Source organism: Lactuca sativa, chromosome 2 (genome assembly GCF_002870075.4).
Source record: "Lactuca sativa cultivar Salinas chromosome 2, Lsat_Salinas_v11, whole genome shotgun sequence".
Classification (NCBI taxonomy): Eukaryota; Viridiplantae; Streptophyta; class Magnoliopsida; order Asterales; family Asteraceae; genus Lactuca; species Lactuca sativa.
Window position 1 is genome coordinate 186,113,510 of NC_056624.2, and position 70,241 is coordinate 186,183,750.

Genomic DNA, 70,241 nt, shown 5'->3' on the forward strand with positions numbered 1-70,241 from the left:
TCCTCTTCAATCTACTTCTTCCAAGCAAATTTCTCCCAACATTGTTCCAAACAAGTGTCTCTAGGTGTGGTTAAAGCTTTGGGATCAATTTCTACCTCAATTTCTTGAAGAAAGGTAAGTTTTTTTTTGATGATTTCATTTTTATTTTGTATGAATTTCGATTTCTAGCTTTATGTAGTGATTGAATGATAATAAATTGTTCATATTCTTGTTTTTGGTGGTATTGTTTTGGATTACAAGCAAGTTATTCAATTTTTTGTTTGTGGTTATTGAATTGCAATTAGTTGTATAGCTTCAAGTTGTATTTATATGTGAAATTATGTGAAAATTGTCATATGTGAAAATTAAATTGTATATTCCGTATTTGTTTGAATATATGTGAATTTGGTATATATATTCCAATGTATGTGTGTTTGATGTATATGTGGTATATTAGTATTTGGTAGAAATTATATGTATTTGTTATAAGTAGAATGTTATTGTGTGTATGTGAATGTATGTATGTTTGTTGTAAATGTGATATATGATTGTGAAACTTTTGTATTTGGTATAAATAGGATGTTATTATGTATATATGTGAAATTATGTGTATTTGGTTTAAGTAGGATGTTATTTTTGTGTATTTGTATTTGGTGTATATGTGGTATATGTATGTAAAAGTATGTGAATTTCATCTTCTTATGTATTATGTAAAACTATGTGGTTTTGGTATAAGTAGGATGCTATAATTGAAAAAAAAAAAAAAAACACATTATTTTTATAATTTGAAAAAAAAAACACAAAAAAAACTATAAAATTGTTTAAAAACTTATATACAAAAACTAGAAAGCTTCTAGTTTTTACCCAAGCTAACTACAAACTAATTAACCAATAAGTTATATAGTTAACTTATAATTGGAAAAAAAAACACAAAAAAAATTATAAAATTGTTTAAAAACTTATATATATTTTAATCTCGACGGTAAAAAAAACAACACAACAACATAATATGTATGTAAATGTATGTGAATTTCATATTCTTATGTATTATGTAAAATTATGTGATTTTCTTATAAGTAGAATGCTATAATTGAAAAAAATACATTATTTTTATAATTTGAAAAAAAAACACAAAAAAAACTATAAAATTGTTTAAAAACATATATACAAAAACTAGAAAGCTTCTAGTTTTTACCCAAGCTAACTCCAAACTAATTAACCAATAAGTTATATAGTTAACTTATAATTGGAAAAAAACACAAAAAAAATTATAAAATTGTTTAAAAACTTATATATATTTTAATCTCGACGGTAAAAAAAAACAACACAACAACATAATATGTATCTAAAAGTAAGTGAATTTCATGTTCTTATGTATTATGTAAAATTATGTGGTTTTCTTATAATTGAAAAAATAAATAAATAATTAAATTATTGTTATAATTGAAAAAAAAACACAAAAAAAATTATAAAATTGTTTAAAAACTTATATATATTTTAATCTCGACGGTAAAAAAGAACAACACAACAACATAATGTCTATTATAAAATTGTTTAAAAACTTACAAGTAATTTTAATTAAAATTAATTAAAAAAATGCATAAATAAAAAGTTTTAATTTATTTTTTTCATTTCTTTATTACTTAATTTTTGTATTATTTTAGATGTAAAAAAAAATGTGGATTGGAAAAAAAAAACAATGCTAATTCTGTATACTAAACTCTAAACCCAAAATTATGTTTCAACAACATCATGTCTATTGATAAAAGCTGGACTACTAATCCATATCGAAACCATCCCGAGTTCCAAGCAGGACTCAAAGCTTTTATTGAGAAGTCCAAGTCGCACCTTGATAGTAATGGTAAAATCAGATGTGCGTGTGAAAAATGTGATAATCGTTACTTCAAGTACCCGACTGCAGTTGAACGCCATATATTTATAAATGGTTTCAGTAAGGCGTACAAAATTTGGATCTATCATGGTACTTAGTCGTGACACACAACGTACAACACAAAACTCTGGGGTTTTAGCGGTGGGTGAGAAAGGCAAGAAATATTATGGCCAGTTAGAAGAGATTATAGAGTTGAGGTATACACATGATTATTCAACTGTACTATTTCGTTGCAAGTGGTTTGATACTCGAACAAGAGTTATTTATAGTGATAGTTTCACCAGTATCGACACACGACGCGAAGCATACAAAGATGATCAACTCATATATGCGTCACAAGCCAAACAAGTGTTCTACATCAGAGAGCCAAACAATAACCATCGGTGTGTTGTCGAGCATGTTAATCATCAAAGTATTTGGGATCTACCATCGAACGATGACCTTGTTCAAAATGTTGACAATGTCTCACACGAAAATGTAGACGATGTCGATGTACTTCAAAATATCTCTTCATCCGATGCTCCACTTTTTATCGATTTCAGCATGTACTTTCAAAACATTCCTAGAGTCATTGTTGATGTAGAAAGTGCATCTGAAGTTCCTCCGCCAACTGGTAGAGTCAATGATGTTTCTGATTGCGAGACTGATTACGATGACACTGATTCTGACTATGATACCGAAGAAGACACTGAAGGATATGAGGAAGATTCTGATTAAAATAGTTCTTATGTAATGTGTTTTTGTAATATGTGTTTGTAATATGAACTTTATTTGGATTTATAGTTTAAATAGAAATGTTTATTCCTATATAAATGTTTATTCCTATCTAAATGTTTATTTCTATGTAATGTGTATCCATAATAAAAATTGTATTTGTATATCTTATAATTTTTCAGGAAATGATGAGAGTGTGACTGTTGTTTATGTTTACCATGGCTGCTGTCATGGGTCGTGGACATGGGGGAGACGGAGCTGAGGACCCACCTTTCCCAGGTGGTAGAGGTCCTGGCCAGCACGAGCACGACGGTAAGTCTTATCATGAATTTTTATTTACTATTTTTGTTCAATTATCATAAATTAATGTCGTTTCTAATAATTTTTAATTACATTTGTAGTTGAGGAATGTGCCCGAAGGAAAGTTCGAGGAAAAGCAAAAAATATAAAGCTTGAAAAAGCAATCTTGCAGAAACAGAGGAAACCAATAGGCATGCAATATGATAGGGATATCACATTTAATCTCGTAGGAGAGGCGGGAGACATGTTTTCCTGAGAAGTTGGGAAAACAATGTGGCAGATGGTCCCTTTCGACAAATGGAGTTGGAAAAGAGTTTCCCTTGATATAAAGGACATTGTATTACAACATTTTGCGGTAATTATTTATTTAAATATATTTTATAGGTTTAACTATAATTGTTTTTTACTTGGTTAACTTTTTTTTTATTGTAGACAAAGTTTGATCTCAATCAAATGTACCAGGATGCACAAGCTAATCTATTGACAGAGAGTTTTCAAGTAGCCTTGTTAAAAGGTTTTCGAGAGCGTAAAGCCGACACAAAAGAATATTTCAAGAGGGTCGGAGGGTATGAAGATATCCCAAGAGCATTGGCAAATCCTCCGGATGGTATGCTTGTTGATAACTGGGAGAAGACAGTTGAGTATTTTCAAACTGACGAACACAAAATTGCTTCAGAAAGAAACAAAAAAATCCGTGAAAAGCAAACAACTGTGAATCGTGGGGGTTCGAGCTCGTATAGCAGTACTTGCTATAAGAAGGTACCGTACGATACATGTAATTATTTATTTAAAATATAATCTAATTTTTAAACTTAAACAGAACCTTAAGAGAGAGGAAACATTTCGCAAAGCTCATACCGATAAGAATGGTGTATTTGTTACTGCTGAATCGGAACAACAATATGTAAGTATTTAATTATAATTTTATCATATATTCAAATGTTTATTTATACTTAATTGTTAGTCACTTTTGGGAGTTACAGAATCGGTTAGTTGAAGAGCTGCTAGAACAAACTCAAGGTGAAAGTGAGTTAACGCTAACTCAAGAAAGAGCTACGTTCGAGAAAGTATTAGGAGAGCGACGTGGCCACATTAGAGGCATTGGCCGCAAACCTTCTGGTCTCCCGACAATTCCACAGCCTTCGCAACCATCACAACCACCATCACAACCATCACAGGTAAAATAGCAATCTACTTTAGCATCGTAAAATGCATGTTGATTTGGTAGTTTTGGTTTTGTGGTGGTTATTTGCTAAAAAGTTTGGTAATTTGGTTTTTGTCCCGAGTGCAAAATATAGCAATGTACTTTGGTTTTCTATCTTTGTTTAAAAATAGCAATGTATTTTGATAGTTTTTGTTTATGTTTGACGATCTAACTTATAAGTTTATATATATTGTTATTAATTATGTAGTTGGAAAATCTTCGTGCAATGCTCGCCGACCCGGCATGTAGGGATGAGCTTTATTCGTTTTTTCAATCCCAAAATAATCAAGGAAATGATGGGAACGGCGATGAGGGTATGTGAGAATGGGTTTTGTTTGCATATGTTGTCTCGTTTTGCTACTTGGTAGATTGTAAAATTTTTGTTGTTTTGCTACTTGGATACTATGACTTTTGATATTTAATTGTATTTTGGATGTTTATTTGTAATTTGCATTGACACTATTATGTTTGATATTTAATATGATGTTTGTTTTGTAATTAGCGTCAACACTATTGGTTTTGATATTTAATCGAATATTGTTATTACCGGCGACACTTTTACCTGCGATATTATCACTGGCAACGAAAATCATTATTTAAAAAAAATTGAAAAAAAATTACCGGCGACAGAACTCATTACCGGCGACACTTTTGCCGGCGACTCTTTTACCGGCGATATACGTCATTACCGGCGACAGACTTATTAGCGGCGACATACCAATAGCGGCGACTATTATCATTAGCAGCGACAAACTGATCAATAGCGACGACGCAGTAGCGGCGACTCAGTACCGGCGACGTGTCGCCGCTATTAGTATTACCAACGACTTTTGGGACTTTTACCGGCGACTTTTGTCGCCGGTAATGGCCTTTCTCCATGTAGTGAACTTGTAACGACCCAAAAATCATGACCACAAATTTCGTTTGAAAAACTTTACTTAAACCACGATTGTCAATCCATAACATGAATTATAGCATAAAATCAGAGTGTTAATTCATAACATATTCTTATCATCAGAGTAAAACATCCCTGGCTGACTAACTATGGTGTGTGTCATGCGATCATCCCGAGCTCTTCCCTCCGCTACCGGAAGTACCTGAAACCAAAACTGGAAACTGTAAGCACGAAACTTAGTGAGCTCCCCTAAACTACCACATACCATACAATAACATATAAAGCTCTAACTGGGCCTTGCCCACTATATCAGACCGAAGTCCGGACTAACTGGGGCCTTGCCCTCTGCATCGGACCGAAATTCGGACTAACTGGGGCCTTGCCCCCTGCATCGGACCGAAGTCCGAACTAACTGGAGCCTTGCCCCCTGCATCAGACCGAAGTCCGGACTAACTGAATATAGCATAACATGATCATAACATATAACATAAGCACATATACTGCATACTGCATCGGACCGAGGTCCGGACTAACTAACACATAAACATGTCTGAATCACAAAGACATCAAGCATACTGAACTACTGCATCGAACCAAAATCCGGAAGTACTGCTATCTAAACGGGCCGGCATTGTGGTCGTAGACCCGTTCCTACTGGAAGGAAAACTCACCTGTACTGCTGAACTCTGCTGATAATCCTCTGGCTGCTAATCGACTATTCTCTGAAGCCCTACTCTCCTAGCTCACCGAGCTACCAACACCAAATAATAGAACTTAGCCTAAACTATCCTCCAAATGTCAACTAAGTCAACTCTGGTCAAGGTCCTGGTCAAAGTCAACCTTCCAGTTGACTCGACTCACCGAGTTGTTCTACCAACTCGCCGAGTCCATGTTCCTCAAATCCCAAACAACCCCGACTCCATTCGTCGAGTCTAGCGAGAAATCGACAAGTTCTCCTTCATCTAACACTTCAGGACTATCTTCAACCGACTCGTCGAGTTGTTCTACAACTCGCCGATTCCATTTTCATCGGCTAAGGAGATTGCCTTGGACTCACTGAGTTCCTCCTTGAACTCGTCGAGTACCATGATCTTCATGTCCATCATGGGCACAGACTGGCTGAATCCTTCTTTAACCCCACTCACTGATCCGACTCGTAAACAAAAGGGTTTGGATTTTGCGACCCGACTCGCTGAGTCCATGAGTTGACTCGCCGAGTCCTCTTTGTGACAACTCTATTTTGTCGATTTCAGTCTATTCCAACACTTCCAACTCATAGATATGGACTCCTTATGCTAGCATTGCACGTAAAGTTGCTAACTTTACGTACATGCTGTTGGATAAGGTGACTAAGTCCATAACTATTTTTGGTATGTACTTGACCCGACCCGGCATGGTCCGTTTGGGTTGCATGGCATCATGCATTTGGATAGACTCAATGAGAGAAATAACACTTGTGGTTTATTAATATATTATAAGTTCTAATATATTAATAGTATTATTTAATTAGTATTGATCAAGAATTAATTTGGAATTAATTAAGTGATCAAAAGATAACTAATTAAATATATGGGTTGGTTATGTAAATCATCCATAACTTGTATAGTGGGCTAGAAGGCTCCATGGATTATCAAGTTGGGTTAAACCCATATGATGCTCCATGGGAGTTACAAACCCATGGGTCATGGAAATGAAGAGCCATGACACATTAGTGTTTACATGGTGTAACCCTAGATGTGTCAACACTATATAAGGAACACCTTCTCCACCAAAATCGGCTACACAAGGACAAGTGAGGGCTAGGCCGATTTTAGAGTGTGTGTATTCTCTCAAAAGTCATTCCAAAAGCATTTGGTGTTGTGTGAAGCATTTGAGGCATCACACTTGGGGTGTTAGACTCTCAAGGTTTCAAGGAATCAAAATCAACTACAAGGTATGTAATTCTAGCCATCCTTTTAGGATAAAAGTTTCCCATGTATGCTAGATAGGATTACGAACCTTGGAAACCAAATGATATGAGATGACACCCAAACTCTGGATCTATACTCCTTCCTTGCTCGTTTCTCCTTCAACCTTCAAGATGCACTCAAAAGGGACCTTAATCTTCTCACATAAGCTCAAGAATGAAGTTGGGTGGCTCGGGTTTCGTCTTTGGACAATGGAGGCTGCAAATGAAACCCTAGAAATGAGAATGAGATGCTTAAATAGGGTTTCCCAAAACAAACCAGACTCGCCGAGTCAGTCTCCCCGACTCGTCGAGTCGGTCACTTGATCCGCAACACGGGTCACACTCCGACTCGTCGAGTTCCTTCTTGGACTCGACGAGTTGACTCCTTTGACTTAGGGCTTTTCTTTCCTTTTCCGGTCTTCCTGATTCTGGGTGTTACACAAATTTCAATTGCGTTTGAGCTTATATTTTTCACGAATCGAAGCTTTCACCAATTTAGCCGCCTCCCGATCTTCAGGGTCGAGGTGGCTCACATCTTGCATCAACAACGAATACTCTGTGAGTCAGACCGTTTCAAATGTATGTTTTTCCAAAGTTGTAATCAATTGTGCCATTGTGTCATCATTTCCTCCGATCCAGTTGACAGCTCCATTCCGACCGAAGAATTTGACGATGTTGGTTTTCCTTTTTCTTTTCCTAGAGCTTTTGCTTTGTCCTTTCCCATGGGACGATGAGACGGACATATTTCTTTGATGTCGTCGTTATCATCGTTAAGATCAACGCCAATGTGACCATCCGATGATATTTGTTGTTAGCTCAAATATGAAGATGTTCGGCTTCTTTTTGACGGATTAACAATGTCTTCATGTGTTGCAAGATCCTTCCACCTAGTGCTTCGTTTGACAATTTCCTATACATGAATGAACTTAAAAGGCTTCAACATGTCATCTTGGAATGTTGTGTGCGTTTTTTTCAACAAAACTTGCTTCACTTTTGCCGCTAGCCCATTGCTTTTCGAAGTTTGTGTAAATTCCGTTCCAATGTGTCACAAGTTTGTTAGCAATATTTCATTTCGAGTTACATTGGTCAGACGCCCGATAATCTGGGTCTTGACCCATACCAATACAAAACCGCTCTGTAACACGTAACCAAAATTGATCAAGCGATTGCCCATTTCCCTTGTTGATATCTTCTAATATGTCGACCAATGCCCTTGCTAATTCCGTCTCTTCTTTTTGAGTCCATCTTCTCGAATCAGCCTTCCATTTTTTTTGGTTGTGGTTGTTCTTCGAGCTCAGAATCAAAAAGTGTTTTGATTACGGGTGTGAAAGGCAGTTGAAATTGAAATTGGAATTGGGTTTGCGTTTGGGTTTGGGATGTTGTTTGGGGTGGTGGGGATTGGAATTGAAATTGTTGTGACACTTGGAATTGTGAATAATAGATTGGAACACCGCCTACAAACGTTTGGTTTTGAGATGAATCTGTTTGTGGTCGGAAAGGTGGTGATGATGTCGGATCGTAACCGAAAAATGCAAATTGGTTGGAAGAGTTTGGGGTGTTGGAAGACATTTTGATTATGTGTGTGTTTTGAAATATGTGTGTGTTTTCAAATTAAAGGTATGAATATAAGTAAAATGACTTATAAGGGTAACTATGTTTTAAAAACTTTCAAAAAAACACCATTAAAGTTTTACATGTCCAAAAAACACCATCTAACTAAAAGTTTTGTATAAAAAAACACGGGAAAATGACCTTTGAGGGTAATAAAGTATTCGTCTTGTATTCATTAGGTCCCTTATCTTTTTTTTGTCTTTATTATACCATTGAACTTATAATCCCTGTTCACCAAAACCCTTGATACCGGTTGTTGTAGGTTACTACTTATGTGGATATTACGTGGCATTATGTGCCATAAACTGGGCTTATTAATTGCAAAGTTACAGTACTGCATCGTTCTTGCCCGCTCTTGCCGTAGATCGACATGTCTTCTTCTTCTTCTTCTATTTCTTCCAAACGAAATTTTGAATTTCAACCTGAAAACCCTTGTTACTGTGGGTTGCCATCTCGTGTACGAACTTCACGAACTAAAGACAATCCAGGAAAAAAATTCAGATTGTGCCCAAACTCCATGGTAAAGCAATTGTTTTTTACTTTTCGTTTAATCTTCTTTCTTTAACCAATTTGTTACTTTTTTCAAGAATTAAGGACCAAAATGCAAGTTCTGGGAATGGTTGGAGCCTGAAACCCCTGAAAATGAAGTCAATTCTGGGAAGGACAAAAAAGAACCGTGCAATTTAACCCTCAAAGTTTCTATATTGGAAAACGAGATCAGCATATGTAAGATGAAGATGGAACAAGAAAATTTGGTTGTTAGACAAGAGTTTGAAAAACTCAAATGGAAGCTATTTACTCATAAAGTTGTGATGATTGTGTTGTTTCTGTTGTTTGTGTTTAAGAAGTAGTTTAGCCCTTAATTTAACCCTTAGTTTAGCTGTATTCAAAGACTAAATGTAATCCTTAATGTTGTAATTTGTTTGATGTATTATGACTAAATCTTTTTGATTAATGATAGTTTGATGTTTTGAGTGCTTTCCAAGAAGTATTAATTTGTTTAAAAGGTTAATGAATTGGACATGATGCATGGGTAAAATGGTCCAGATTAAATTTGGCAGTGAATTGTTATTGTGTTGATGTGATCCAAGGGTAAAATGGTCCAGATTAAATTTGGCAGTCAATTGTTATTGTGTTGATGTGATCCAAGGGTAAAATGGTCCAGATTAACCACATTGGATACATCAAACATTTCTTAATGTATTAAGACCAAATTTTGGCATTAATCAATTGTTAATGTCTTGATGTGATCCAAGGGTAAAATGGTCCATATTAAATTTGGCAGTAATCAATTGTCAATGTGTTGATGTGATCCAAGGGTAATATGGTCCAGATTAACAACAAAAACAACACCAAACTTTGCTTAATGTAGTAATACTAAATTTACTTGATTTATGATAGATAATATAAGATTAAACAATCTATATGCAAATAACCGTACACCAAAGCATATAGATAAAAGACAAAGTTGTAATATTCCATCAGCATGTACACTATTACAAAAGCTGTGCCCACAGTTGTCCTAATATGTCAAAAGATGTGCCATGTGCCATGATTCTTAAATTTTTCCCAATTACATATTTATAAGACTAAAAGTTTGTCTTTCCAAATAAAATCATTCCAACACCATTGGGTTGTGTCCAGTGCTTCCTTCTTTCTTCAAAACCTTCCTTCTCAACCCTATCTTGGTAATTCTTTCTGAGTATTTTCGTATCCTCTGTCTAGTTGCAACTGGTTGAGCAGGGACATCAACATCTGGATGTGGATCATCTACTTGAACTGGATCCACTGGAGGAGCTGGTACATCAACTGGATCCATTGGATCTGCTTGAACTGGTTCAACATGTGGAGCTGGTACTTGAAGTGGATCCACTGGATCTTCTTGAACTGGTTCAACATGTGGAGCTGGTACTTGAACTGGATCCACTGGATCTTCTTGAACTGGTTCAACATGTGGAGCTGGTACTTGAATTGGATCTACTGGATCTGCTTGAACTGGATCAACCTGTGGAGCTGGTACTTGAACTGGATCCACTGGATTTGCTTGAACTGGTTCCACTTTACCTGCTATACAAATATGTAGCTAATGAGTTGGATGTTCCATTTAAATTATATTGTTTTAATAGCATACCTTTCTCTTTTTTACATTTTTTAGGTTTCTTGTTTTTTGGCCTTGAAGTGGATGCTACATCTACTGGTCTAGTAGGACATGCTGATCTATTGTGGCCCCTTTCTCTACAAATAGTGCATCTATTAACTGAACCTGCTTTTGAGATAGTATGCCTTGTTTTCCCCTTGCTTTCCATCTCAGATTGATCTTTTTTCCTTTTAAGGGTTGGCCTTCCTGGTAACCTTCTTTTTTGAGGAGGCAATGGCTTCATGTAGGGAGCTTCAGGCCACATGGAACTACCATTAAGTGGGTTAATGGTATGGTTGTAACAAGTCAAGAACATGGCTGTATGGAACCATGGTGCAACATAATCCTCTGCATTCCTGTTAAGGTATGAAATGGCTGCCACTGCATGCACACATGGGATACCTGATACTTGCCAAGATCTACATCCACATGTGTTGTTGTTAAGGTCCACAGCATATCCATCATTTCCAATCCTAACTTCATATTGTTGTATCCCAGATGGTATAACACCCCAAAATCTGCCCAAAAAAATAAGAAGTTCTATTAATCTTATATATGAGACATATAATATTAATATAATAGAAGTTATATCATACCTTTGCTGTTTCTTTAGCTTTGATATCTTCAACCTTATAGATGGACATATTTTTAAATTCCCCTAACTTTGTCCCTCTTGCAACATTTTATACATCCTCTCCATTGCATAAATCCTTATCTCTTCCAACATGGTGATGAGTGACCTTTTCCTAGCAAGATCAATAATGGAGTTGAAACTTTCTGATATGCCATTCTCATAAGCATCACAAGCCCTGTCCACTTCAAAGAATGCCTTGCACCAACTTTTAGGGTCCCTTTCCATGAGGTGTTCATAAGCCAAAGGGTCAATTTTTTTTATGGAATTCATTTCTGCCTCAAATTTTGGTTGAGTAGTACTAGCAGCTGCTGCCCAAAACAACTTCCTATATTGTTCACCTTTGAATCTTTTCTTGAAGTTAGCATAGATGTGCCTAGCACATTGTCTATGCTCTGCTGCTGGAACCCTTTCTTTGACAGCCTCTATTAATCCCTGAAAGAAAGCATGAAATAGATGACATAACAAAAACATTCAACTTAAACAAAACAAAACAGAAATATACCTTGTGTTGGTCTGATATGAGGGTCAATCCATGACCAATTCCCATTTCAATGTCATCCAGAAGGAGGTCAAGAAACCACTTCCATGTTTCCTTATTTTCAACTTCCACCACAGCCCATGCAATAGGGAAGATGTGGTTGTTTGCATCCCTACCCATAGCTGCTAACAGTTGGCCTCTACATATACCCTTTAAAAAACAACCATCTACCCCTATTACCCTCCTACATGCTGCAATCCAACCATCCTTCACACCTTTAAAACAAACATACATTTTAGAAAAGTAGGTTGTGGAATCAGGCATGACATTCACATCTATCTTTACTGTTGAACCAGGATTTGTCCTCATTATTTCTTCTCCATAACTCCATACTTTACCATAATGTTCTATCAAACTACCCTCTATCTCATCCAAAGCATATCTCTTAGCATTTCTACATTGAGTGACACTAACAATCAAGTTAAACTTTGTACTCACTTTGGCCTTCATTTTCCTTATGCTCATTTTAGGGTTGTTCACAAGTTGATTCTTAAAATGCATTCCAATCCATTTATATGTTACAATGGAACCAAGTTTGAAGACTCTTGAACAGTTATGTTCATCAACTAATGACTTAATTTGGAAAGACCTTTCACTGCTCATCCAGGAAGCCCACAGTCTAAAAGGATAAGAGGGGTTCTTGTTCTCTTTACAACATCTCACTAATAACCTCTGACTATCATTTTTCTCAAAATAAAGGTTGTACCCATTCTTCACTGCATAGTTAGTCAAACAATTTTTCAATTCCATGGGGTTAGAGAATCTCATACCTAGAATTGGCACCATTTTGTCCCATTTCTGGTTCTCATTATGGATAGGGTACACTGGTTTGTCATCTCCATTCTTGGTTTCAACCTCATCAGTTTCAGCCTCATCATCTATATCCTTACACATACCTGACACCCGATGTAAGAATTCATCACCAATAGTCTTGTCAAGAGAAGGAATGTAATCATCTGCTTCATGCTCATATGGAACATCATCAGAAAGTTGTGAATCTATATCATCATCCAGGTCTTCCTCAGAATAATGCCCTTCATCATCTTCCATTACTTCCATATCAGCCCAATCAAGTACAGGTTCATTTTCGTGGTCTATATACACATTCATTCTTAGACCGGCTTCATCACTATAACCCGTTTCAATAAACTCAAAGTAGTCAGCATCATTCCTAATTCTCCTAATACCCTCTGCCAATGGTTCATTTCTAGTGCAATAATATACATTATCACAACTGCCTTCAATCAACTTTGCAATGAACAAGTTAAAGTCTTTGAAATCCATTGCACCAAAATCGACATCACAGATTGAAACAACAACAGCGTTCAAGTACACTAATGGTTTTCGTGCGAATAAACCATTATAATGTATATAAACTGTTAAATACTTACTTTGTTTGGAATCGGAGGCCATCTTCTTCACTATAACACTCGCATTCACCAGTTCTCTTCAATTTCCTAACCGAATGCTTCGATTGAACTTTTTCTTCCCTCAATTAAAACGAACCCTAACTGTAAGGACAAACGGGTGAAAGAGAAACGGTAATTAAATGTGTTCTAATTCCACGTAATAAGACATGTCATCTCTAATTAAATGTGGTAACCGGTAAAACATGTGATAACTAGTATCAAGAGTTTTGGTGAACAGGGGTTATAAGTTCAATGGTATAATAAAGACAAAAAAAAGATAAGGGACTTAATGAATAGACGAATACTTTATTACCTCAAAGATCATTTTCCCAAAAAACACAAACAAAATATACTCTTTATTCAAACCCCACCCCCAGGTAACCCACGTCTGTAGGTTAAATGTAAAAAATGACCTGACAAAATTGATTAACGGAAATTAAGCAGTTACATGGCTTTTTTCTTTAAATTTATTCTTATGTTGATTAAGGGGAAAAGAAGTCTCATGTTTTTCAAAATCATTTAACGCAAGGGAGGGAAGCACAAAGCCTCTCTAGGGTTCGCTTCTAGGTTTGATTGCTCAAAACCTAATGTTAAATCGATTTCCACAACCTTGGTGACATCGATCCTGATCAGCCTTGAAGACATCGAGTTCTACAACAAGGTTGTTGTTCTCATGGAATTCGCTCAAACCTGCAACATTAAATTCTCTCAAACCTCTTGATATTCCTGAAATCAAAATTGGGTACACGAATTTTCAGGAAACAATTTCTTTTCGATTTTTCCAGATAAGAAATTGAAATTGAACATTCAAATCTTACTCTAAATCACATAATATGCAAGCTTCAACCGGCTTATATCACATGTTAAGAGTGACAACTCATATATTGTCGCAATGAATTTGTTTTTTAACAAATATCCCATATTGACCAATATAGCCTGTTTAAAAGGTGCATTTATGGACCATTTTAAAGTTCAGTTTTTTAAAGCTCAATGTCTTAAGAGGCAGATTAAACAAATTTTAGGATTTCATTCGATGTGTGGACAACAACAAGGACAATAACAAGAATGAGGATTCCATTTGCGTTCATGTACAACAACAAGGCCATTGAATTTAATATATTCCCAAATTGCCCCCGTGTTACGAGTATGAGAGTCTCACTATTTGCTGATTATCACAGTTGTGGTGAATCAGATCTTATCAACTTGTTGCCAGTTTATCAACGATTTTGCCCCTGTTAACAGTTTACAACCTCCCAGACCAAATGAATTGAGCTTTGGCTTTGGCAGTTCACTTTCTACCATATATACAAATTTCCGTATCTGCTTTTCCATTGCACTTGAACCATGATTGGGGTGCATATGGAGGTTATGTTTAACAATAACAGGTGCGAAATTCCCACTATAAACAACATTAGCTTGCAACTCAGTTAAGCACAAAGGTTTGCATCATCAACTTCAAGGGACAAAGCTATAAAGTGTAGACTGATTCCTTTTTCTTGGTGTGCAACTGGAATGGAATGACTGATTCCATTCACAATTAAAGTCCAAGGGACAAAGCTATAAAGTATAAAGGGTAGAACGTCATGTTTATCAAGGGACAAAACTGTCATTTTTGCCATATTTGAACTATCATTTTTGTCAAGGGTATAATAACAAGGCTGGAAAACTTTAACCTTGAAAAGCATCAAATCATGATTAGGTCAAAACTGTCAATACTATCAAGCTAAAAAGCACAAGTGTAGAATTGTCAATACCATTACACAAATACCATATAACCTCTTATATCCATCATCAGCTTCACTAATATCACAAATACCATATAAAAATCTTATTTATAAGCAATCTCATACCCGGGGTAAAATTGTCAAAAACACTTTCAAAGTTCCAAAATACCATTGCAGGTAAATATATGAACAAAGGAGTGAAGGACACAAACAAACTGTCAAGTACATTGCTTTAAACTACAGTTATAAAATGACTGTTATACAGGTTATATAAAACAGTAAAATTGTCCTCTTCAGCTCCTATATTTCATCTATAACATGTTCCTCTTCACGCTTTCTACTTCAGCTACCAAACACGTGTCTTCTTCATGCTCCTATATTTCATCTGTAACATGCTATTCTTCATGCTACTCTACTTTAGCTTCCAAAAAATCTAGTTGTGAACCAAACTGCAACATACTCCGCTCCATTTGGGCTTCATATTATATTTTCATCACGTTATTTATCACCGACAACTTTCTGAAGATAAATAATGAAGTCTTTAAACTCCATGCTCCGTAAGTCTACCTCCAGTGTGAAATTCGTTTGTTATCGATGGTGCTGGAGAGATCGAGCAATCGAACCCTTCTGTGAAATTCTTTTGGTACCGATCGAACCCTAATTTCACTCCCGTCGTTTTGAGTTCAAGTGGTTATTTGGGTAAATCCACGTAATACTCAATTACTCATAAATGACATGTAATTTGATTTTTTTTCCCTTAATTTCTTTTAAACCGACTATATTAGAGCTTTACCTAGAGATGTCGGTGACCTTATAGGAATATATGGGATGATATGAACAAAGCGTGTAGTTTGATGGTTTTTTAAGGACAAAGAACTTAGTCCATTGGTGTTTTTTATGCAGGGTAAACGGTATTTTTTAAATTATTTTGAAACTTACTTATCCTTATAAGACATTTTTCCCATGTGGTTAATTCGTAGATTAAATAAAAATAAATAAAATGGTAAAAATCTATTTTCTTCCAACGTTTGAATTGTTCAATTTCACCATCGGTGGTTTCCACCGTTGGTATCTCATCGGCGGCAAAATAGGGGTAAGGCGCTGTGTTTACCGGCGGTAAAGGTGTCTACATGGGACTACTGCTGGTAAAACACAATCCACAAGCGCAACACAATAAAAAAAACCGCAGTCCAATCTGGATCAACTTAGATTTTCATGATTATTTTTGTAATTTCTTAAAGTTTTAGTTATTGTTTGGAAAATTACAACTAAGCTAAATTTGTCTTCGACCATTTCCGAACCACGATATCCTATTTAATTTATATAAAATGTTTTTATATATACAAACGGCAAACCAAATAAAACTTTAGAAGACTCGTGTTGGTAGACATTATCAATTTAGAGGAATGTCGAAAACAAAAATCGATATTCAACAAATCCCTTTTGACTTTGACTCATTTATTATCCATTTATCAGGACACCAATGAACGCGGGTTTATCCAATATTTTACATGTATATTTATTGATACAATCAGCGTATAAAGAGTGAAGGGTGTTAATGATTTGAATTAAAGGTAGCAATGGAAAGTTCGGTAATAAAAGAAGCACCCTCATCCAACCGTTATAAACTTTGATCCCAGTTAGATCAACGGCTACAAAGCCTTTTACAGCAACATTAATACCAAGGCCACCATTAACAACTTCCACGTGCATCCTAGGGGCCACACCAGCCAACGTATACGGACCCTAAACTCGCACCTAAATCCAATTTCATAAAACCATTTCAAGTCCGCCCTGCAACAAATCACGAAAGGGGAAAAACCATCCAGCTGCACCCCGAGAAGATCCACAGAGATTATTGAGTAGCACTCGTACATGGTTAAACCTTGTAAGAAAAATCTCTGAAGCATCATAGACACCGGCTTTACCTTCTCGCTGTAAAGAGCGATTGCAAAGTTTTTGAGGTTTTTTGCTCTGGCGTTGAATTTGATCGGCGTTTTTGCAGATTCATCTTCATTTAGCTACTACATCATACAGGTGTGTTTTGGTAATTCTTGTCTATTTTTTTGGATTCAGTTTGTTGTTATTTTGTGATTTTGCGGATGGATCAGAACTTTGACTTTGATTTTAAAAGTGAGAAAGTCATGAAACGTTCAAGCTCTAATTGAACCTCGGACCTCAGAAATGTTGGAACCTCATTTTGGCAAGAAACGGTTTTGCGTTCAATTTTTACTAAACCCTCGTTATTGGATCACTTTTAGTTTTAGCTTTTTGAATGTAAAACCCCTAATGTCAGTTTTAGTGTAACGATACGCCGTTGGATGTGGGTGTTTAGAAATTTAAGAACAGGTCGTCAAGCTCCAGCAGCTAGGCAATAGATTTATGAAGGATCTGGAAAAGTTGGGAAGGAAATTTACCTTCAAAGAACGAAGAATGTATAGATCCCGACTTATTGTTTCTTTGCTTTTTCTCCGACGGTTGCGTATAAAAAGGTTATAGTTTGTAGCTACTAGTTTGCAAATCAAGCGATAAATAGCTAGGTTTGTCATGAAAAAAATGCAGCTGGAGCTTGGAAGCGCTTATAGAGAGAAGTCTGGGACATTTATTAGAAAATATGGTAGGTGTTAGAAATGAAAAGCTTATATACACAAACATGGATACCAAAGGAAGTACTTCTGATTGACATTAATTAATCTGTATCCAGCCTTGTTTCTTCCTGTATAGAAATTGGTCGGCTCGGGTCTTGCCCTTGATCATCTCTTACAATGTCTATGTAGTGAAACTTTTTAGGTGCATGAATATGGATGCAAAAAGTAGTTACTGGACACCCTAGGCAACTGGAATATATAATTAATAATGTATTTTGTCAATGTGACAATTTGTATGATGAATGCTTTGAGTTGCTAAAGTCTGTGTGTTCCCAAGTATTATACTGCTTGCGATGTTTCGTGTTAATACAACTTCTCATTATTTTATTAGAAAATGAGCTTTTCCTGGGGAAGTAGAGAGAGAAAATTGAGCAACAAAGGCGAGTGCTTAGCTGTCTGATTGTTTAGAGGAGCATTAAATTTTTTCAAAGGTTACATATATCAACAAAGGAGACTAAAAATGTTTTGAGTATTAGTTGAATATCTTAAAAGCTCTCCAATAATCACAGAACAGGAGAATCCTGTTGATAAAAAGATTTCTGATATTTGTATGATAACATATTTGTTGTGATTGTGAAGTTGATATTATCTAATGAGATGTGTGTTATACAGATTAGGGGCGTTTTATAAAATTACATTCCCCCAAGTTGGTATCCCAGAAGATGGCTTCTGTTGGAATGGCTCCACTGACAGCTGAAAAAGTTGATGGTGATTCAATGTTTGTTGACAAACTGCCTGAGGAAATCAATGAAATGAAAATCAGAGATGACAAGGTGGAAAAGGTTGTCTTTTATTTATTATTTTTTTTAACACCTTTCTATATGTGCATTGAGTGCATCTTTTGTACAATGAATTCTGACACACATAAATGATAAATCTATCCTGTTGTAGGAAATGGAGGCAACTGTGGTAGATGGAAATGGCACTGAAACTGGTCACATTATTGTTACTACTATTGGAGGCAGAAATGGTCAGCCCAAACAAGTAAAATTATCAAATATGAATCACTTTCTGTATTTATATGATATAAATTTGATTGAGTTTTTATGTTTCAGACAATAAGCTATATGGCGGAGCGTGTGGTGGGGCAGGGTTCTTTTGGAATTGTATTTCAGGTAATAAATAAATACTGTATAAAGGAAACACAAGATATATGATGTGGAATTACTGTTTTATTTACCCTGTGGATCTGGGAATTGCACTTGTGCAGGCCAAGTGCTTAGAGACTGGAGAAGCTGTTGCAATTAAAAAAGTATTGCAAGATAAACGATACAAGAATCGGGAACTGCAGACAATGAGACTTCTTGATCATCCGAATGTTGTTTCACTCAAACACTGCTTCTTTTCAACAACAGACAAAGATGAACTTTACCTAAATTTGGTTCTAGAGTATGTACCTGAGACAGCTTATCGTGTAGCAAGGCACTACAGCAAGGCAAATCAAAGAATGCCCATGATTTATGTCAAACTATACACGTATCAGGTATATTAATTTGTTATTTTTTTCTTCCTAAAAAGTTATGTTATATTATGTAATGAGGTTTGGTTTGTTTTTTCAGATTTTCAGAGCACTTGCATACATTCATGCAATCGGTGTGTGTCACCGTGACATCAAGCCTCAAAATCTTCTGGTGAATCCGCATACTCACCAGCTCAAACTCTGTGATTTTGGAAGTGCAAAAGTTCTGGTAATATTATATACTAATATTAATATATTAATATTAATATATCTTGAATTTGAATTTAATTGTAAGTTGTAACAAACAGGTGAAAGGGGAACCAAATATATCGTATATCTGTTCACGATATTATCGGGCACCTGAACTCATATTCGGGGCAACTGAATACACCACTGCCATTGATGTCTGGTCAGTCGGTTGTGTCCTCGCTGAACTTCTTCTGGGACAGGTTCTTTCTCTGCCTCTTTAGTCTTTACTTCACCTCCTAATTATTATATTTTTTTTACAATATCCTTTTGTACCTTTTTCTAGCCCTTATTCCCTGGTGAGAGCGGAGTTGACCAACTCGTAGAGATCATTAAGGCAAGTAACTTATTATGCTTTTTTTTTTCCTTAAATATTCAAGTTTTTTATTTTTATTTTTTGAATTATGTTTATATGTGTGTAGGTTCTCGGTACACCAACTCGTGAAGAAATCAAATGCATGAATCCAAACTACACAGAATTTAAGTTCCCACAAATCAAAGCTCACCCCTGGCACAAAGTGAGTTTTATTTTATATTATATATAGAAGAAGCCCGATTTGGGGTTTGCTTTTTTTTTTTTTTTTTTTTTTTTTTTTTTTTTTATAAGTTTATAAATGTGATGTGTAGATTTTTCACAAGCGGACACCCCCAGAGGCTGTAGATCTTGTTTCTAGACTCCTCCAGTATTCTCCCAACTTGAGGTGCACTGCTGTAAGTGCATGAATATCTTATCTTCTTCCTTTTTGTTCTGTTTATTATTTATAGGCACATCATATTCTAGTTTCCATGGATAATAAGAATAATAAATTGAACAAACAAATCAAAACAGTTGGAGGCATGCATCCACCCCTTCTTTAATGAACTTCGTGATCCAAGCACCCGTCTTCCAAACGGCCGCCCCCTGCCACCCCTCTTCAACTTCAAGCCTCAAGGTTAGTTCTGTCTTTTTTTTTTTCTTTTCATTGTGATGATGGAATTCCTCCCTCCTTCCTTTATAGCTGGAGGTTAATATAATTAATTGATATGACAGAGCTAAAAGGGGCATCTTTGGAACTTCTGGCTAAACTCATACCTGAACATGCTCGGAAACAGTCTCCCTTCCTTGGCTTTTAAGTTGTAATCAATCGCTTGCCTGCCTAATTTATCGTTTGTCTTCACCCTCAGATATAGCAAGCAAGCAAACTGTGGTTTATTAATGTTTATGTTTAGTTTTTTGTTGAACTTGATTGCTTTTGTATTTTGTGTTTTCTGCATATCATATGCATATGGTGAAACTTATGTAGACCTACCTGTATGGAGTATGAAGGATGATTTATATGCAAAAATCTGTTGTGGTTGTTTATTATATCCAGTGCTTTAAACGGGAACCAAAGACCAGAGTAGTTGTCAACAACGGCCAATTTTATGTTAAGTTCTAAACCAGATTCAAGTTGGACTGGTAAAAACCATTTGAATCGGTTTGTTAGACTTGGATAAACGGATTTCACTTAACCCATTAAAAAACGTCAATTTCCCAAGAAAATTGACTGGCTTGATTGATGAGGTCATTTGGAACGTATACATCTCGAAAGCTAATGCACACCACTGTCACATATAGACCGACGGTCGAAGCCGGAATTGATCAGTAGAACAATTCAACTCAAAAATCTGTTTCTAGAACATTGATTAGATTATACTTCCTTCTCAAATAAAGAATCCACCTACACCTACATCTAGGTTATTATTGTTTTGGTGTGTTATTTGGTTATGGACAAATCTATGATTTAAAAAAAAAAATCAAAGTAAATTGAAACAAAGTCCTCAAAGAATAAAAATTTGGACCGATGGTACAAACCCAATATTTTTTGACCAATTTTTTTCAAATACTCTTTTAAGTGGTTAAGGGTGCGTTTGTTTGTGGAAAATTTTCCAATTTTCTAGAAATTTTTTCCAAGAAAAACGGAAATTTTGAAAACGCGTTTGGTTCGTTCAGTTTTCTAAAGTTTTCTAAGAAAATGAAAATTTTCAGTTTTCCAAATTGTTTGTAAATTAGAAAAGTGATTTTTATAGTTTTTCAAAGTTTTCCAAATTTCTAAGATGGAAAATGAAATTTCATCCGTTCCAACCAAACGTGTTTTCATTGAAAATTGAAAATGAAAACTCAACCCTATTTTCTGAAAACATTTTCATAGAAAATGAAAACAGTTTTCTACAACCAAACGCACCTTAAATGTCTCCTGTTAAAAACTCGTGATTTCACAAAATTGCCCCTTAACCTAATAAAACCTAGGAGTGAGCAAAACAGAACCCAAAAACCAATAAACCGACAAAAACAAAACATTTGGGTTTGAAACCGATTAAAAACCGACCCGACTCTCTATGTTATATAGTTATATATTTTATTAAAAAAGAAAATATATAACATTTATTCATTTAATTGTTTATTAAAAAAGAAAATATATAACCTTTATTCATTTAATCTAGTTCTCGCTCACTCGCTTAACCTCAAGCCGACGACAAGCCCTCAAACTCTCACCTCGTTCTCTCATGGATGGATCAAGCATAGCCCCGCACTCTCACAGTGTCGCACTGTACACCACCGTTTCACCCCAGGTCCGCAGAAGCCAGAAGGAACAAGGAAGGTAGCAAAATCGACAAGCAATTGAAGTGTAAAGTTCTCATGCAGCGAAATTCTTCAACACATTTGTCACTCGGAAGTTCTCAAAGAGCGAAATCCACAAGTAAGCACCTTCTTTTCTTAGTTCTAAGTTCTCAATCTTGTTTCCATCTTGAACAACTGTGAGTCTGTGATTCAGCTTCGAAATGCACATTCTTTTCACTTCAATTTTGTGATTCATTTTCGAATTTTTTTATTGATTAGGCTTCTTTTCTTAGTTCTTAAATGTATCCTATATTTGAATTGGTGACTTGCTAGTGCTATTGATGGAGTTGTATGACTGATTATTCATTATTATTCATTGTTTTAATTTATGTTTTGTACTATTTTTTTATTTTTTTAATATAAAACCCATAAGTTGAACCCAAAAACCAATGAAACAATCCAAAAACAAAAACCGAACCCAACGGTTCTAAAACTCAGAAACCCAAATTCATGGGATGGTTGGTTTTTACCCAAAACCGATCCAACCCGGCCATGGTAAACCTTACTCGTAGTTACGATTAGAACATCGCCTCCTGCTATCTGCTCCTCACGTCGACCCTCCCTGTGAAGCTACCGGCCAGAGACCTTCAATAGCCACAACTCCGTGGCACCCAACCCAGGTTCCATTTTTCTTCCTTCTTTAGTTCTTTTTTCTGCTTTCTTTGAAATCGCCAATTGATGTTGTTGGTCGATTTCTTTTTATCCAAAAGGTTTTCTTTTCCAGTGATATACGAAATTTCTATAGTATTTTTTTACTATAGAAATTCAACAACCACACGACTGCGCAACCATGGCATGTGCAAATTGGATACACTCATCGGCCCTCTTTCACGCCACCTTCCCAACTACTAGCCATCGGCGGGACACTCCTTCGTCAAGCTTCAGTCTAGCCACTTCCTCCGCCGGCAAGCCGATATTCTCTTCAAATTACCAATACAGACCTCCAGCCGTCGCCGTCCAAGCTCAGGCCAAGCGAGGCTTCTCACTGAAAAAGGAAGAGGAAACAGCTTCAGGTAAAACATCTCCTCTGAATGCTCATTTATACCGATAATATGTTCAGAAATTTTTTTCTATGTTCAGATAAGCTGTTAGGTCTTTTTAATTTAGTAACTGCATAAGTTTGACTTGTCAAAATCAAACTCGTAATTCTCAAATCACCGTATAACTTCCTTCTAACTGCTAGTAAATTACAGCGGCTGATATGCAGTTTGAAGCTCCGCTCAAGGTTGTGCTGTATCCAGACCCTATACTGAGGGCAAAGAACAAGCTCATTGCTACATTCGATGAGAACTTGAAGAAATTAGTTGACGAAATGTTTGATGTAATGTACAAGTAAGTGTTCTTCCCTCGTTTATCTGCAGTCTTGTAATAACCTTGAAACATTGAAGTGATTGTTTCATTTTCATTGTTTAGGCTTATAGCAAATGTTGTTATTTACAGGAGTTGTTGGCTTCCTTGTCCACAGAACTGATGGAATCGGGCTCTCAGCACCCCAAGTTGGAATTAACGTTCAACTTATGGTGTTTAATCCAGTTGGTGAACGAGGCGAAGGAGAAGAAATTGTTCTTGTAAATCCACGTGTCACAAGATATTCTAAAAAGTTGGCTCCTTTTACAGAAGGATGCTTATCTTTTCCAGGCATCAATGCTGATGTGGTGGTATTGTAAATTTGTAATAACATACTATTACTTTTCCTACTGCTTCATGTGTTTGACCTTTGACTGACTTTTTACGGTTTTACAGAGGCCAGAAGCTGTTAAGGTTGATGCGCAAGACATAACCGGTGAAAAGTTTTCAGTTGGCTTATCAGGCCTCCCTGCACGGGTTTTTCAACATGAATTTGATCATTTAGAGGCAAGTTAAAACATCATTTTTACAAATAGTTTCTAAACTCTTACCTATTTCTATCTGTGCATGACGCTACAGGGTGTTCTCTTCTTTGACAGAATGACTGCACAAGTTGTTGATAGCATACGTTCACAACTGCAGGTTAGTAATTATCATTAATAACAAGGAGGGTTAAACCGTTAAACTCGTATGATGGATGATGTGGCGCTGACATGGCATCCATCTGGATCTTTCTTATGATTGATTTTATGACATGAAACAGGAGCTGGAACAAAAGTATGAGGACAGGACCGGATTGTCAAGCCCTGAAAAGATTGAAACCCGCAAAAGATGGAAGGCGGCTGCTGGATTTGGACGATCTTGATTCGATTGTCGCCATTGTGGTAGTAGTGTTTGTATACTTGATACTAGTTTTTCATTTTTATAGTTACGTAATTTCTTTTTAAAGCTGGAATCTAAAGTATGTTGTTATTTTGTTTTGAATAATATAACTAGATTATGACCCGCGTTAAACGCGGGGATCGCATAAATAAAATATAAATGTATATAGATATTGCAGAATAATTATAAAAAAAATCAGGGTTATTGATATTATTGAAATGTGTATAAAATACACTGAGGTTGGTAAATGTATATAGTCGTTGAAGGACCTCTTTGTAGACACCATTTTTTGTTTTATTAGTTGAACGACCTTCATCGCCACAAAGTACGTTCAAACCTTTTTTACTTGTGACACCTGAAACAGCTACATATAGTTAACCATGCGCAAAAACGGGTCTACGCAAGTATAATGCAACGTTTGACAATGTACTTTCAAAATACATTGTTATTTTATGGTTATATTACAAAATAGAATTGTTTATTTAAAAAAATAGAATTTGAAATGAACCACATAACCCCCTCCCTCCCCCCACCCCCCCCCCCCCCCCCACACACACACACACACATACAATATTAAATATATAAAAAAAACTATAACAAAGAAATATAAAAACATTTATGCTTGCTCGATTTAGATATTGCCCATAATTCATTGAAAATGTCAAAATACATAATTGGCACACAACTTACTTGTTATTATGAGACGAATTAAACAATTTAAACAAATGATGATTTTTTATTTTTATTTTATGACAATGATAAAATAATGGAAAAATGAATGCTTACTTCAAACATTTACAGACGTTTGAGTAAGGTCTATGGTCTTAACTGCTGAGTATTCATATCTTTCACAAATAGCTATTAAATGGTTATTCAAGATGAATTAAAAGTTCATTGCTATTTCTTGCCAATTTAGAAGTATGTTTCGACCACTTTTGCATCAGATAAAAAACATATAGGTTCTTTTAGTATTACTGCAATCCTACTTTCATATAAAATTACTTTTTTTTCGCATCAGACCAAACTCGGTGTTTTTAAGCATTATTATCATCCTATATTATACATTCTTGATACTTTTTAAAAGTTAGTTGTAATTTCTCATTTCTTTTTGAAAGTTCGTTGTTATTTCTTGTTGCTTTTATAAATAAGTTTTATATTATTTTTTTGTATCAAACCAAATTTGAAGGTTATTTTTGCATTATTACCATTGTATATGTTACATTTCATTTTTATTATTTGAATATAGTTTTTGTAGTTCAAAACCGATACGAATACAAAAATAATGACTACATATTAACCAACTCTCTATAATGTATAATTAAAAATCAAGACACTATAATTATAATTTATTGATGTTAGTTAATATGTAATTTATTTGGGGATGAGGTTAGTTTTTGGTTACTTATTTAGGAAGTATAATATGTATTTTGCATTACAAGTGTTTATCTTTTAAATTTAGCATTTGTTACTTTTGAATTTTATTTTGGCTTGAAATAACCATGATCATCCCATATTTAGTATTTTTCTCTTCTTGCACCTTTACTTCCTACTGACTTGCATTCACTAAAACAAGATTTAACATTTTTTTTTAAAAAACAAATATGAACAATAAACTATTAAACTCAATGGATATGCTAAAAGAAACATGAGACTTGCCTTTTGTAAGATCAATAATACAAAATTGGACCACTTTCGGCAAAATAATTTAAGAACCGAAGAAAACCTGATTGCCCAAATATCTAATATTTTTATTTAAGTCATAACCTGTTATATGCCGACAAAATTGAAAATTTCAGCCAAAACTCTATTACATGCCATCAAAGTTGAAAAAAATCCTTTAAAGTTAAATGATGATATTAATTTAAAAAATTATCTTTCACTTTTTGTTGGATGTATTTTTTTAATGACAAGAACAATTATCAGTCCAAACATAATCCGTAAAAACCATCACGACCAAATCATAGACCGCTTCATCAACAAAATAGAATACTACGGTCGTAGATGATAATACAGTTAGAACATCTTTTTCTAAAAGATCAAGAAATGGACAATTTATTAGAATCTTATCACGCTAATAAAAGTCATAACAGAGTGACATAGGTTGAATCGATAGTTTACAATAAATATAAAAAATAAAGCCCTATCAGAGATAGAAAAACCTGAGGATGAGACAAAAAAAACATGTAACACTATAAAGTTGCAAACATAAAAAACACATGATGCTAAAAATCTAGAAAAAAAAAAAACCAAAATTTATACATGGTTGTGAGGTGAGCGTAGAGAACTTGTGTCAGATTCTTTGAGACATTTCGTCAAACACCTAAGGTGTCTGTTCTAATAACCCACATTTTGAATGTAACATGACAAAAAAATCCAATGTTACAGGAAAGTATAGAAATAAACTAAATTAACATGTATTTAGATTATACAAATTATTTTGAATATTGTTCCTTCAAAAATATACTTACTGTTGTTTCATACCTACATAGTTTAATAAAAACAATGTTAATTGTAATTATGCAATTTGATTCTACAATCAAATAAAAAATTTCTATAATACCGTAAATATGATATTCAAGGAAATAAGATTATTCCTAGTTTAGATTTTAACTTCTTAGCCTACTTTTGATATGGTTCATGTATTAATATTTAGAGAAACCGGTAGGAAATGATGTTGATATTAAGTGTTGTATATTGTTGTTACCGATAAAAAACTAAGTTGTAGTTTAAATTAAAAGTTCTTTTTTCATGGTAAGTATGTTGCTATAAATTGTAAAAAAAATCACATAGCTATTGCAGTTTGTAGAGGTTGTTGAGTATGAGTCCAAGTTAATAGGTTAAGAATTTAATATGAAAAATTATACATTTTTGTTTTGTTTGACTTAATCTAGACTAAATGATGTTAATTGATTTCATATAAGTTGTGACAAAGAATATCAAAATATATATGAATATGTATATATTTGATACGGGAACAAAAAATAATCAAAAAAATATAAAAAAGCGAAAGAAGGTATTGACATTCTAGTGCACAACAATGAAGGTTTGAAACAGATAATGATGATGGTAGTGATAAACAATAAGAATGATGTTGTAGGAGAAGGTTTGAAGAAAAACAACGATCGAAAATAAGTGTGAGCCGTAAATTCAAAGATAAATCGTATATGTATGTGATAATTTGAATATGATTTTTTGGTATTAATGGTTTTCTAATAAAAATGAATTTTATATTAATGGTTTGCTAATATAAACGGATTTATATTAATGGTAGATATTTAATGCCTTAATTGAAATGGTTTTCAGTAATATGTTTTTAAAGTTGACTATTTTAAAACCTTTATAACCGGAAATTCAAGATTTAAAATAGGAGGAAATTTATTAAAATTAAATACATTCTATTTCAATGGATTTAAGTTAATTTTGTTTGACAATTGGAAAGCTTTTATTGGTATTAAATACATTCCATTTGGGGAATATAGTGTCACCAATTTGATCTAAGGATGGAAAACATAAGATTGAAATGCATTCAATGAACCAGATTGTTTCAGATGATATCATAAGATTTTTGTTTTAATATATATTAAAGATAACATAATTATTGATATGCTTATTTAAGGAGTTTAAAAAAAACAACTAATCAGGTTTAAATTTTGAAGCCAAAATTATAAATAATGGAATTAAATTATGAACAATATTAATTAGGGTTCATGATGACATAAATCGTCAAAAGATGTCTTGAAGGAGATCCTTGCTTCAGTTTATAGAGATTTGTGTGAAGCCAAAACAGAGGTGTGATAATTAGAGATGCAAGGAAGAAGCAATACGCAAATTCTAAGAATACATGAGAAAAAGGAACCACCTTATGGTGCTACATTCTATTATGAACACACAAAGCATCAATTGAAGTACAACCATTGACATGAGGAAGAAGAGGATTAGGGAATTCTGGTTTAAGAGAAAAAAACCGAGGAGAAAGATGAGGGCGGTTATTCATGTTTTTGGCCAAATTTATAGAGAAACCGATGTCTCATATATAAATAGAATGATATTTTTAATTAATAACATAATTGCTGATTTTAAAGATTCTATAATTAAATGTAATTATGCCCGAATTGTGAAATATATTTTTGAAAGTATGAATAGATTCTATAATTAAATATGAATAGATTCTATAATTAAAGATTCTATAATTTAATGTAATTGTGTTTGAAATGTAATTGGTAAATTTAAAGATTCTATAATTAAACTTTTAAATTCTATTTTGAGAAGATGATGTCATCAATTTGATCTAATGGTGAAAATCATATAATTGAAATACAATCAATGGTCTTGATTGCTTCATTGGTAAATTAAGGGTTCTCTTTTAATAATATTTAGAGATACATTAACTAAAAGGGTATGTCAAAACTAATTACTAATGTTGTTTATTGTGTACCATTATGACCTTAATAAATTATGGTATGCTATAACAAGTTTTACCCATTTGGGTAACGTAAGTTGGAGGAAGATGAATTTTCAGACTTTTCCGAATATCTTCTAATAAAATAGGAAGTCCTTTGGTCTGCAATTTGCTAACAGGAAGCTACTAGACCTTGCCTTTGGTGACTTGCTCTCGAATGAAATGAATAAACATCGAATTATATGTGCTTTGTATGATGATGTTGAACCAAATTATTGGAGATGTAGATAACACTGACATTGTCACAATATACCGCTGTATCTTTTTGTAACAATAATAGATAGACCAAGTAGAAGATTATATATCCAACATGTTTTAGATATGACATTTGCTATGACTCGATATTTGGGCACAAAATAAGATGATCACTGAGATGTTGGTTTGTGTTTTGGCGGACCGAGAAAAGATTATCACCGAGAAAAATACAATATTTGAACATTTGACCCAATTTGTATCGATATAAGCAACGAGTTTGAAAGATCAAGATTTTTAAATAGTGATGTCGTAGTACATTGTGCCACAAATATAATGTATATATATATATATATATATATATATATATATATATATATAGAGAGAGAGAGAGAGAGAGAAAAAGAGAGTTAGGTTCAAATGTTTTCACTATCTATTGTGTGCATGTATGATTGATTCTAGACCAATCATTTTAGTTATTTTAAGAAAGTAATTAATGCATATTAAATGCTGAAGATGTAATTAATATCCATTATATCTTCAACATGTAATATGTATTAATTACTTTCTTAAAATAAGTAAAATGATTGGTCCAGAATCAATCACACATGCACATAATAGATAGTGAAAACAAAATAACCTAACCATATATATATATATATATATATATATATATATATATATATATATATATATACATATTTATTTATTTAAACCTATGGAAACCATGGTTGATAAATTTAAATATAGTTATAATTTTGATTCCCTAATAAAATAAGATATCATTAGTTTTGAATAAAGTCATAAATAGTGATAATGTATTTTTTTTATTAACATTGTCATTTGTAAGTATTTAGTAAGTATGTAAGGTATCTATTTGATAAAAGTCACGAGTTTATATAATGCAACATATTTGAGTATAACAAAAAAAAACACAACAAATCATGGAAATGAAATTGATATAAAACAAACAAAACATTTCGGCAGTGTAATTAAAATAAATAAAAAACACAATAAATTAAAATAATGCAACATATTTGAGTATAGAAAAAAAAACCACAACAAATCATGGAAATGAAATTGATATAAAACAAACAAAACATTTTGGCATTGTAATTAAAATAAATAAATAAACACAATAAATTATTATAAATAAATAAATTAATTAATATGATAGATAAAGTGTGATTTACTAAACTTTGCAGAAGATGGATTTTCAACGAATTATGAAATATGTAACGCCCGGGTTTCAGGGCTAAGCATTTTTGTCAATGTAATAGTCTAGGTCAACTCTTGTAACTCTTTTTGAAGTAATAAAGATGAAATATTTGAATATTATGTGAATTATATGTGTTTATTATTTAATTATAAATGTATAATTAATAAAGAATAAAAATGAGCGTCAAAATTAAAGTGTGAGATAATCCCGATATCTCTACATAAAGTTGTAGAATATGTCTCAAGGTTTCCGTGCATATAAGGAACGCCGAAATCCGAGTTATAACGAAGAAGTGCTGACCCGTCGAAGTTTCACGACAGAACCGGCACGATACCGGGAAGCGTGAATAGTGAATTTACGATAGAGCGAGATTTAGCCTTAGTGATCTAAACGAAAGTCGTAAAATATGTTAAACTAAGAACATCGATAAAAATAACGCCCAAATCTAACTTCGTATGAAGAAGTTATGAGATTTTAAACAGACCAATCCTGTCCCGGCTTGTTAAAAATATAACTTTAAAAATAAAGTCAAAATTAGCCGACGGAGTCTAAACGAAAGTTGTAGAGTACGTCTTCACCTACGCGTGGATATAAAGAACGTCAAAAACGGAGTTCGTATGAACGAGTTACAAATTATAATAGCATATTTACGTATTAAAATAAAGTATAAATCATGTATACGTACACATATATATACATATGTATATATCATTAGAAAGGTATCGACGATGCGGTCATTATAAGACTAATGTTGAGTTCTTTCGACATTAGTTTAGTACAAATATCATTAAATCCATTTATAATAGTATTATAGATGGGTGTTTAGTTGTTTATATAACTAAAAGGTCATTAAGTAATTATGGAGGGTAGTTTTTGAAAATTCAATTAGTATAAATAAGAGCCTTGGGCTCTCATATTTCTTGCACCATTCTCTTGATTCAAGAGTCTTTCTCTCCTTATCCCCCGAGCATTTCGGTCCCTCGTGATTCGACTTCTCTTTCTGTAGCTTAGTATAGTAAGGTGAGCGCTGAAGCGCTGCACGAATCTTTCTTAGAAAGATTCAGCGACGAAGTTTTGCCCCTGCAGAGCCCGACTCCTAGCTAAAACCCCCTTGTAAGTAAGTTATGCTTACCTTATTTTAATATAACTTATATTTAAAATTAGTATTGTTATTATGAACTTATAATAAATATTTGAGCTATTATTATAACTTATATAAGTGTCGTTATAATATTTTTTTTTAACTACTCGCGGTACGGGGAATCTGGTTTAAAGGGCCGCATAGGGTTGTTGGATTTCAGAAGTGCTATATGCCAAAATGGTCCTGCCCTCCGGTGTTTTATGTCTGGCCCCTGTCATTACATAGTGGTTGGAAAATATTGTTTAACGCTTATATAATAATAATAATACTAAGACTAATAGTTGGTCACTGTAAATATTAGACTAAAATTTAGCGATAATAATGCTAGGTTTCGTCGAAGGAAAATAGAATCGTTAGAAGCAAGCGCTGCCCGATTTTGGAATCATCACCTTAACAAGTGAGTGCATAGTTACTTTCAACTTACACATAGATATGGAGTATTTTATATAAATTACGTGCTATGTGTGCATATTATCTGAATACTTGCTATCTATGCTAGATGAACGTTGTTATACATGTTTTCAATGATTTAAACTGTATATGTATTTTATATCTACGGAAATGTTGGGGTAAAACATGGGTAGATGCAATAGGTGATGTGTGATAAAATGATGAGAGGCCTCAATGTTGTTGTTGTTGATCCAGTCATCTAGCGGAGTATAGATGACGACCACGGACTCTTCTAGACAGTCCAGTGGAACGCTGACAGGCTCGCAACCTGTAGGTGTTGTGAACGATATGTTCACCGGTGTACTCCATCCCCCACATGGTTGCCTATTAGGACATTTATTGCTGAGGAATCCCCTTAGCAGTAGTGTCCGTCCCGATGATGATCCTTAGGCTAGGTCCCTTATGATAGGTGTTTAGGGACGTAAAGTGAGGATAACGGGAACGGGTAATCGGGTTATTGTTGATTGATGAAATTAATAAACTTATTTATTGTGGGTTGAAAACCCTATGTGCTCACCAGGCTCCCAAGCCTGACCAACTCAGTTTTATGTATTACAGGTAGTGGCGCATGAGCATAGGTGTGATGTTTTGGACGAGGGATTACGGATATAGGCCTGTAGATATGAAATAATGTAGTAAGGCTTATATTGTACTGTTTATGCTTTTGATTTGTACGAACATGACATCCCGAGTCTTTTAATGAAATACATTTCTATGGAAATGCTTTTGATAAATCTTTATCATATTTTTGTTTTGGGACAAATTCCGCAACCCTTTTATTAAAAGATAACTCTGATTTTGAAATAAAGTATAAACAAAACCGGTCTTTTCTGACCGTGATTTTGGGGATGTCACAAAATACACAATTTATCATTCATAAATAAATTGTTAATAAGGGTTTGTGTTAGAATATTACATGTTATTGTTATTGTTTGATTATGAAAAAAAATGTATTTCATTTTAGTTGATATTAAATTTATCTAAATTTAAATTTAACAATATATATGAAAAGTATATAGAAGTCATAAAAGTTTGTATTTAAATAATATGTAAATATATGATCATAGTTTTTTTTATCAATATAGAAACTATTTAGGTAATAATAACTGTAGTGGTTTAAAAATAAACATACATTTGTAAGTGGAAGTAATAATATTTATAGTGGTTGAAGTTTGTAGTGGTTGAAGTTTGATGGATTGATGTAATATATAAATTAATGTTATTTTTATTATTTAAATAGAAACTGTTTAATTTTTTAAACTTTTTAAAATTAAATGAATTCATGATATGTCTGTAATCTAAACAAATAACAATAATTAGTTTATTAAATAAAATGATTAGCAATAGATAATGTGATTAAATTTAAGGTAAAATAACATATAAACTAACATTATGCTAATATTAGACATGAATTACAATTTGTTGTACACAAGCTTGTAAGTGAGACCATTTATGTAATATGGTTACATTTAAATATTTTTATATTATTAATCTAGTCTAATACAGTGTTGCAGAAATCGGCCTAATCGGCCGATTAATCGTTAATCAGACCTTCACCGATGAGATTTATTGTTAATCGGTCACTATAATCGGGTTTGGTCAATGCATGTCAATGTCGGAATTAATCGGACCTAATCAGACTTAATTGGACTTAATCAGACCTAATCGGGTTTGGTCAATGCAGGTCAAAGTCGGACCTAATCGCCGATTAATCACTTATTTTGGAGGATTAAAGTTAGATTTATAAATTTTTGAATAATTTTTGTAATAATTAATGGTCCCCGATTAATCCCCGCCTAGCTGATTAATTCCTAATCACTAGTCCACCGATTAATGATTTCTGCAACCATGGTCTAATATAAAAAAATTATCCTACATTTATATACCCTCATATCTAATTTTTTAAGTATTTTTGTAAACGATTAGAATATATAATAATAACATAAAAAGTTATGAAATTGTTTATTAAAATGTACATATAAATTAAGAATTAATTTATTCATATATTATTTTTTTTTATAAAAAAAGTCAATTAATAAATTTTTGCATTTAAAAAAATGTAAAATCGATATTTGTTTATATCGTGTGTTGTAAGTATAATTATAAAAATATTAAACTTAATAATTAATAAATTATTACTTTTAATGGAAAATACACACTATGAATTGTAAAAGGTATTTCGGCCTTACAACCTGGAGGGAATCGAAGAAATGATGCAAAGAGGAGAATGAACCCTAACTCTAAACATGAGTTCAACACAAACAAAAAAAGCGAAGAGGAGGGAATCACATTTCAGAGTTAAATACTACCTGGAGGAAAGTGATAGCTTTTGCGATTCAATGATTAATCAGAAGATATGTTCATGGATGTTTGAAGGATAGGTATACTTACATGTTTGAAGTCGAATTGGAGTGATTAATCAGAAGATATGTTTATGGGCGTTTGAAGACGAAACATTTCAAGTTCTTTCTAACTCTCGGGCGTTTGAACCCGATGGCTATGGACCTGTAAGTATTATAGTCTGATGACTGATTGAACCCAACATGCTTGTTTGTATATGTTATGTTGTATGATGGTACTTTGGTGAAACCCACTCAGTTTTGGCTTACAAATTTAATTTATGGTTTCAGATACTTCAAAGGATCGTGGGAAAACAAAGACGTGATCGTACACAACTTTTTGTTTTTTATGGCTTTGGGTCTTAGGAAAACTTTTATTTCGAATCTATGTTTTTGGAAATAATGACTCTTTTGTAAACAATGATTTTAAATGATTGATTTTGAAAATTTTAAATTTATTTGATTTTTGGATTGTTATAAAAACTATAAAGTTGTTTTAAGAGTAAAAGACAAATCTAACATAATCCTTTTAATGTTTTTTCAAGAAATAACAAAAAGGATAATACACTATAAATTTTGTTATGAAAATCGAAGTTTGGTTGGATTGGGCTACGATTTTCGTGTCCTGGTTTATGATTTTGCGATTTTATGAACTATGCAGCAAATAAAGGCGTGTATATCAATATTACATAGGATATATCAATAACAAAAACATTTTTAGTTTAGTGGGTAATTTGCATGCCTTATTTGTTAATTCACGAGAGTCATGAGTTGAAGTCTCGTTCACCCTTTCTTGTAATTTTTACGTATTTCTAGAAAATGGCAGTCCAATAAATTATTTCTAAGTTCGTAAGCATTTTATCGCAACCTAATATAAGGAAATCGCACCCCAGTCCGGTCCAAATGCGAGTCTTGTGATCTTTGCATAGTTTATGAAAATCGTAGCCTAATAAGTCATTTGCGTTTGATACGTTTGTTTTCCACGTGCCAATGCGGTGGAAAATCAACACGTGTTTATACAAATTGCGTTTGATACGTTTGATTTCCTTGCGTTAAATATGGTGAAACTTTTTAATAGAGTACAACATATCATGCATAATAATGTTATATCCTTTTACAAAATATCATGCACAACAATGTTATATCCTCTAAATCTATGAATGTAATTTTCAAAAGAATTGATTTTATTATTAAAATATGTTTAATGACGCAACTTGTTGTCCGTTTGCCTTATCATTCATTGTATTGTGATTACTTAATAATTAATATTCATTTTCAATTAAGTCATTAATACTTTATCACAACAGAAAAATCATAGTCCAATAAACTATTTCTCTGGCTATTAACATTTTTAACATAGCCCAATCTAGAACAACTTAGATTTTCATGACTATTTATCTAACTTCTTAAAAAATTTAGTTATTTTTTGGAAAACCACTAGGTAATTAAGTTAAATTTCTCTTAGACCATCTCGAACCCAAAGTATCCTAACTTTTTTTTTTTTTTTTTTTTTTTTTAATTTATATTAAATGTCTTTTAATATACAAATGACAAACGAAATAAACTTTAGAAGACTAGAGTCCTAGGCATTAGGCTAACTTGTATAGGGTACAAAGCCATACGTGAGATTCTATGTGGCATACTAACCCACCCGTGAATACCACCCATAAGGTTGGTGGTTGGCTATGACATCGTATCGGAGACGGACGAAGACGAGAGATTTGATTGACTAACTTTTTTTTTGACATTTTCTTCTTCTTTTGTGATCGGCTAAGCATCATTTTTTTTTATTAAATCTCATGTCAAAAGTAAATAAATAATAAGAAATTGTATTTATTTTCAAGGCTAATGGTTTGGTAGTAAAGATGTAGTTGAAATGATATTTCCCATATATGAAGATACTTTTTTTCTTAATAAGTTGGTGGTGATATAATTACTTATAATTATTTTTTTTGTTTGGAACCGACAAATGATTTTATTAAAATAGTGCAAACCCTTGACCAACAAGTAGCTAGCCAAGGAGCAGGTAGAGCGTACAAATTTTTAGTACAACATTTAGGTTTTACAATTAGAAAATGGATAATCTATCTATTTAAGAAAGCACCCAACTCGTCTATACTTGATTCATGAGAAAACAAGGGATTTTATGTTGTCCACCACCTTGGTTGTAGTAATACGTAAGCTCTTAAACAACCGGTCACACCTCGCCTTCCAGATCCTTCATACCGTGCCATACATGATGCTGGACAATGATTCTCTCGGCTTCATACAGTTTTCCAAATTATGCATAAATTCCATCAGTTTACTCACGTTTACCAAATTGTTTTACAGGGATTTGACACAAACTTAGCATTACTTAGAGGAATGTACAAAAAAATAATCGATATTCAACAATTCTCTTTTGACTTTGACTCATTTATTATCCATTTATCACGACACCAATGAACGCGGGTTTATCCAATATTTACGTGTATTTATTGATACAATCAGCGTATAAAGAGTGAAGGGTGTTAATGATTTGAATTAAAGGTAGCAATGGAAAGCTCGGTAATAAAAGAAGCACCCTCATCCAACCGTTATAAACTTTGATCCCAGTTAGATCAACGGCTACAAAGCCTTTTACAGCAACATTAATACCGAGGTCACCGTTCAACAACTTCCACGTGCATCCTAGGGCCACACCGGCCAACGTATACGGACCTCTAAACTCGCACCTAAATCCAATTTCATAAAACCATTTCAAGTCCGCCCTGCAACAAATCACGAAAGGGGAAAAACCATCCAGCTGCATCCCGAGAAGATCCACAGATACCATTGAGTAGCACTCGTACATGGTTAAACCTTGTAAGAAAAATCTCTGAAGCATCATAGACACCGGCTTTACCTTCTCGCTGTAAAGAGCGATTGCAAACTTTTTGAGGTTTTTTGCTCTGGCGTTGAATTTGATCGGCGTTTTTGCAGATTCATCTTCATTTAGCTACTACATCATACAGGTGTGTTTTGTAATTCTTGTCTATTTTTTTTGGATTCAGTTTGTTGTTTATTTTGTGATCTTGGGGATGGATCAGAAGTTGACTTTGATTTTAAAAGTGAGAAAGTCATGAAACGTTCAAGCTCTAATTGGACCTCGGACCTCAGAAATTTTGGAACCTCATTTTGGCAATAAACGGTTTTGCGTTCAATTTTTACTAAACCCTCGTTATTGGATCACTTTTAGTTTTAGCTTTTTGAATGTAAAACCCCTAATGTCAGTTTTAGTGTAAAGATACGCCGTTGGATGGGGGAGTTTAGAAATTTAAGAACAGGTCGTCAAGCTCCAGCAGCTAGGCAATAGATTTATGAAGGATCTGGAGAAGTTGGGAAGGAAATTTACCTTCAAAGAACGAAGAATGTATAGATCCCGACTTATTGTTTCTTTGCTTTTTCTCCGACGGTTGCTTATAAAAAAGATTATAGTTTGTAGCTACTAGTTTGCAAATCAAGCTATAAATAGCTAGCTTTGTCATGAATAAATGCAGCTGGAGCTTGGAAGTGCTTATAGAGAGAAGTCTGAGGCATTTATTAGATAATATGGTAGGTGTTAGAAATGAAAAGCTTATATACACAAACATGGATACCAAAGGAAGTACTTCTGATTGACATTAATTAATCTGTATCCAGCCTTGTTTCTTCCTGTGTAGAAATTGGTTGACATGGGTCTTGCCCTTTCTGTTTCTTCCTATAATTTGCTGTTTCTTCCTATAATATGTATTTTTTGTTTTTCAAAGAGATGCTTGATCATCTCTTACAATGTCTGTGGTGAAACTTTTTAGGTACATGAATATGGATGCAAAAAGTAGTTATTGGACACCCTAGGCAGCTGGAATGTATAATTAATGATGTATTTTGTCAATATGATGAATGCTTTGAGTTGCTGAAGTCTGTGTGTTTCCAAGTATTATACTGCCTGCGATGTTTCATGTTTATACAGCTTCTCATTATTTTATTTGAAAATGAACTTTTCCTGGGTTAAGTACAGAAAAGATTGAGGAACAAAGGAGAGTGAATAGCTGTCTGATTGTTTAGAAGAGCATTACTTTTGTTCTAAGGTTACATATATCAACAAAGGAGACTAAAAATGTTTTGAGTATTAGTTGAATATCTTAAATTCTCTCCAATAATCACAGAATAGGAGAATCTTGTTGATAAAAAGATTTTCTGATATTTGTATGATAACATATTTGTTGTGGTTATGAAGTTGATATTATCTGATGAGATGTGTGTTATACAGAATAGAGGCGTTTTATAACATGAGTGGTGCTTAAGCATTATAAAATTACATTCCCCCAAGTCGGTATCCCAGAAGATGGCTTCTGTTGGAATGGCTCCGCTGACAGCTGAAAAGGTTGATGGTGATTCAATGTTTGTTGACAAACTGCCTGAGGAAATCAATGAAATGAAAATCAGAGACGACAAGGTGGAAAAGGTTGTCTTTTTTTTTTTTTTTTTTTTTTTTTTTTTTTTTTTTTAACACTTTTCTATATGTGCATCTTTTGTACAATGAATTCTGACACACATAAATGATAAACCTATCCTGTTGTAGGAAATGGAGGCAACTGTGGTAGATGGAAATGGCACTGAAACTGGTCACATTATCGTTACTACCATTGGAGGCAGAAATGGTCAGCCCAAACAGGTAAAATGATCAAATGTCAGTTAGTTTTTGTATTTATATGATATAAATTTGGTTGAGTTTTTATGTTTCAGACAATAAGCTATATGGCGGAGCGTGTGGTGGGGCAGGGTTCTTTTGGAATTGTATTTCAGGTAATAAATAAATACTGTATAAAGGAAACACAAGATATATATATGATGTGGAATTACTGTTTTATTTACCCTGTGGATCTGGGAATTGCACTTGTGCAGGCGAAATGCTTAGAGACTGGAGAAGCTGTTGCAATTAAAAAAGTATTGCAAGATAAACGATACAAGAATCGGGAACTGCAGACAATGAGACTTCTTGATCATCCGAATGTTGTTTCACTCAAACACTGCTTCTTTTCAACAACAGACAAAGATGAACTTTACCTAAATTTGGTTCTAGAGTATGTACCTGAGACAGCTTATCGTGTAGCAAGGCACTACAGCAAGGCAAATCAAAGAATGCCCATGATTTATGTCAAACTATACACGTATCAGGTATATTAATTTGTTATTTTTTTCTTCCTAAAAAGTTATGTTATATTATGTAATGAGGTTTGGTTTGTTTTTTCAGATTTTCAGAGCACTTGCATACATTCATGCAATCGGTGTGTGTCACCGTGACATCAAGCCTCAAAATCTTCTGGTGAATCCGCATACTCACCAGCTCAAACTCTGTGATTTTGGAAGTGCAAAAGTTCTGGTAATATTATATACTAATATTAATATATTAATATTAATATATCTTGAATTTGAATTTAATTGTAAGTTGTAACAAACAGGTGAAAGGGGAACCAAATATATCGTATATCTGTTCACGATATTATCGGGCACCTGAACTCATATTCGGGGCAACTGAATACACCACTGCCATTGATGTCTGGTCAGTCGGTTGTGTCCTCGCTGAACTTCTTCTGGGACAGGTTCTTTCTCTGCCTCTTTAGTCTTTACTTCACCTCCTAATTATTATATTTTTTTTACAATATCCTTTTGTACCTTTTTCTAGCCCTTATTCCCTGGTGAGAGCGGAGTTGACCAACTCGTAGAGATCATTAAGGCAAGTAATTTATTATGCTTTTTTTTTCTGAAATATACAAGTTTTTTATTTTTATTTTTTGAATTATGTTATATGTGTGTAGGTTCTTGGTACACCAACTCGTGAAGAAATCAAATGCATGAATCCAAACTACACAGAATTTAAGTTCCCACAAATCAAAGCTCACCCCTGGCACAAAGTGAGTTTTATTTTATATTATATATAGAAGAAGCCCGATTTGGGGTTTGCTTTTTTTTTTTTTTTTTTTTTTTTTTATAAGTTTATAAATGTGATGTGTAGATTTTTCACAAGCGGACACCCCCAGAGGCTGTAGATCTTGTTTCAAGACTCCTCCAGTATTCTCCCAACTTGAGATGCACTGCTGTAAGTGAATGCATATCTTATCTTCTTCCTTTTTGTTTTGTTTATTATTTATATGTAGGCACATCATATTCTAGTTTCCATGGATAATAAGAATAATAAATTGAACAAACAAATCAAAACAGTTGGAGGCATGCATCCACCCCTTCTTTAACGAACTTCGTGATCCAAGCACCCGTCTTCCAAATGGCCGCCCCTTGCCACCCCTCTTCAACTTCAAGCCTCAAGGTTAGTTCTGTCTTTTTTTTTTTTTTTTTCTTTTCATTGTGATGATGGAATTCCTCCCTCCTTCCTTTATAACTGGAGGTTGATATAATTAATTGATATGACAGAGCTAAAAGGGGCATCTTTGGAACTTCTGGCTAAACTCATACCTGAACATGCTCGGAAACAGTCTCCCTTCCTTGGCTTCTAAGTTGTAATCAATCGCTTGCCTGCCTGCCTAATTTATTGTTTGTCCTCAGCCTCAGATATATAGCAAGCAAGCAAACAAGCAACTGTGGTTTATTAATGTTTATGTTTAGTTTTTTGTTGAACTTGATTGCTTTTGTATTTTGTGTTTTATATCATATGCATATGCATATGGTGAAACTTATGTAGACCTACCTGTATGGAGTATGAATTATGAAGTATGATTTATATGCAAAAATCTGTTGTGGTTTCTTATTATATCCAGTGCTTTAAACGGGAACCAAAGACCAGAGTAGTTGTCAACAATGGCCAATTTTATGTTAAGTTCTAAACCAGATTCAATCGTACGGTTCAAAGAAGAAACCCGGGTTGGACCGGTAAAAACCGTTTGAATAGGTTTATTAGACTCAGATAATTTGATTTCACTTAGCCCTTTAAAAAACGTCCGTCTATTTCCAAAGAAAATTGACTAGCTCGACTGATGAGGTCATTTGGAATGTATACATCTCAAAAGCTAATGTACACCACTGTCAAATATAGATTGACGGTTGAACTGGGAATTGATCAGTAGACCGATTCAACTCAAAAATCGGTCACATACTATATTTATTGTTGGTCACATACTATATTTATTGTTGAGTTTTAGATTGTACCTTTATGATTGTAATTGTAATATTTATTAACACTAATCACAAAAAAACCCAAAAATGATATATAGATTATCATTATTGTATTTTTTTTAATATATAAAAATGAGTTTTTTTTAGTGAAAGGGATATAGATAATATATTTATTTTGAGTTTTTTAATAAAAAAATATATGTTTTTTCAAATTAATTTGGTATATATATTTATATATATAATCTTTAGAAAAGTCTTTAAACTTTAACCATATTAATGAAAATGCCTTTACTGATTATTTATTTATAATTTTGCATTGAAAATTGGCATTAACCGGATACAAGAGTTATTTTGCAAATATTATCGATATTTTAAACTTAATTGTAAAAAATAATCGGGGATAGTTTTTGCATTAATGAATCCAAACTTTAGAGATTTTTCTACATATTTTCTATTTATTATTGTTTAATTTTTCGGTTTTTATACTCACTTTTTCAATATACATTTTTGTAGGGATTTTTTTTAAAATTTTATTTTATAATTACATATATATATATATATATATATATATATATATATATATATATATATATATATATATATATATATATGAAAAAAGTGAATATATGGCTGTCATGTATGTAATATTAGGTATAGAACCATCAAAATTGAATTCATTTTGATTAAAAAACATAATTTTTTTCTTTGTTAGCTTCTTCCTATTACTTTTAAGCTCATATCATTCCTAATTTCATAATTTATCTCCAACATCTATGTATTTCGAATGAGTTTTTTTTAGACCTCTAGTAGGCTTTATCGCTTTCTTTGACACCTACCATATATATACTTGCATGGTCATTTTTGATGTGTTATGAGAATAAATTTATTGGGTTTTTAATGAACAATTTTAATTTTTCACTATAATTTTCTATATTAAATTTGAATATGAAGATTTATAGGTAGTTGATAATGTATTTTTATACATGGTTTGTGGTGTAAAATAAAATATTTAAACCTCCATAAAAATATGTACAGAGTCTATCATCTATCCTAATAGTGAATATAAGAAAGATGGTAGAGAGATTTGATTGCATTTTGTTAAAACTATATAGTTATTGATGGTTCTATACCTAATATTAGGTACATAACAGTCACATATTCCCTAAGCTCTCTCTCTCTCTCTCTCTCTCTCTATATATATATATATATATATATATATATATATATATATATATATATATATATATATATATATATATATATATATATATTGTTTTTTTTCTTCTTCTATGGTTAAGCTTATATTTCACTTTTTCGCTTTAACAACTATATTTTGTAAAAACTTATGGATCAAAAAAACTTTACCAACGCCATACATCCTGGCTCCTACCATCGATTCGCATCCTATTATAAATACCTTGGCCTGACTCGGGCGTTTTTCTTTTCTTTCCACGCTTCTCCGGCGAAGCGGGGTTTCCTCTCTTATTGACATGTATACCTCCATAACCACCGAGAGGAAGATCATTTAGAGAAATAAAAGAGGTTCTCCCGTTTGTCTAACGTTTGTCTCTGTTTTCTGACCTAATCATCCATCTCTGCTTTAGGCATTTGAATCGTCACGCCTTCTGGTAACATTTTGCTTCGTCTCCTTTTTATTTTTTTTATTTAGGGTTTTTGGTCGCGTTTCAGATCTATCGTCAAGGTTTTGGTACGATGATAAAACCCTAAGCTAAATGTGGCTGTTTGTATCGCGAAATGGCGTTTTTTTCAGGGTTTATCTCATTTGCTCGGAGTTTGTTTTTTTGAAATAATTGTGCAAGATATTTATGAAGTAAATATGAAATGATTTTTGAAAGAAATGTAGCATAGTTGATTTTGTTGCATCTCGAACCCATGAGCATATAAACGAACGCCTCCGGATTGTGTATTGCATGCGTGTAAGGTTATCTTGGTTGCGTAGGCTGATAATTTTTTCTCAATGATCCCGATGCTTTAGCTGTGAACACTTTTGAGGAATATTTTATTGCATTTTAAACCACAAAACAAGGAAGCCATTTTGTTAGCTCTATGCTTACGGTATAGACCATTAGCTTGGAATTGGGGCTTTTTATGGTTTCCTAAGAGGCATATCATAGCATGCGTTGCTGACTTTATCAAAACTAATTAGGCTTTCATTTTTAATGCCATGTATCATAAGTGGCAGAATTTTCAGGGTTTTATATATTAATGACGAACCACCGTTTCTATGTAGTTTTACAGTGGTTTCATAAGGCCTTGATAGAATGTCAAATCAACAACAGCAAGGCTGTTGGGTTTGTTCTCATTCATTCAAATGTATGAGCTATATTGTTATTTACATCAATATTCAGCTGTTATTTGTAAAGTTTTGCAAGTTAAACTTCCTCTGCCTGCTGCAATAGTAACTTGTATGTTGTTTTACCAGATATTTGAAATTGCTTTGCTGAAATGGCTGCTGCTGCAACTAAAACTTCTGCTGGTCCACGCTATGCACCAGAGGATCCTACTCTCCCCAAACCATGGAGAGGGCTAGTTGATGGTAACACCGGGAATCTTTACTTTTGGAATCCAGTGACTAATGTCACCCAATATCAGAGGCCCTCAGTGCCCAAGGAAGATCCACCTCCACCAGAAGTTCAGGTGCAACCATCTTCCCAAGATGACAATGGCGTTGCTGCTGCTTCTGATGATGTTACACATGAAAGAAGTGGGAATGGTGGATCAAACTTTTCTTCCGAAACAAATTGTCATTCTTGTGAGGTTTGTGTTGAACGTATTTTTACTGTTCCATACTTCCATATTATTGTTCTCAATGAACTTATGACTCTTGTTCTAATCTTATGTTAGACTACACAAGATACATATGATGCCCCAAAAGAGACGGAGACGGTTGCTTCTGGGCAGGGAGGGCCCCCTTATCAAGCTCATGTCAGATCGGCTGGAAGTGGTTTATCACCAGATGCTTATCGCCAAAAGCATGAGATAACTGTATCTGTAAGCACGAAATACATGATATCATTAATAAGTTAATTGTAAGCTGTCTGTTATGATGATGCAAATGCAAAATTGTTCAGGGAGACAATGTGCCCCCACCCTTTACATCATTTGAAGATACTGGTTTCCCTTCTGAGTTGCTTAGAGACTTACTCCAAACAGGATTCTCTGCTCCAACTCCCATACAAGCACAGTCATGGCCAATTGCCATGCAAAATCGTGACATAGTAGCAGTTGCCAAGACAGGTTCTGGAAAGACTTTGGGTTACTTACTTCCTGGATTCATTCACCTTAAAAAAACGCGCAAGAATCCTCAGTTGAGTCCAACTGTTTTGGTTTTATCACCCACAAGAGAATTGGCCACACAGATTCAAGATGAAGCTGTCAAATTTGGAAAATCATCTAGAATATCTTGCACGGTATTATGCTGCCTGCTATTAAATCTTCAGTAAATAGTAGTTGAAGTTTTTATTTAATGCAGTGTTTTATAATGAATGCAGTGTTTATATGGAGGAGCACCAAAGGGTCCCCAGCTAAGAGATCTGGCAAATGGGACAGACATTGTGGTTGCGACACCTGGGCGTTTGAATGATATTCTTGAAATGAGAAAAGTGAGCCTGAGTGAGGTGACTTATTTGGTGTTGGATGAAGCAGATAGAATGTTGGACATGGGATTTGAACCTCAAATTAGGAAAATAGTAAATGCGGTCCCCACGCGTCGTCAGACTCTTATGTACACTGCCACCTGGCCGAAAGAGGTGCGGAAAATTGCAGCTGATTTTATGGTTAATCCGGTTCAAGTCAACATCGGAAACATCAATGAACTTGTTGCCAACAAGTCCATTACACAGGTAGCAATCTTTCTCTTTCTTTATAAATAATAATAATAATAATAATAATAATAATAATAATAGTACTTGATGATGTGATAATTTGTTTTGCAGCATGTGGAGGTTGTGGCTTACAATGAGAAACACAGACGATTGGAGCAAATACTGAGATCTCAAGAACCCGGATCTAAGATTATTATTTTTTGTTCAACAAAGAAGATGTGTGATCAGCTGGCGCGTAATTTGACCCGCCCGTTTGGTGCTGCTTCAATTCATGGAGATAAAAATCAGGGGGAGAGAGATCATGTGCTCAGTCAGTTTCGCTCAGGGAAGTGTCCTGTGCTTGTAGCAACCGATGTTGCTGCTCGTGGACTCGACATCAAAGATATCAGGTATACGTATTTATTTTTATTTTTAATCAATTACTAGTAATTTATTTATTTATGTATTATTAAAACAATTACATGTTATGCAGGGTGGTGGTAAATTATGACTTCCCTACAGGGGTTGAGGATTATGTACACCGGATTGGAAGAACTGGGAGGGCAGGGGCTACAGGAGAGGCTTACACCTTTTTTGGTGACCAAGATGCAAAACATGCATCTGAGCTTGTTAAACTTTTGGAAGGAGCAAATCAACGTGTCCCTAATCAAATCCGTGAAATGGCTTCACGGGGTGGTGGAATGGGAATGGGTGGTGGCAGATCTAGGCGCTGGAGCTCCGACACTGGTGGTGGTGGATATGATTCAAGCTATGGTGGTGGAAGAGGTAGCTTTTCCTCTGAAAAAAGCGGAAACCGTGACAGGTATATAAATGTCAACTTTTATGGATGGTGGCTGTTAGTAATAGTAGTAACACAAACCCTATATGTCCATTGCAGTGACAGAGATGCAGGTGGTGGCTATCAGGGTAGGAGCTTTCATGAAACCATGCTTGGTGGTGGTGGTGGCAGAAGCCCGCCCAACAAAGGTGGTTCAGGGTGGGGGGTGTCCAATGACCGTAGTCGTAGCCGTAGCCCGGAGAGGTTTGGTAATGCGCCACCTGTACGAAGCTTTCACCAGACAATGATGGAACGGGCTCGGCCTCCACCTGTATTTAAATTTGGGGAAGCCGATGGGAATAATGATGGTGCAAATTAATTAAAGGCGTTTGTTTTGTGGTCTATTTTGTGTTTTAGTTAATATAAAGTATGGTAGTAGTGGTTATGACTTATGACATACATAGATATGTTTGTCTATTTTGGTTTTGGGAGCTTCTAACATAGAGGGCCAGATGGTGGCCTAATAGCCTATAGGTTATGTTTTTGTTTTTGGATGGATGGATGGATGGATGGGTTATGTCATGTGTAAAGCGTGAGAAGCTGTGCTTGCGTATGCTATGTTCTTTGTAGCTGTTGGGTTATGGTATCTTCATTCTGTTCCCCTTGGGCGTATTATTGTGAATATTAAAGCAGGTTTTTTATTTGCTTAACCCATCAAGTCATTTTACCCTTATAGACTCAAAAGCAAACCATGTATAGCTTTCAAGATTAAGCTGTTAAGCAAAAAAAAAAAAAAAAAAAAAAATTCCAAATATATCTTGGTCATACTTTTTGAGTGCTCTGTTCCTTTTCTAACCAGGGCAGAGGGCGATACAAAAGAAAAGGGAAAATGAGTGTAGAATGTATATATGCACAATTATTGTTTCCAAGGCAAGGCGAATTGAAATGATATGCGATGCTTCAACCTATGAAGCTTGTATTACAAGTCAAGCAGCTTTTGGTTTTATCCGTTTTGCTCTTGAATACAGGAAAACTCCAGCAAGTGCCAAACCAGTTCCTGAAATTAATTATGATGAAGGTGAGATAAGTAGAGTAGCAAATGCAAATTGTAATTGTAAGCAGTATCTGTAGTGTAGTGTAAAATCCATATTTACCAAGGGAGTTTATGGGAGACACGGGTGTCTGAAAGAAGATAACAGAGGAGACGATGACCACCACTCGCTTCACACAGTTCCCCACGGCATGTGTCACTGGATTTACCATTTGTAGTATCATATACGATACCTGTCACTCCTCTCCACATACATACTTTTACTTTAATCATCACATCACATCATATATATATGCTACTATAGTATTAGTAGCATTCTTTGTGGCTAAATGTGGTAGAATTTAACCTTTTTTACCTGTTGATAACTATGAAAGCAGACACCAGCTAGAACAGACCTCACACATAGCTCTCTCACATTCACACCTTGACTTGCCTAACAAGTTACAAGAATCCTTTGTTTTCAATCATGATTCATAGTCTAAAATATTATGTAGTCTATACTCACAGCAGACTGCAGGTACTCTGGAGTAAACTTGAAGCCTTCTAATAAGAACATAAAAGGGATCAACAGGATAAAGGAGATGATGGTGATAACTGAGAACAGATTGATATTGTCCAAAGCTTCCTGTCCAGCTGGTAAATTAGCTTTTTCATAATTGATTTAGGAGTGAAAGCTAACTATATAATCATTACCTCTTTCCTGACCATAAACTTTTTGCTAAGTACATTACGTGATTGGTTGGTGACATTTGAAGCCATTGCACTTCCAAAACCGATCCTGTATAATGTATATATATATTTCATCAAATCAAAATTAGAGATGCATGGTTAACTCTGATTGTTTGACTTAATTAAGAAGTAGGTATGACTACGGGTTGGGTTTGGAACCAGTTAAATGAAGATTCGGTGAAGGATGCCAATGCAACACCACCCACAATAGGCACAAGAGATGAAACCACCCATAATGTTGGTCTCTGTCAACAAACATAATTAGGAGAAATTACCCAATATGATCACTTGATTAATGCCATTACAGTGTATATACTGACCTCTGAAAGTAGAAGTGCAGAAAAGAGAACAGTGAAAAAAGGCTCCATGGCTTTAATTGTGTGAGTGAAGGAAACCGCAACTCTTCCAAGACTTATGTTAGTCAAAAGGTTTCCCATTGTGTGTGCCACTGCCAACATTACCACAGGTACAATCTGACATCACATCATCAACCATGCATTTTATAAAATCAGCTACCTACTCATTGCTCGAACAAACATTTATTCATTAACCAACAAATGAAGCAGTGTAAAAAATATAATTAAGCACCTGGGATTTATAAATCTTGGGTCTTGGATGAAGTTTAAGTGCCCACATAATCAAAATCATCACAGTCCCACACCCAAATTGAAACGTGGTCACTGTCATTGGGTATGGAAAAACCTTAAGAACCTGTATCATGTATCATGTACAAAACAAACCAAATTAATCTCTACCATTTATTCTTATTAACACACAAAAACACAGTTTCTGACCTGTTTGTTGAAGATGTTGAAGTAGATGTTCAAAAGATACCACACTCCAAACATGGCTGCCAGCTGTAAATTCCGGCCAAACTCAGCTGGATTTGCAGACTCACCGGAGCTTTCAGAAGCCCTGGCCACCACCAAATCATTGTAGATTCGTTTTGGAGACAAGAAGGAATAGTAATTATTGTGGGTTTTGTAATTAGAGCTGAAAGTGAAGCCTGGTGTGTTTGAACTTATGCTTCTGCACAGTAAATGGATTGGTGAAGAAGAAGAAGATGAAGAACGTGGTAAGATTTTGGGTGGGTTGATATGCTTTAGGGGTTTTGGGTTTAGACTGGAGCTAGAAAGAGCTAATGCATAGCTCTCCATTGATTGTTTGTGGAACTGAAAGAAAAGATTTTGATCTGAGCTGGAGAGAGAGAGAGAGAGAGATTTTGATTTGCATGGGATATAAATCCAACAATTTACATGTCAGTAAGGTGGGGACATGAATCCCTGCATTACAGATTTATGGCCACCATTCAATTTACATGGAATATAAAACTTACAGTATATTTTTACGTAAAAAAATTCCTAATTGAAATTTGGTGAAGAGTTAATACACCTACAAAAGTTGACATCATTTATATATTTTGTTATTTACTCTTTTTTTGTTAAATATATATAAGATGCAGACAATAGAAATGTTTATTGGAGTATTTTTTAAATGGTACAACTAAAATGCACAAAAAATTGTTGAGGACATAACTTTGAGTTTGAATTTGAGGACAGGTGGATGGTACGTAGTGAAGAGGCTGACATGCCCCGGTCCAGAAGTTTTGAGCGAAATTAAGCCAAGCCTTATATGTCAGATGAGTTGTGTGTGGACACCCTTCCAAAAATTTTATTTCCACTCTTTTTCATTATCTTTAATATTAATATATTTTCATTACAAATTGTGTTTGAAAAAGAATTGCACCTAAAAAGCTATTTGTAATTCTTTATGGGGACCGTTTAGCAAACGAAAATCGATGTTATTACTTATTGTATTTATTCTGAAACTGAATAATAATAAAAAAAACTAATAGTTTTATAGAGACAAGTGATAACTATCTGATTTGCATAAAAGGCTAATTATTTAAATGATCTACTCATTGTAATGTAACATCTTTTCCATGTAGAAGTATTTGCATATTTATTGTAAAATCCTATGAGTAGAATGTATTTTTATTTTTATTTTTTTGTAACCGTCTCTGTAAGTAATTATTTTCGCCTAGTTTATAAAGATTCGTTTGTATTTCAATCAACAACCAATTAAACATAATTCCAATCTAAAATATAATAACATTTGTGAAACTCAAAATTAAGATCCATTATAACCATATGTATTTTTATCCTTCGCCACCTAGCAATATTTTAAAAAAAATAAAAATAAAATAATATTAAAACATAATGCTTTATATTTTTTTTTGTTATGATATTGTATTTTCATATTAAGAAGCGCATTGGACTTCAAATGAAGACTCCAAATTGTATTGGGAAAATGACTTATTAAGGTAATTAATTTTTCAGTTGTTCACATCTGATTAACTATCTTTTTTTTTGTACAAATCTTGGTAACAAATTTGTTGGAAGTGTTTCTATATGACCATTATGACCTGTTATAACATGTTAAATCCTAGATGTGAATGCTTTCAACAAATTCGTTACCTAGATGTGTACAAAAAAAATAGTTACCCAAATATAAACAAAACCAAAAGTAAAAGTAAATTACACGAATAGTCCCTGTGCTTTGGGGGAATTTTTTTTGGTCCCTAACTTAATTTTTTAACTTGGATATCCCTAATATTTATTTTTGTTGCGCGTTTGATCTCTATCTTACCTAAAAAGACTATTGTGCCCTTATTAATTTATTTTTTTAATTAATTTTCTTGTTTATGTATTTATTCTTTATATATTTAAGAAAAAATAGTAGACCCCATATATCTGTATCCCCTCACCATCACATCTCTCATCCTCCTCAACTTCTATTTATTTTCCATCTTTAGTGATATCGACATCTTCATCATTCCTTCTTTTTTCGGTCCTTCAACTCTGTCGAATCAACACCACAATCCACTAAAGATGAAGAGACAGTAGGTTATGGTGTTAGTTCGCCAGAGATGAAATACCAAAAAAGAAGGATGGTGAAGACGTCGATGTTACTAAAGATGGAAAAGAAATAGAAGTTAGGGAGTATAAGAGATGGGATGGTGACCGGCAAGACCCCAAATTAAATTTCTCAAATGTGGTTTCAGGTGTACGGTGAGGAGATACATATATATGGGGTCTATTTATTTTTTTAAATATATAAAAAATAAATACATAAATAAGAAAATTAATTAAAAAATATATTAATAAGGGCACAATAGTCTTTTTAGGTAAGACAGGGACCAAACGCGCAACAAAAAATAAACAATAGAGACCATCCGAATTAAATTTGTCAAATGTGGTTTAAGGTTTATGGTGAGGAGATACAGATATGTGGGGTATATTAATTTTTTTAAATAGATAAAAAATAATACATAAATAAGAAGATTAATTATAAAAATTAATAAGGGCAAAATAGTCTTTTTAGGTAACACAGAGACAAAACGCGTAACAAAATATACAGTAGGGACTATCCGAATTAAAAAAAAATGAGTTAGGGACCAAAAACACAAATTCTCCCAACTTGTTGAAAGTGTGGGGTCTATTAATTTATTTTTACATTTCGTTTTGTTCATATTTGGGTAACTATTTTTTTGTACACATCTAGGTAACGAACTTGTTGAAAGTGTTCACATCTAGGATTTAACCTGCTATAGCAATTCATAATGGTTATATGTGAACACTTTCAACAAATTTGTTACTTAGATGTATACAAAAAAAGATAATTACCCACATATAAACATACCGAAATGTTAATTATCTTAATAAGTCATTTTCCCAAATTGTATTTGGAAAAGAACTGCACCTAAAAATATATGTTCATAATTTTTGGTGTGATCCATGGCCCATGGGGATAGTTTAGCAAGCAAATGTTAGTTTAGAACCAAATAAAGAAACTGTTAGTTTTATAAAAACAAATGATAACTATCTAACCGTTTATTTTATAAAGACAAGTGATAACTATCTAATTTGTATAAAAATAATAAAATTAATTGCTTACTCTTTGTAATGTAACATCTTTAATCTTTTACAAGCAAAATATTTGCATATTTTTTTGTAAAATCCTATATAAGTAGAATTTTGGAAGAGTTTTGTATGTGTCCTTACAAATCAAAATATCTTATTTGTACAACCTAATTTCTAACTATAATATTTATCTTTTATAAACTTAAAAAAAATCTGATTTGGTCAAATGTTTGTTTTAACATTTGTACATTTCATCTTTGATATTTAAAAGAGATTAAGATCAATTTTTTTTTTTTTTTCTTAATGTTGCACCAAATGGCAGTTGTGTCAAAACTTTTACTTGTATATGTCCGAAATGCTTGCATATTTATAAATAAGAAATTATCAGTATGAACATAATTTTTATACAAACAATGTCTTATGAGTTTTCAGCAAAATAATATTTTTTATATAATTTATAAATATTCGTTTGTATTTCAATCAATAAACATCGCAACATAATTCCAATATAAAATATAATAGCATTTGTGAAATTCAAATTTAAGATCCATCATAACCATAGTTAATTTTTTATTAATTTTTTATTTTTTTCGTAGCTAACTAGTAATATTTTTCAAAAAAAATAAAAAATAATAATAAATAATTAATTATAACATGATGCTTTATATCTTTTTTATCATGATGTGTGTTTTCATATTATGCATTGGCCCACTGGACTTCGAAATATTTTCTTAATAATTGGTCATTTGGTTATCATATGTAGGTTTTTCAAATCGTAATAATAAATAATAAAAAGGTACTTGTATAAAACAGACAAAAACATATGTCACATGTAAGGACATTATAATTTTATAACAAATTAAAAATAATCATCGAATAAAAATGTTAGTAAATAAATTTTTTATTACCTATCTATTTATTCATAAAAATATAGTTTAATGAAAGAGTTGGATAAAATGAAATATGTAATTGACATTTAATGAATTAACTTCAAACTATAATAATCCAATGTAGAGGTGCGCAATCTTGATCGATTCTTTATAACCGGCTCAATAAAATTGAACTATTTTTTATAGCTGGTTCATTTAAAACCACATCCCCATTTTGATATAGGTTCTTTTTTACTAAAATCTGTTTTTTCTCTGTTTTTCTAAATAAAACAAACTGAACCAGTTTTTAAACTGAAAAACTCTGATTTTTTAACAAAATTTAACTTAGAAAAAAAAAACAAATCTAACTGAAACTGGTTTCTAATAAAACCAGTTTTTTTTTTTATTTTTTTTTAATTTTTTTATTTTTACCGGAACTTATTTAAAACAAATGTTTGTGAATCTATAAAAATAGAGTTTCAATTAGGGGTGTTAACGGGGCGGTTCGGTTCGGATAGTAATAAAATTGTGAACCGCCATCACGGGGCGGGTACTTCATGTGCACTAACCGAAACCGAACCGAATTAGCAAAAAAACCGAACCGTATAAAGGCGGGTAACTACGGTTCGGTTCACGGGTACCCGCTAAATATAAAAATTCTAATACAATTAAAATTACAAACTTCATTCTAACGATTTCTTTCTAAAAATTACTAAGTCCAAAGAATTATAAAAACATAATGAAGATCAAATAACATACATTATAATTAGTATAATAAATATAAAAATATAAATAGAAGAAAACATAATGTAGAAGTGTAAAATTGAAATAGCCGATCATGATTTTTGTTTGGGATATGGCTACAAGTTTTATATATATATATATATATATATATATATATATATATATATATATATATATATATATATATATATATATATATCAAGCGATTCGGTTCGGTTATCCGCGGATACCTAAGCATCCAAACCAAAACCGACCCGTTGATATCCGGTTTTTTCGGTTTCTGTTTTTTTATGTTTCGGTTTTTTTCGGTTTCGGATCGGTCGGTTCGGTTCGGTTTTTCAGTTTTGCGGTTTTTTTGCACACCCCTAGTTTCAATGATTCAACAAAAAAAAACTTATTTTAATTAATTATTTTAAGAAAAAAAACTATATAATTATATGAAAACACATGATTTAAGAGTGGTTTATTTAAGGACCCAAATTTTGGTCTTCAATAATCACAATCTGGTTTGCTAGAAAAGATTGCAAATTGATCTTGATCTTCCGATCGACGTTCTGTTTAATTATGAGGAAGAGTATGACCCTTTTGACGGTTGACCATATAGACCTTTACGTTATGTATTAAATTCCGTAAAGTAACACTTTTTTATAAAAAGGAAGCAAGGAATCACAGTGAGATATGGATATGATCCATCATTGTTATTTGGATTTTATTATGAAAGTCATGAATCCTGATTAAAGTATTATGCATGACTCATACGCATCTATCTTCGTTATGACACGTGCACAAAATATTGTCAGAATATTCATATGCATCCTTAATATTATAACACATGATTTCTTCGATCTAATAACAATAGTTCTCGAAGGAGAAGGAAACCCCGAGTTTTCTTCCACCATTAGCATTTGATTTAGCAGCTGTCCTCCAAATTACAAATCCTTTTGGTGGTTTTGATTCATAGAGAACTAAGCAGAAGATGCAGTCCAAGTGTTTGTTTTAATTCCTCTCCAAGGTACGTATAACCGCTTTCAATTTCTCATGTCATCATCTTCTATCTCTATGGCTTTGGCTTTGCTTTAGATAATCGCACGCAGATGCAATGGAATTATTTTATTTGGGTACGTGTTGTGTGTGTGTGTAGATGCCTAAATGGTTAAATGGCCATTGAACTGTTATCTATCTATCTCATCTCATCTCATCTGGGTGTTTTACTTGTTAATTTCTCAATCTTGCTATATGCATTTAGCTTGTTGCTCCTTTTGAATTTAGATCGTGGTATAATAAAATGTTAACTTGAAGGTTATATAGTACGTAGGATCAGATGAATCAAATTTTGCAAAACAAATCAATCAAATCCTTTTCTAAATCAAATACCCAAAGTTTTTAAACACTATGTTATGTATCCTGTAGGATGGAGGTTGTATTTTCCGGTGACACTACTCGCCTGAGTTACTGGTTGACCTGGGATTTCTTGCTCTGTTTATCATCAGTGTTTACCTCCACAATCACAGCATCAATCCTGATATGGAAATATGAAGGTTCAGACAACACAGAAAGAGCTTCTTCTCTGTATGATGGTGAATCATGGATGCCATGTCTGAAAGGACTAAGCCCTTTTTGGTTAATGGGTTTCAGAATGATTGCATTTTGCTTGATTTTAGCCGCTTCAATTGCTGATGTCGCTACTCATGGCACCAACTTATTTTACTATTACACCCAGTAAGTAACTCATTATTATTATCTCCATTTTCATCTACTACTACTACCACAAACTTGCAATGAGAATGAGTTGTTGCTTTTTTATAATTATTTCTCTAACTTACAACTTGTGTTTGTGTTTAGGTGGACTTTGATTTTGACAACAATCTATTTTCTGGTATTTAAATTATCACTTATAATCAATTCATGTTGATTGAATATTAATATATTATTCAAGTGTCGTCATTTTCTTTGACATGGTTTTTTCATTTGTTGTTTCTGTTTAGTTTGGATCGGTGTTATCTGCTTCCGGATGTTTCCGGAAGGACAAGAATAATATGTATAATGGTCATAGAAAAGATATAATAGACACAGAACAAGGAATTGGAATCTATATGCCTCTCAACCATGAAGTAAATCTTCAAGAGGAATGTTATTTCTCACAAACTGCTGCAATTTGGGGATACATTTTCCAAATTGTATTTCAGGTACTTTAACTTTAAAATAATAATATGACGATATTAATTACCCCTTTGGAAACCAATCTCATCTGAAACTTAATTTTTCCTTCACAGATTACTGCTGGGGCAGTGATGCTGACTGATGGTGTTTACTGGCTAGTAATCTTTCCATTTATTAGCATTTCAGATTATGAAATGAGTTTTGTAAGTCTTTATAATTACTTTACACCCATTGTTTGTGATTTGAGAGTTTTGTTATGGTGTTTAAAGATTTTGTTGTTGTTTTTTGTTAAAACCAGTTAACTGTTGTTGTTCATTCACTCAATCTTGTTTTGGTGCTAGGAGACACGGCCATGAATAGCTTGGTAAATTTCTTCATCGTTAATTTTTTTTTTAATTCATTTGAAGTTTAAAAATTGAAATGAGACTCTTGTTTCAGCATTTGCCATGGTTCAGAATTTCATATTTTATCTTGTTCACTGTGTTATATGTGATCTTCGAGTGGATTGTCCATGCCTTTGTTGAAACATGGTAATTATATACAAAACATCATTAAGTTAAATAAATAAATCTTGATTACGATTTATTTCTAAAGTACATAATGTTTTACGTGCTCTTATGATTTGTTCCAGGTGGCCATACCCTTTCCTTGATGTATCTGCCCCATATGCTCCTATGTGGTATGCACATATATATATATATATATATATATATATATATATATATATATATATATATATATATATATATATATATATATATATATATATATATATATATATATATATATATATATATATATATATATATATATATATATATATATATCATTTCATTATTTCTGGATAACCAAACATGATGATGAAATGCAGGTACTGGATGGTTGCAGTGTTGCATCTTCCATGTTATGCTTTGTTTGCGTTGTTTGTGAAAACAAAGTACACAGTCTTGTCTCGATGGTTTCCTGAGTCATATCAATGTTTGAGATGATATCTGTTTTAGATTGCATTAATGCTCTTTTACAACAAATTAATTTCATATTCATTAGATTATTGCACTCTTTATTCTTTTCAAATCTGACAAGGTTATTTTAACTTTTTGTTTGAAATGTAGTTAAATTGTTCAAAATAGATGCTACATTTTTGGTTTTTTTATATATATGTCTTTCTATAATATAATACAAGTTGCTTGTTATCTACTCATGGTTATAAAATATAAGTGATTTTAGTTGTGTTCAACGTTATATTGTAACCATCATATGATATATTATCATTTAATAACAATAATATGGTTTAATTATGATTGTTTTGTGACCTTTGTGGGAGATAATATTTTTGGTGAATGTATACTATAAACATTATTAATTTCGTTAAAAATGAAGAAAAACTCGAATACTGCTGATGTGATTTTTTATACGTAACATCCCTTGCATGGGTTTATCTGAAATAGCCTTTAGTAAATTCCATTAAAATATTTTCAGAGTTTTAGTTGCAGAAAAATAGTCTCAAAGTTTAAATCAAAATATTTTCCAAAGTACAAAAGCAGATAACGGTCCCAATTAAAAATTTCCAAACATTTAGTGGTTTAATAAAAACTTTTCTTGCGAGAGTGTCACAACAGATATTAAAATAAGGTTTATGGAAACATTAAAACCAAAGGTCTTCTAAATATCCAAAGCTTACGAGTCTCCTAAGCTTCTGACAATATCTACTAACTTGCAAAATTATTATGAACAAGTGAGTTAGACTATGGGGAACCTAGTGAGTACAATGTCAGGGCTAAGCATTATGGACAATGTATGAATGAACACTTTGGATCATACACCAATGCCTAACCCATACCTTCTCAAAACAACAATTACCAATTTGGGGGCAAAAACATATATTTTAACAAAGTACATTGTAATTTATAACAATTTCCATACAAACTTCACGGTCGAAGTAGTACCTTTGAATAATCAAAATCCAAAATAGAAGTAATTAAACAAATAAATACTCATGTGAGCTAAATCAGGATAGAAATCCAATTTACTAAATTCAATGGTTCAAAACATCCAAGAAGCATATGTATTGACTCGGGTTCAAAATCCAAACATGACAAAAAGGGGTTTCATATACCCATAAGGTTTTCTTAAAACATTTATATTTCCAAAAAAGACAAGTAAGTCCCAAAATATATAAAAGGGGTAAAACAAAATCAATCCCAAATAATCAAGATGCAATGCATGCAACTACTCCCAACCCCTTGTCAATCTTAAAGTCCAACCAACAACAAATATCGGATGTAAAGAAATCATGACAAACAACCAACTTTTTGTACTCACAACCGAAAACAAAATAATGATGGTCGGGTGTGAAGAATGCACGACAGAACCGAGTCGCCCTTACATCCACAAACAAGGCACTAGAGCCATCCAACCTAGGCCACACGAGGGGTAGAGAGTCTCTACTCGTGTACATGAGGATTATCTAGAAATATACTAAAACAAACAAACAAACAAACAACTGTGCATTGGGTATCCGGGACCACAAAGTCACATCCATCCTAATATGATATGCATGTATGCAATAAGTAGTGCCAAAATCTCATTTCTCAAAATAAGCATTTTAGCTTTATACCAACCAAATGCATTTCTGAAAAAAATAATTTCATGAATACACAAATAATCCTCATACGGGCAACTAACAATCAAATATATGCTGGATAGTTTCAAAACACAAACCCAATAATAGGGGATGTGTATTCCTAGAGGTTCTAAAACGGGAAGTCAAGAATATGTGAATTCTTACTAGCGAAGAATAAGATAAAGCCCTTTAATCCAAAACATGCCCTTTATTTAATTAAGGGTGTCCCCGAATTATATAATATAGTATCAAGTATAGGAAAACACTTTATACATAGAATCGAAATCATATTTATATACGTACTTTACTTCAATTAATGAGAAACACATATAACATAATCATATAGTGGGTACAATGTTCCAAGGTAAAAGTATTAAAGTACTCACATTAGTCCTAAGCTTGCAACACTAAACTCTTTCTTTATTTAAGTTACACATTTGATCTTTCTCTGTTGAATCACCTCAAATGAATCCAAGTAATTCTTCCTCCCTCTAAGCTTGGGCACCTCTTAGACACCACCTATTTTCATTTCCAAGTATTTGTTACCAAAAGGACTAAAATACCCTTTTAAGATCTTTATTAATTAGACTTTCCTCATAAGCTTTTATACTCCTATAGATATATACATGTTATTATTTTCAAAACCCAAAATGGCCCATTAACTCACTTATTAAGTTATTAATTCAAAAACTTAGTTTTTATGGTTTCAAAACCTTCTTCATGTTAAAACAAGAAATTAAGTGAAAACCGTGCGCGATTTCGAGCCCGAATGGAAACGTTATGACCAAAATAAGTTTTTTTGTTGGTGACATGAAATTAGAACACTAGACACAACCCATGTCAAATTGACACGGCCCATGTCGTGTGCAACAGGTCAAAAGTGGCCCAATTTTTACTTTTATGCATCCTATTTTGGTTCTAATGCATCCAAACATTCTACAACTTACCTAAATGACTCAAGGAGTTTCAAATACATGCTAAAACACTTCACTTGGAATAAGAAAGGATCCCTAAAAGGTTCATATCCGTGGAATATAAATTAAACCCCAAAACATACTACAAACTTCTCTTAAAAGCTTAATGAGGTTATGGAACTCAAATTGCACCAAAAATCACTTTGTGTGAAGATGAATTTCAACCAAATGGTTTAGTACCAATATAGAACTTATAATATATGAAATTCTTGGAGTTGTGGAAGGTTAAAACTCAATCTATGATTAACATTAAGCTTAAAGCTTTTCATGAACTCCAAAGAAGATTTTTCTTCTTCAAAACTCACTAAACACCAAACCAAGCATGAATTTTCATCAAGACCTTAAAGATGATGATTAAAAATCATGAGAACATAAATAAAACTTCATAACTCATCATAATCCATGGATTTAAGATCTATAACTCGTTGGGTTAGAAACCCCCAAATTATGACCAAAACCCAGTTAAAGCCAAATTTGAGTATAAATTAGAATAATGGATAATGATCTAAAAAGATTATATGAACATGAAACACCATGAATCCTCTAATTAGATGATAAATTTCGGATTCCACCATTAATGGTTAAGAAAACCCGCCAAATCACACCCAAACTTTCAAATCTCACAACTATTAGCTAGTTGGAGCTTAAAGATGGATACAAGAGTGAAGCTACGTCATAAAACATAACAAATGAAACCTAGATTCAGATTTGAAAGATCTAGGGTTTGAAAACCCATTTAAACAATATCAATTCCCAAAATATACCAACTATTTTCCATTGAAGATAGAAGATGGTTCTAGATATGAAATCATAACACAAAGCTTATTTGAACTCTATAATTAGAAGATAAAATTTTATTTTCATAAACTCAAGAACCCTACAATGAATTTAGAGGAGAAAAGGGATGAAATCTACATCTAGATGCTTGAACTTGAGGGGATTTGACTAAGGTTTCATCAATTAGTATAGGAGTCATCAAACCAACATTGAAGAGAGGAGAAATCGCCTCCAAATGAGCTCAAATGGCTAATGTGAGTGAGAGGAATGGGGAAGAAGGTGGCTTCAAATAACACAAGTTTGGTCATTTATGCAACTATGGTCTCTCATTTTCTAGATATTTCAATAAAGCTCCCCAACTAATTTAAAGTTAGTATTTATTCACATATGATCCTTCCCCACATTAATATTGACAAAACTAATCCTAGTCACTTATTAGGCAAATTCCTAGTCAAACACAAGTTTTGTTAATATGACACAAATGACCCTTCTAACCAAAATATCATTCGTTCGACACTAAATTCCTATTTTATTTTAATTGTCCACTAGAACATGATCTATAATTATAATAATAATAATTTGATTAAATTTCAGTTATTTATTTATTTATTTATTGCAATTTTATTAGCTTAAAATTTTATTTTACTAAATGTCCAAAACATCTAGTCCCAAAAATAGGATGTTACACCATATAACGTAAATAATCATGTGTATACTTTTTTGCTGACATGTATAAATCAATAATTATTTTGTCGACATGGGGCGTATTCGACCCACAACTATTAGGAGCTCCTAGATTTTAAGAAAAAAACTCGAAAAAAAAAATTTGTTTGGCAGCATGAACTTTTACCTTTTAGGTTAAGCAAAAAGTTCTAAATCCAAAAGCAACTTCAACTAGTGTTTAACAAAAAAACTCTTTAAGATTCTAAAAAATTGACTTAAATATCCTTCAAATAAATAAATCATATCCATACTTTTGATAATTATCTATATGATTAAATATATATATATTGTTTACAAGTATGATGTCTTTATTGAAACAACTATATCAACAATTTTTATAATCTATATATTTTTTTGGAACGACAAATCTAACTTACTTCTATATTACTTCTGATTTCACCTATGTCCCATACGGGATTTGAATCCTCGACATCAAGGAGAGAGAGAGCAACACTTGATAACGTTGGTCTAACGCTGGTCTAGAAGCCCTTTAATACAAATTTTATAATTTATTAATCTTTTTCTAATTAATAAATATTTATTATATGAACTTATAAGCCAACATTAATATCATATAACAAATTGTTTCTTTTAGAACGTCGAAATAATTGTAATATGTAAAAATTGTTTAGTATGGGATCTTACAAAATTGAAAAATCTTATTTACTTTATTTGTAAAAAAATAATCATTTACGTTATTTTTGACGTACTAGCTGAAAAGTTAGGCTACATTTGGCGCGTTACAAATAGCTTATTTTTCAAGATTTTTAAATTTGACAAACCAAAAAGTAGCTGATAAACTAGATTTTAAAAAAGTTACTTAGAGTAACTTTTCAAGATTCTTTTTTAATTTACCAAATATACCCTTAACTATAAAAACATTTTAAATGTTGTTTAATATCTTCCAGCTAGCTTATCGGCTAGTTTTTACAAAAAATCATGTTTTGTTAGCTAACATTTAGGTTATGTTTGATGTAATAGCTTAAAAACTAGTTGTTAGCTGAAAAACTAGTTGATAACCGAAAAGTTAACTGTTATATGAAAAGTAGTTGATATATATATATATATATATATATATATATATATATATATATATATATATATCTGAAAAGCTAGTTAAAAAATAATGTTTGGTAAAACTAACTAATATATAAATAACATAAAGAGGCATTTAGAAGGCATTTAGAAGAATATTTTTTCTATAATTAATTAAGATATATATTTGGAAAACTTTTAAAAAGATATGGAAAAGCTAGTTTAAAGAAGCTTTTAAAAAAAACTAGTTTATAAACTATTTTTTGATTTGTCAAACATGACAACATAAAAAAAAACTCAAAAAAAAAAAACTAGTAAACAACCTAGTTTTTTAGCTAATAACCAACTTTTCAGCTACCAACCCTAGTATTTCCTAGTGGTAGCCGATGACGACGTTCATCAACGTTGAGACGGGAAGAAGAGATAAAGGGGATGAACTTAGGGAAGGAATGATGATGAGCAATGACGGAGCTACATAGGACGTTGGGGGTACTATAACATCCCCAAAAGAATTATTATTATTATTATTATTATTATTAATATATATATATATATATATATATATATATATATATATATATATATATATGGTTATGTGAGAACGTAAGAACACTACTTTACGTTATTGTTCTACTATGAATTTAATATGTATTGTATTGTAGTAATTATAATATGAATATATTCAATTTTATATGGCTATTCTACTATAAAATATATATATATATATATATATATATATATATATATATATATATATATATATATATATATATATATATATATATATATATATATATATATATATATAAACATGTTTTGTGTTATTGTATCCCCAACTAAAGAAATTGTACCATATTTTTTAATACCTAAGATAAGATAACTACATAAAATATATATTGACAATGTTTGTACCCCAATATCAAAATTTATGGCTCCGCTACCGGTGATGAGTAATGACGAAACATACATGCAATAACTTTTCCATCAAATAACAAATTAGATAAAAAAAAAAAAAAGGAGTAAGATAGTCTTTTTGTGTAAGACACTGATAAAAAACGCAACAAAAGCATATTTTAGGTATGTCCGAGTTAAAAAAAAGTTAGAGACTAAACGAGATTTGTCATGTAAAAGAAGAGGGTGATAAAAAAAAGCAACAAAACCATTCATGTAATTTACTCTTTTTATTATGTTATATATTTGTCATGGAGCCAAGCAGCAGCAGGAGATTTCGTGTTCCACTAGGCCTATAAGGCTATAGGCATTACCGATTACATGCTTAATCGGCAAACAAGGAAACTACAAGTCTACCTTTCTATATATTGCTATTATTGAAGTCACAGTAATCTTCGGACTTCTACTTGCTCAAGCTTATTATTCCACAGAAATCGTTACCGCACTCAATCGGGTAATTTTAAGGGTTTAATGGTTTACATTCATGCAATTCAATATTCGCTTACAGCTCTTCTTGAAGTGTTAAGTTTTCTGCTTTTGTTATTGAGTAGAAATTCATATCTAATTGCTGGTAAATTCATGAAACATTTTCTGCTTTATACGATAGTCTTGTTTTTTGTTTTATTTCACCACCTGGGTCATAACTCTTATGATGGTATGAAACTAATTATCTTATATAATAAATGGGCAGATAAAATTATTTTTAATAGTAATGGGTAAGAGAAGGAGTATTACAGGGCATCAACTTCTTTCCCTGATGTCCCCTTTGATGTTGTTCCTGATCCTGAACAAATTCAACACGTGAGGGCTATCCTTGTCTTTTCACCTCGGATAAATGGGTGGGTGTTTGTTATGTTAAAGAGATTCAAATATAAAATATGGTTTTCTATAGCAGGTAAAGGAGCATGGAATCATGTTTCATCCACTCTCCCTCTCTATGATTTACATCCTTTCTGTTGGTTTTTCACAGGGGCAACACAGTCTTTTAATGAAGCAGCAAATCAGGGACAGGATGGTGAAATACACAGGGCACAGAAGTAGTAAGTCACAGGAGGGGTAGAACTGGAAAACAGCTTTAATCAAGGCTACAGAAGCAGAAAAATAGTTAGGAATAAGAGCAGGGAGAACAGAGGCTAAGTGTTACTGTTTTATTCAATGAACAGCAAACAAAAAGAGATAATTTTCTACGTACACTAGCCTTTCTTTTTATACTGAAACTTAGCTACAAACTAGGAACTGACTTGACTACTTGCCAAAGACCAGGAACACACTCACTGGAGCTTTGATTTATTCAAACATAAAAGAAAACATGCTTTTAAACTCTAATTCTGAATTAATCTTCAACATTTTTCCCCCTTAATTCTGAATTTTTTTAACTCCAACTAAATCCGTCATTTCTTCATGCTTCACTCTTGCTAGGGACTTAGTAAGGATATCCGCTTTCTGGTTTTTCCCACACACATGAGTCACAACAATTTCTCCATTTTCAACACACTCTCTGATAAAGTGATATCTAATGTCGATATGTTTACTCCGACCATGAAATACGGGGTTTTTCATCAGGTCTAGTGCTGATCGGTTGTCTACAAGTAATGTCACAGGTGGTACTCTTTGACCTGTGATTTCAGTAAGGAGTCTCCTTAGCCATATACCCTGACAAGCTGCCATAGTGGCAGCAATAAACTCAGCTTCACAAGATGAAAGTGCCACTACCCTTTGCTTTTGAGATGCCCATGTGACCAAGTTTCCATTTACATAGAACGCCATTCCCCTGGTGCTTCTCCTGTCATTGACATCTTTGGCTAAATCACTATCTGTATAGCCTGAGATAGTGACCTTTTCACCTCCTTTAGAGTAGACCAGACCATAGTTCAGAGTTCCTTTTATATATCTAAGAATTCCCTTTACAGCTTGAAGATGTTTTACGGTGGGCTTCTCCATAAATCGACTAACAACACCGACAGCAAAAGTAATGTCGGGTCTAGTGTGAGTGAGGTACCTTAAGCAGCCGACTATGCTCTTGTACTCTGTTGGGTTCACCGTTTCTTCATCTCCATCTTTGGTCAAAGTGAGCTTATGCTCCATTGGGCTCTTGGTGGGATTGCAGTCTAACATCCGGGTTTTGGCTAGAATGTTCTTGGCATAGGCTTCCTGCTTCAGTGTGATTCCATTGCCTTGTTGGCTCACTTCAATTCCAAGATAAAATGTTAGCAGACCAAGATCACTCATCTCAAACTTAACCTTCATCTCCTTCTTAAACTTTTCCACATCTTCTGAATTACTTCCTGTCACAAGTAGATCATCCACGTATACTCCAATGATCAACTTATTCCCATTCTTTAACCTTGTATATACCGAGTATTCTTGAGCACACCTTTTGAAACCCAAACTTTTTAGATACTGGTCCAAACACGAGTTCCAAGCTCTGGGAGCTTGTTTCAACCCATACAGGGCTTTGGTAAGTTTGTACACCTTACCTGGTTCATCCTTTTTCTCGAAACCTTGAGGTTGTGAGACATAGACCTCTTCGGTTAAGAAGCCATTCAAGAAGGCCGACTTCACGTCCAGGTGGTGCACGGACCACCCATTCGAGCCTGCAAGCGATAGAATAACTCGGACTGTTTCGATTCTTGCCACCGGAGCAAAAACCTCTTCGTAATCGATCCCCTGTCTCTGAACGTAACCCTTTGCTACAATTCTTGCCTTGTGCTTCACAACTTTTCCTGTTGGGTCACGTTTCACCTTAAAGACCCACTTTAGCCCAATTGCTTTCCTTCCTCTTGGGAGTTCGACTAGGCTCCAGGTATTATTCTTCTCAATTGACTCTATCTCTGCATTCATCGCTTCTACCCATTCTTTCTTCCGACTTGCTTCATAATAACTTGTAGGTTCGTCATTGCTGCATACTAACATAAGTTCTTCCGGTGGTAGGTCGATTTCAGCGGTGTTTTCATAAAGATCGGTAAGCAGGCGATACCGTTTTGGAGCACCACCACCGGTGGAGCTTGAGGCGGTGCTGGGTGAGTTGGTCGCAATGGGGGGTGACGGATGATTTAACGGAGTCAAGGTATTTGATTGAGTTTCTTGTGGGCTTAATTGAGGATCCGAATGATAATTGGGCTGGGTTCCACTGTTAGTCCAATCCACATTGTCTGGAGTTATGTGGGTATCGGGTGTGGTTGGGATGGACCCATGGATAGATCCATCCACATCGACGGTGCTTTCAGTATCATCAAAACCTTCATCGTTGAAGTCAAATCCTTCAACGGTGAAGCTTAGTCCAGGTGTTCCATTGATTCTCGTCTCCTTCTCCCACGTCCACACCTTATCTTCCTCGAAAACGACATTCCTGCTAACGTGGATTTTCCCAGTAACAGGAGCAAATAGCCTGTACGCCTTCGTCCCCTTTTCATTCCCTAGATGCACCACTCGTTTGCTCCTTGCATCTAATTTCTTCAGGTGGTTCTTATTGATCATCATATGCGCGACACATCCGAACACTCTTAGATGACCAACATGAGGTTTGCGATCAGCCCACATCTCGTAGGGTGTGGAATTTTTCAAGGCTCTCGTGCTTATTCTATTCAACACGTATACTGCGTGACTCACGGCTTCTCCCCATAGCGTATGTGGAAGCTTCATTGTCATTAAGTTGCTTCTCACCATTTCAATCACTGTACGATTACGCCTCTCCACCACCCCGTTCTGCTGTGGTGAGTACGGTGAGGTAAATTGTCGATCGAGACCCGTTTCATTGCAGTAGGTGGTGAATTGATTTGACAGAAATTCACCACCCCTGTCCGTTCTTAGAACTTTGATCTTCTCACCTGTTTCATTCTCCACCTTAGCTCTGAAATTCTTGAATGATTGAAGAGCTTCATCTTTCGTTTTTAGCAGGTATACCCACATCACCCTGCTGTAGTCATCGACTAGGAGCATAAAGTACCTGTTTCCCGCTGGTGTAGGAGGTGTGACTGGTCCACACAAGTCTCCGTGGATTAATTCAAGTCTCTTCTGTGCCCTGAAGTTTGTACTTGATGGGTATGGTTTTCTTGACTGTTTTCCAACCAGGCAGCCTTCACACGGTTCGGATGGCATAACCATTTTGGGTACTCCTTCAATTATTCCCTTGTCCACCATGGACTTCAAAGCCGTGAAGTTTACGTGACCTAGCCTTGTATGCCAAAGCCAGGTTGAGTCCTTGATTTCACCAACTAGACATCTTGAGCTGACTTCTCTAAGTTCTATCTTGTATAGTCGATTTGATGACCTCTGTACCTTCATAAGTAGCCTCATGTTGGAGTCATAAATTCTCAGAACATTCTTGTTGATTCTAATCTCATCTCCTCTTTCATCAAGTTGGCCAAGGCTTATGATGTTGCTGCACAGTTCAGGTATATAATATACTTCTTCTAATTTTCTTTGCTCCCCATTATTACACTGAAAGGTAATCATGCCTTTTCCTTCAATTCTTACCTTTGAATTGTTGCCAAACCTTACAGTGCCTTGGACTGTGGTGTCTAGCTCCTGAAACTTGCCTCTATCTCCAGTCATGTGGTTGCTGGCCCCTGTGTCCAGATACCACATGTGTGGGTCAGCTGCAACATCTCCATTTGATCTCAGCTTCGGGTTGACCTTTTCTTCATTCAAGAGTACTTTCCCTGCTTCTTCTTTAGCTTCAAGGGATGACAGCAACAAAGCCGGTTCATTATCTTCCTGGATCAGATTGTTTTCGTGATTTCTCTCTTTTCTCGGGTTCGTGCACTCAGCTGCATAGTGCCCGAACTCTTGACAATTGTAACATTGTATGTTACTTTTGTCTTGACTGTGACCTCCATTGTGACTCCTTTCTTTCTGTTGGTGAGAGCCACCTCTGCCACGGCCGCCTCGACCACCACTCGGACCACCTCTCCCCCGGCCTCTTCCTCTTCCTCGTGAACACCCACCATGATTGCCTTTTGGGGCTGACTTAGAGCTACCTTCTCCCTTCTTCTTATTTCTTTCAGTCCACTCTTGGTGGGTTAATAGTAACTTTCTCTCCTCTGTATCACCATGTCTCTTCATTCTCTCTTCATGAGCTTTAAGCCTACCGATCACTTCCTCTACTGTCATTTCATCCAGGTCAGCAAACTGTTCAAGGGTTGAGGCTATCTGAAGGAATTTGGCTGGTACTGCCCTAAGTAGCTTCTTCACCACATAGGATTCATCTACAGTATCTCCCAAGGTACGCATGGTACTTACTATGTTTATCACTTTCACAGCAAACTCATCTACTCCTTCTGTTTCCTTCATGTTCAATGATTCAAACTCATACTTCAATGTTTGAATTCTTGCAGTCCTCACTCTGTTTGCTCCCATAAACATGGTCTTCAAAGCATCCCATGCTTCTTTGGCTGTTTTCTTCTCAGCCAGTGACAGCAATAGATCCTCAGGTATTCCTTGATAAATGGCTGCCAATGCCAATTTATCTTTCTTCACTTCCACCGCTGTATTGGCTGTTCTCGGTTCAACAGCTTCCCAAACACCTTGGGCCTGCATAAACACCTTCATCTTGATTGCCCATGCAGCATAATTGGATCTTGACAACATTGGATAATGTAGTGTGACTTGACCATCTTTTTCTCCATTGCTTCCAGACATATCTATCACACGAGGTTGATATTTTGGCATACACCAGGATTGCTCTGATACCAAATGTTGGTTTTTCACAGGGGCAACACAGTCTTTTAATGAAGCAGCAAATCAGGGACAGGATGGTGAAATACACAGGGGACAGAAGTAGTAAGTCACAGGAGGGGTAGAACTGGAAAACAGCTTTAATCAAGGCTACAGAAGCAGAAAAATAGTTAGGAATAAGAGCAGGGAGAACAGAGGCTAAGTGTTACTGTTTTATTCAATGAACAGCAAACAAAAAGAGATAATTTTCTACGTACACTAGCCTTTCTTTTTATACTGAAACTTAGCTACAAACTAGGAACTGACTTGACTACTTGCCAAAGACCAGGAACACACTCACTGGAGCTTTGATTTATTCAAACATAAAAGAAAACGTGCTTTTAAACTCTAATTCTGAATTAATCTTCAACACTTTCAAGGGGAGGGGCACATGTATGGGAAATGCGACTCAACCCTATGCTGCCTAAATTCACGTTTTTTCATACACATTTTATCAAGTCCATCTCTTTGGCTTTTGATTTTATTAGTTCGGATGAAAACCTTTATTTAATGGAATACTGGCCAATAGATCTTCACAAGCTTCGCAGACTAGATTTTCATCAACTCAATTGGGTGCCTTGTGAAAAGACAATGGAAGAATATTCATTGTTTCATAGCTTCTTGAAGCATGGTGCTGTGGTTAAACCAGAGTCATGGTCCACCCCATCATCACCATACACGAGATTTTTTGATACTGATACACCTGGAAAAAGGTAGGTGTATTTCTTCAACATTGTGGTACTTCCCTCAAGATTGTTTGAATGTAACTCTCCTAGATGAGTGATATGGACTTGTTAGTTTGTTTTTATCTTTTCATATGTTTGAACGTTTATCAATATCTGTTTTTTTTTTCTCAATCTATCGTGTAAACAATTAGGTTGGTATCTCCTCTTTGCTTCATATGGAACTGGTATTAGTTATCTTTCTTTTATGTGATGAACGACATTTTGGTTTTAATTGAGAATGTTATTGTGATCGTGGATGTGGTATTTTTGTAATTCCAGGTTATGGTTTTAGCTAATGACTCATGATTATTAATTATGTGTATGAGTGTATGTTGTTCTTTTTCGGAGAATTATTTAACTTATACTTTTTAATTTTTGACACATCATGATTCGTTGTTAAAAAGTTAATAGCACAAAAAAGATGTGATTTTCATGTGATGAGAATTTTTGGCACCACCACTAGGAATAAGAGGATTAACAATGGCATGTCGTCGTTAATGGGTCGTCGCAATTGACTTGTAGCTAATACTCTAGGGTGCCATGTTTTGGATTCGTCGCTATTGCTTGGTGTCACTAATACTCCTATGTCGCAGCTAATGAGTTATCAACGTAATCTAGTCCTCAGATTTGAAAATTAACATCTGCCTACAAATTAAGTACATAAATTAAAAAACAAATTAGTACTTAACAATTATGTCACAAATGCATTAAGTCTAACAATTTAGTAAACTATCAAATTATCAAATTCATAAGAATTAAATTAAGTCCTTAACAATTTAACAAAGTACCAAATTTTCAAATTTATATAGGTCCTCAACAAATTAACAAAACACCACTACAAGAATACCAAGCTACGGCGACGACACCTATCCCGACGCCGATAGTCGTCGCTACAGGTCAACCTATGCCGACGACAAGTTGTCGCCATAGCTTTTGGAATGTTTGACCAACTTTCTTTGACCGCTATATATATGTAGACGACAAGTCGTCGCCATAGGTCCGGCGGAAACGACGAAAATGTTGGCGGTAATATGAAAATATATACCGACGACGTGTCGTCGGTATAGGTAAGAAAAAAAGGATTTTTTATTTATTTTTATTCCAAGTGCCAGAAAAAGAAAACGACGTAGTTTTTGGACATCCTATGCCGACGACAAGTCGTCGGGACAGATTTTTTAATTTACATTTATATTTATATTCCAGGATTAAGTAATACGTCGTCGTTTGTCCCGACGACTTGTCGTCGCCATAGCTATCCCGACGATAAGTCGTCGCCATAGCTATACCGACGACATCTATGCCGACGACTTAACAGACCTATGCCGACACACTTGTGCCGACGACCATTTCCCGACGACTTGTCGTCGCCATACGCTATCCCGACGACTTGTCGTCGGCATAGGGTCTAAAATCGTCGTCTGCACAGGGTCCGATTGTTGTAGTGCACCAAACTACCAAATTCACAATAAAATGCATTTAGTTGATTTTGATGTGATGGCCCGAGA

General features: G+C 33.8%; 7 protein-coding genes and 1 long non-coding RNA gene across 16 annotated transcripts; 6 read left to right on the forward strand and 2 right to left on the reverse strand.

Moving 5' to 3' along the window:
* Positions 1-10,691: 10,691 nt before the first annotated feature.
* On the reverse strand, positions 10,692-12,226 carry LOC111876413 (uncharacterized). Its single transcript, XM_023872935.3, has 3 exons — positions 11,816-12,226; positions 11,276-11,745; positions 10,692-11,197 (listed from the first exon to the last, which is right to left on the reverse strand). The coding sequence occupies exons 1-2, from the start codon at positions 12,158-12,160 to the stop codon at positions 11,338-11,340; spliced, it is 753 nt and encodes a 250-aa protein (XP_023728703.2). The 5' UTR covers positions 12,161-12,226; the 3' UTR covers positions 10,692-11,197; positions 11,276-11,337.
* A 4,488-nt stretch (positions 12,227-16,714) lies between these two features.
* Positions 16,715-20,682, forward strand: LOC111876417 (shaggy-related protein kinase epsilon). 3 transcript variants are annotated; one of them, XM_023872942.3, is made up of 12 exons: positions 16,715-17,021; positions 18,245-18,405; positions 18,524-18,616; positions 18,688-18,747; positions 18,843-19,115; positions 19,192-19,320; positions 19,400-19,540; positions 19,624-19,674; positions 19,760-19,855; positions 19,965-20,048; positions 20,167-20,269; positions 20,368-20,682. In XM_023872942.3, exons 2-12 carry the CDS (start codon positions 18,295-18,297, stop codon positions 20,448-20,450), a joined length of 1,224 nt encoding a protein of 407 aa, XP_023728710.1. In that variant the 5' UTR covers positions 16,715-17,021; positions 18,245-18,294; the 3' UTR covers positions 20,451-20,682. The 3 variants fall into 3 exon arrangements, with proteins under 3 accessions (XP_023728710.1, XP_023728707.1, XP_023728711.1); XM_023872939.3 differs by having other exon boundaries at positions 16,718-17,021; positions 18,245-18,414; XM_023872943.3 differs by lacking the exon at positions 16,715-17,021 and having other exon boundaries at positions 18,398-18,414; positions 18,524-18,602.
* A 1,755-nt stretch (positions 20,683-22,437) lies between these two features.
* On the forward strand, positions 22,438-24,420 carry LOC111876420 (peptide deformylase 1B, chloroplastic). Of its 3 annotated transcripts, none has more exons than XM_052768556.1 (7): positions 22,438-22,598; positions 22,703-22,991; positions 23,172-23,310; positions 23,444-23,636; positions 23,722-23,832; positions 23,905-23,967; positions 24,089-24,420. In XM_052768556.1, the coding sequence occupies exons 2-7, from the start codon at positions 22,769-22,771 to the stop codon at positions 24,188-24,190; spliced, it is 831 nt and encodes a 276-aa protein (XP_052624516.1). In that variant the 5' UTR covers positions 22,438-22,598; positions 22,703-22,768; the 3' UTR covers positions 24,191-24,420. The 3 variants fall into 3 exon arrangements, with proteins under 3 accessions (XP_052624516.1, XP_052624515.1, XP_052624517.1); XM_052768555.1 differs by having other exon boundaries at positions 22,447-22,598; positions 22,689-22,991; XM_052768557.1 differs by having other exon boundaries at positions 22,447-22,598; positions 22,689-22,991; positions 23,925-23,967.
* Positions 24,421-31,015: 6,595 nt separating this feature from the next.
* On the forward strand, positions 31,016-35,813 carry LOC128132224 (uncharacterized). 3 transcript variants are annotated; one of them, XR_008230328.1, is made up of 4 exons: positions 31,016-31,194; positions 31,547-31,615; positions 32,227-34,175; positions 34,299-35,813. It is a non-coding gene; the product is annotated as an uncharacterized LOC128132224 (long non-coding RNA). The 3 variants fall into 3 exon arrangements; XR_008230327.1 differs by having other exon boundaries at positions 31,016-31,190; XR_008230326.1 differs by having other exon boundaries at positions 31,547-34,175.
* Positions 35,814-36,583: 770 nt separating this feature from the next.
* Positions 36,584-40,773, forward strand: LOC111876416 (shaggy-related protein kinase epsilon). Of its 2 annotated transcripts, none has more exons than XM_023872937.3 (12): positions 36,584-37,000; positions 38,283-38,472; positions 38,590-38,682; positions 38,754-38,813; positions 38,913-39,185; positions 39,262-39,390; positions 39,470-39,610; positions 39,694-39,744; positions 39,827-39,922; positions 40,024-40,107; positions 40,230-40,332; positions 40,437-40,773. In XM_023872937.3, the coding sequence occupies exons 2-12, from the start codon at positions 38,353-38,355 to the stop codon at positions 40,517-40,519; spliced, it is 1,233 nt and encodes a 410-aa protein (XP_023728705.1). In that variant the 5' UTR covers positions 36,584-37,000; positions 38,283-38,352; the 3' UTR covers positions 40,520-40,773. The 2 variants fall into 2 exon arrangements, with proteins under 2 accessions (XP_023728705.1, XP_042755261.1); XM_042899327.2 differs by having other exon boundaries at positions 36,587-37,000; positions 38,278-38,472.
* Positions 40,774-42,547: 1,774 nt separating this feature from the next.
* On the forward strand, positions 42,548-46,447 carry LOC111876414 (DEAD-box ATP-dependent RNA helicase 14). Its single transcript, XM_023872936.3, has 8 exons — positions 42,548-42,763; positions 43,579-43,913; positions 44,001-44,147; positions 44,228-44,566; positions 44,648-44,998; positions 45,092-45,369; positions 45,453-45,782; positions 45,858-46,447. Exons 2-8 carry the CDS (start codon positions 43,602-43,604, stop codon positions 46,114-46,116), a joined length of 2,016 nt encoding a protein of 671 aa, XP_023728704.1. The 5' UTR covers positions 42,548-42,763; positions 43,579-43,601; the 3' UTR covers positions 46,117-46,447.
* Positions 46,448-46,540: 93 nt separating this feature from the next.
* LOC111876419 (phosphoenolpyruvate/phosphate translocator 2, chloroplastic) lies at positions 46,541-48,744 on the reverse strand. Of its 2 annotated transcripts, none has more exons than XR_002845011.3 (9): positions 48,312-48,744; positions 48,106-48,228; positions 47,838-47,990; positions 47,677-47,762; positions 47,482-47,566; positions 47,294-47,413; positions 47,144-47,221; positions 46,892-47,032; positions 46,541-46,794 (listed from the first exon to the last, which is right to left on the reverse strand). XR_002845011.3 is itself a non-coding variant. In XM_023872944.3 (9 exons), the coding sequence occupies exons 1-9, from the start codon at positions 48,672-48,674 to the stop codon at positions 46,724-46,726; spliced, it is 1,209 nt and encodes a 402-aa protein (XP_023728712.1). In that variant the 5' UTR covers positions 48,675-48,743; the 3' UTR covers positions 46,541-46,723. The 2 variants fall into 2 exon arrangements, 1 of the variants encoding a protein (XP_023728712.1); XM_023872944.3 differs by having other exon boundaries at positions 46,892-47,021; positions 48,312-48,743.
* Positions 48,745-53,690: 4,946 nt separating this feature from the next.
* On the forward strand, positions 53,691-56,249 carry LOC111876412 (uncharacterized). Its single transcript, XM_023872933.3, has 9 exons — positions 53,691-54,065; positions 54,464-54,772; positions 54,896-54,929; positions 55,039-55,239; positions 55,327-55,416; positions 55,512-55,577; positions 55,652-55,743; positions 55,845-55,892; positions 56,085-56,249. Exons 2-9 carry the CDS (start codon positions 54,465-54,467, stop codon positions 56,200-56,202), a joined length of 957 nt encoding a protein of 318 aa, XP_023728701.1. The 5' UTR covers positions 53,691-54,065; position 54,464; the 3' UTR covers positions 56,203-56,249.
* The last annotated feature ends 13,992 nt before the right edge of the window (positions 56,250-70,241 follow it).

What these genes read in the sequence shown, in the direction of transcription:
- LOC111876413 (XM_023872935.3), bottom strand. Translation starts at nt 12,160, where the DNA reads ATGAGGACAAATCCTGGTTCAACAGTAAAGATAGATGTGAATGTCATG. An exon ending in TCATATCAGACCAACACAAG is followed by an intron (nt 11,746 to 11,815) that starts GTATATTTCTGT and finishes GCTTTCTTTCAG; the next exon opens with GGATTAATAGAGGCTGTCAA.
- LOC111876417 (XM_023872939.3), top strand. Translation starts at nt 18,295, where the DNA reads ATGGCTTCTGTTGGAATGGCTCCACTGACAGCTGAAAAAGTTGATGGT. An exon ending in CTTTTGGAATTGTATTTCAG is followed by an intron (nt 18,748 to 18,842) that starts GTAATAAATAAA and finishes GCACTTGTGCAG; the next exon opens with GCCAAGTGCTTAGAGACTGG. An exon ending in CCAACTTGAGGTGCACTGCT is followed by an intron (nt 20,049 to 20,166) that starts GTAAGTGCATGA and finishes AAATCAAAACAG; the next exon opens with TTGGAGGCATGCATCCACCC.
- LOC111876414 (XM_023872936.3), top strand. Translation starts at nt 43,602, where the DNA reads ATGGCTGCTGCTGCAACTAAAACTTCTGCTGGTCCACGCTATGCACCA. An exon ending in CATCTAGAATATCTTGCACG is followed by an intron (nt 44,567 to 44,647) that starts GTATTATGCTGC and finishes TAATGAATGCAG; the next exon opens with TGTTTATATGGAGGAGCACC. An exon ending in CTCGACATCAAAGATATCAG is followed by an intron (nt 45,370 to 45,452) that starts GTATACGTATTT and finishes CATGTTATGCAG; the next exon opens with GGTGGTGGTAAATTATGACT.
- LOC111876419 (XM_023872944.3), bottom strand. Translation starts at nt 48,674, where the DNA reads ATGGAGAGCTATGCATTAGCTCTTTCTAGCTCCAGTCTAAACCCAAAA. An exon ending in GCTTTCATAGTTATCAACAG is followed by an intron (nt 47,022 to 47,143) that starts GTAAAAAAGGTT and finishes GAGGAGTGACAG; the next exon opens with GTATCGTATATGATACTACA. An exon ending in GTCTCCCATAAACTCCCTTG is followed by an intron (nt 46,795 to 46,891) that starts GTAAATATGGAT and finishes AATTAATTTCAG; the next exon opens with GAACTGGTTTGGCACTTGCT.
- LOC111876420 (XM_052768556.1), top strand. Translation starts at nt 22,769, where the DNA reads ATGGCATGTGCAAATTGGATACACTCATCGGCCCTCTTTCACGCCACC. An exon ending in GGAAGAGGAAACAGCTTCAG is followed by an intron (nt 22,992 to 23,171) that starts GTAAAACATCTC and finishes AGTAAATTACAG; the next exon opens with CGGCTGATATGCAGTTTGAA. An exon ending in GCATACGTTCACAACTGCAG is followed by an intron (nt 23,968 to 24,088) that starts GTTAGTAATTAT and finishes GACATGAAACAG; the next exon opens with GAGCTGGAACAAAAGTATGA.
- LOC111876416 (XM_023872937.3), top strand. Translation starts at nt 38,353, where the DNA reads ATGGCTTCTGTTGGAATGGCTCCGCTGACAGCTGAAAAGGTTGATGGT. An exon ending in CTTTTGGAATTGTATTTCAG is followed by an intron (nt 38,814 to 38,912) that starts GTAATAAATAAA and finishes GCACTTGTGCAG; the next exon opens with GCGAAATGCTTAGAGACTGG. An exon ending in AAGCTCACCCCTGGCACAAA is followed by an intron (nt 39,923 to 40,023) that starts GTGAGTTTTATT and finishes TGTGATGTGTAG; the next exon opens with ATTTTTCACAAGCGGACACC.
- LOC111876412 (XM_023872933.3), top strand. Translation starts at nt 54,465, where the DNA reads ATGGAGGTTGTATTTTCCGGTGACACTACTCGCCTGAGTTACTGGTTG. An exon ending in TGACAACAATCTATTTTCTG is followed by an intron (nt 54,930 to 55,038) that starts GTATTTAAATTA and finishes GTTTCTGTTTAG; the next exon opens with TTTGGATCGGTGTTATCTGC. An exon ending in CATGCCTTTGTTGAAACATG is followed by an intron (nt 55,744 to 55,844) that starts GTAATTATATAC and finishes GATTTGTTCCAG; the next exon opens with GTGGCCATACCCTTTCCTTG.